This window comes from Tachypleus tridentatus, chromosome 10 (genome assembly GCF_004210375.1).
Source record: "Tachypleus tridentatus isolate NWPU-2018 chromosome 10, ASM421037v1, whole genome shotgun sequence".
NCBI lineage: Eukaryota > Metazoa > Arthropoda > Merostomata > Xiphosura > Limulidae > Tachypleus > Tachypleus tridentatus.
Window position 1 is genome coordinate 23,731,672 of NC_134834.1, and position 72,089 is coordinate 23,803,760.

General features: G+C 33.5%; 3 protein-coding genes across 10 annotated transcripts; 1 reads left to right on the top strand and 2 right to left on the bottom strand.

Moving 5' to 3' along the window:
* Positions 1 to 944: 944 nt before the first annotated feature.
* Urm1 (Ubiquitin-related modifier 1) lies at positions 945 to 18,576 on the bottom strand. 8 transcript variants are annotated; one of them, XM_076460314.1, is made up of 5 exons: positions 18,497 to 18,576; positions 12,971 to 13,041; positions 8,731 to 8,812; positions 3,925 to 3,973; positions 945 to 1,601 (listed from the first exon to the last, which is right to left on the bottom strand). In XM_076460314.1, the coding sequence occupies exons 1-5, from the start codon at positions 18,517 to 18,519 to the stop codon at positions 1,533 to 1,535; spliced, it is 294 nt and encodes a 97-aa protein (XP_076316429.1). In that variant the 5' UTR covers positions 18,520 to 18,576; the 3' UTR covers positions 945 to 1,532. The 8 variants fall into 8 exon arrangements, with proteins under 8 accessions (XP_076316429.1, XP_076316423.1, XP_076316426.1 ...); XM_076460308.1 differs by lacking the exon at positions 18,497 to 18,576 and adding an exon at positions 18,188 to 18,346; XM_076460311.1 differs by lacking the exons at positions 945 to 1,601; positions 3,925 to 3,973 and adding an exon at positions 6,583 to 6,892 and having other exon boundaries at positions 18,497 to 18,568.
* A 3,591-nt stretch (positions 18,577 to 22,167) lies between these two features.
* Sec22 (vesicle-trafficking protein SEC22) lies at positions 22,168 to 39,970 on the top strand. The gene is made up of 5 exons (XM_076460317.1): positions 22,168 to 22,524; positions 29,438 to 29,547; positions 32,147 to 32,307; positions 36,119 to 36,265; positions 39,091 to 39,970. Exons 1-5 carry the CDS (start codon positions 22,450 to 22,452, stop codon positions 39,237 to 39,239), a joined length of 642 nt encoding a protein of 213 aa, XP_076316432.1. The 5' UTR covers positions 22,168 to 22,449; the 3' UTR covers positions 39,240 to 39,970.
* Positions 39,971 to 41,079: 1,109 nt separating this feature from the next.
* On the bottom strand, positions 41,080 to 57,252 carry LOC143228885 (protein obstructor-E-like). The gene is made up of 5 exons (XM_076460316.1): positions 56,792 to 57,252; positions 48,618 to 49,076; positions 46,791 to 46,979; positions 43,471 to 43,672; positions 41,080 to 41,921 (listed from the first exon to the last, which is right to left on the bottom strand). Exons 1-5 carry the CDS (start codon positions 56,832 to 56,834, stop codon positions 41,861 to 41,863), a joined length of 954 nt encoding a protein of 317 aa, XP_076316431.1. The 5' UTR covers positions 56,835 to 57,252; the 3' UTR covers positions 41,080 to 41,860.
* Positions 57,253 to 72,089: the final 14,837 nt, after the last annotated feature.

Here is a 72,089-nt window from a genome sequence, read left to right on the forward strand (position 1 = left end):
TGGTTTGTTTTGAATTTCGTACAAAGCCACTCGAAAGATATCTGCGCTAGCCGTCCTTAATTTAACAGTGCAAAAGGCAGATAGTCATCACCACCCACCGTCAACTCTTGGGCTACTCTTTTACCAACAAATAGTTGGATTGACCTAACATTATAATGCCCCCACGGCTGAAAGGGCGAGTATGTTTGATGCGACGGGATTCGAACCCGCGACTCTCAGATTACATGTCAAGTGACTTAACCAGCTGGCTATGCCGGACCAACTTATATAGAACAGTTAGTGAAAATGCTAGAGTATTAACTGCACTTTATCAAGTCAAGTTTACTGAGTTAAACCCGCAAATTAAACATATTCTAATTACTTAAACTCAATGAAGTACTTTCTTTGTTTTCATTTGAAACTAAGTATTTTATTGTAGCTATTAATGTTAAAAAAAATTCTTACACGTATCACAACATTTCAATTAAAATGTTTACCAAAGAAAATTTCAGCTTCTCGCTTTGAACATCACGAATTTAGAATAACTGTATTTCACTAGTCTTTCCAGCCTTACCAACATCAGTTTTATATCAAGGTCAACCATGCAATAGAGAAGAGTTTTGTTCGAATATTCATGTGTACATAAATATATAAATTTCACCTTTTCTTAAAATGTTTTTAATGGGTGATGTCAGAGGATGATATTGACCTGAAGATGACCTATGAAGGTCGAAACATTGATCTCTGCTTATCAATAAGTCTTAACACCCATAGCAACATTCTGAGATACATTTTTATTTTAAGTGTATCTCTCATCTTCAAGGATGTCGGAACTATTGTAAGAGCTTCCTTCTAATTCATCTTGAACTTCAAATTCTTAGGATTAATGGGTTATTTGGAAACTCTCGTTTGACCCAAAATGGTATTATATTTTAAACATACAAGATACAGTTCTAGACCAGACAGAAGACTCAGTATTGTTTATTAGTTTGTAAAACAGATGTATATAAATCATTATTTGTATTAGCTTATTATAAATTGTATTGTTGTTTGTACATTAAAATATATTTGTGTTAAGAAAGAAAACAATGTATCAATTTTGGCAAATATAACAAATTTGATATATACTACCATTCAATTAACTTGTGAGTTCAAATTTCCAGCTATTTGAAATTGGAGACATCCTAGATAAATTATAATTCATAACACACTAATCACATGGTACTATGGTGTTATTTTAATACAGCTTATGTAAATTAGACAAGATTAAAAAAAAAGTCAAAACACAATCAGCAAAAGTGGTTGACATTCATTCTTCCCCATAACTTGAACAATTCGGGTTTTAAATAGGATATATCAAAAGACTCAATTTCTTGGTAAGAATGTCTCCACCCCTTAGTTTTTCACTCAAATCACTAAATGTTATACTTTAGATACAAACCTTGTTACTCTAGAAACAGCAAACACACACATACATACATACATATATTTATTTATTTATATTTGCTAACCCTAATGGATATACTTTCACAAGTATAGAATATCAGTATTCTTTATCCTCCATGTAAAGTTGAAATAAACATTATTCTATCATTTGACTGCACTTCATATTCTAATGCACCCTATAAAAAAAAAAATATATAAACATTATTATTCATTTGAAAACACAGCACTAACACAGTTTTCAGCACAAGTCTTATGGAATTAGTAATAGTTCATTGATTAATGTTCTAAGTTAAAACATATAATGAAAACACAGATTATGTGTCTAGAAAAATGTAAATGTTGCTTTTCTTGACTTTCTCAATGACGTCCCTGAACCAGAATCACATGGAAATCTAAAGAAAGCAAACAAATGTTTCAGAGGCCAAACAGACAACAATGAAAAGGGTTATTCTAACCCAACTTCTTCTGCATCATTTTTGAAATGTTCCAGAGGCCAAACAGACAACAAAGAGAAGGTTTATTCCAACCCAACTTCTTCTGCATCATTTTTGAAATGTTTCAGAGGCCAAACAGACAACAAAGAAAAGGGTTATTCTAATCCAACTTCTTCTGCATCATTTTTGAAATGTTTCAGAGGTCAAACAGACAACAAAGACAAGGGTTATTCTAACCCAACTTCTTCTGCATCATTTTTGAAATGTTCCAGAGGCCAAACAGACAACAAAGAGAAGGTTTATTCTAACCCAACTTCATCTACATTATTTTTGAAATGTTTCAGAGGCCAAACAGACAACAAAGAGAAGGTTTATTCTAATCCAACTTCTTCTGCATCATTTTTTAAATGTTCCAGACGCCAAACAGACAACAAAGAGAAGGTTTATTCTAGCCCAACTTCTTCTGCATCATTTTTGAAATGTTCCAGATGCCAAACAGACAACAAAGAGAAGGTTTATTCTAGCCCAACTTCTTCTGCATCATTTTTTAAATGTTTCAGAGGTCAAACAGACAACAAAGACAAGGGTCTAACCCAACTTCTTCTGCATCATTTTTGAAATGTTTCAGAGGCCAAACAGACAACAAAGACAAGGGTTATTCTAACCCAACTTCTTCTGCATCATTTTTGAAATGTTTCAGAGGTCAAACAGACAACAAAGACAAGGGTTATTCTAACCCAACTTCTTCTGCATCATTTTTGAAATGTTCCAGAGGCCAAACAGACAACAAAGAGAAGGTTTATTCTAATCCAACTTCTTCTGCATCATTTTTTAAATGTTCCAGACGCCAAACAGACAACAAAGAGAAGGTTTATTCTAGCCCAACTTCTTCTGCATCATTTTTGAAATGTTCCAGATGCCAAACAGACAACAAAGAGAAGGTTTATTCTAGCCCAACTTCTACTGCATCATTTTTTAAATGTTTCAGAGGTCAAACAGACAACAAAGACAAGGGTCTAACCCAACTTCTTCTGCATCATTTTTGAAATGTTTCAGAGGCCAAACAGACAACAAAGACAAGGTTTATTCTAACCCAACTTCTTCTGCATCATTTTTGAAATGTTTCAGAGGCCAAACAGACAACAAAGACAAGGTTTATTCTAACCCAACTTCTTCTGCATCATTTTTGAAATGTTTCCAACATGTTTATACTTTCTTGTAATTTATTTGAAACACTAATTTGTAATATCAAAAAGTTAAAAATTCAAGGTTCTTGTGTGACCATAATTGAAATACACAAACGATCAACGTTTATAAGTACACAATTAAAAATGTTTAAGACAGAACAACAGCATTAAAATAGACATATAATCTACATGTTTTAACAGCTAATAACGTCATCCTGATGTGTGTAAAAGTCTGTGCAAATTTATATATATACATATACACAATGACAGGTAACGGTCATTAGTTGACATACTGAATTTGGAGAAGCCACATCATCTGTACTTTTAATGTTCCATTACTTCTACAGATTCTCCAAGATTTCTAACAGTTGTATAATTTGACGGAGCTGAAATAACACTAAATAACATGACATGCACCACTTGCATAATCAGCTGATGGTACACAGCCATCAATTTCATTTTTAACATTTCTCTTATGTTCAATTATTCTCAATTTTAAAGTTATTCTATTTTGACCAATACATACACAACCATATTCAGTTTTATAAATTTTCATTTTCACCATTATACTAAGTACATCTTAGTTTTAGTTAAGATTTTAATCAATGGTATGTAAACTAGAATAAAATTTTGTTTCTCAGAATTTTGGAAAAAATTAAAATAAAAAGCCTAGAACATGTGGCAAAAATAACATTTTCTGTTTCCTGAGTGTCAAATGATGACTTTAGCTTACATTTTGTTATTATTATTTACAGCTTTGTCAAAGTTTCTCAGACTCTATCAACAATATCAGACAAGATTAATAACAGATAATTAGTAATTATACAGTGCAAGTTTTATTAGAAGAAAACATTTACAATAAACAAAATAAGTCTTACCAATAGTTCCCAATCTGCATCATTTACAAGTACCAAGATACCAGGTCTCCTAATGAAATATTTTCAAAACTTAGGCTAGTGATTACTTGATTTAAAATAACAACGATAATGTGTGACAATGAAAAAAAACTGAAAAACATTACTTAAACATTTCTTAAATATTAACCCTACTATTACTGTTAGAACATGAATACAACAGTTTTGCACTATTCCACTTCAAAGAATGGTAAACAGAAGATATACAGGATGGTAAATAGATGATGAATCAACACAAAGTCACATTTGTCCTCTTGACTGATTCTAACAATAGATAACCTTTAAAGTGGTACAGAAACATTTTGTTATTCACTCTATTATTTCTGATTTGTTTGACTTGTTATTTAGCAAGTTAACTGTTCTGTTCAAAGTCATGGTTTGTATAAATTTCTGTATGAATATTTATTTTTTTGCAAACTAATTATTCTGTTGCATGTATCATGCATATTTTTGAGGTTTATATATGTGACATTCATGAATAAACTGACTTCTTTGCAAGTTTGGTTTGGTTTGAATTTTGTGCAAAGCTACTTGAGGGCTATTTTCACTAGCCATCTTTAATTTAGCAGTGTAAGACTAGAGAGAAAGCAGATAGTCATCACCACCCATCACCAGCTCTTGGGCTACTCTTTTATCAATAAATAGTGAGATTGACCATCACCTCACAAAGCCCCCACAGCTGAAAAGGTGAGCATGTTTGGTGTGATGGGGATTTGAACCTGCAACCCTCAGATTAAAAGTCGACTGTCCCAACCACCTGGACATGCCGAGCCTTCTTTGCAAGTATCAGATAGGTCTAGTTACTAATGACAAATGAACAAGGAATTTGTGTAGTGATCTGTATTTCCAAATGCGACTAAGTTTTAAACAATGAGCATATCGAAAGAACTTCAACTTTCCATCTTTCAAAATGAATCTCTGTTGAACTAACACAGTGTATCTCAGAACAGCTGGTATGGGTATTAACACTTCTACTAATAAAGCAGAGAGCAATGTTTTGACCTCCCTAGATCATCTTCAGATTAACAGAGAGTTTGCAACTTACCATTGCCAGGCACACATCTTAGGGACGAGAGTATAAACGGGTACTGGATTGTAGGGGGAGTTCCAGTTGTATGTTAGGTTAATAATTAGCTTAGGTATAAAGGTGTTTCTTTATATTGGTTTAATTTTGGTTTTAGTTGTTGTATAAGTAGAGCTTCTTTGATTTTGCATTTTTATATTTGTTTCCCTACTTAATATCTGGGTGTTCTCTATGGTTATATTGTGTTTATTTAATTTGCAGGCTTCAAAAATTTGTGAAGGTGTTGTGTTTTTTGCCGTATTTGAATCTAGTTTCAATTTTCCTGCTTGTTTCTCAACTACAGAAGTCGTGGTAGTTGTTGCATTGCATTTTATAATGTTGGTTTTGTGTTTGTTGGTGTAGTTTTTCATAGCATGGACTTGTTTTTCTACTTGGTTTTTGAATAAATTTGGTGTTTACTGAAATGTTGTGTTTTGTTACGAGTTTTTTCCAAATGTTTGTTATTTTTTCACTGACATCAGGAACAGATGGTATGCAGCAGTGTAAGGTTTTGTAGTTTGTTGTATCTTGGGATTTATTATTTTTTGTTTGTTGTTGGTCGAGGTGTGTGCAATGGTTTTTGGAGGAAATTTGCTGATGTAAAGGAAGTGTTGTTTAATTTTGTGATTTCATTATTAATTTTGTGGCTTTGTTTGTTTTCTTAATATCTTGAGTTTTTGTTTTGTTTCATGTCAGGGAATGTATAATCCAGTATGGGTGATTCCATGGATTTCTGTTTTGTATTGTGTACCAGTTCTTTTGATATTGAGGTTAAGAAATGCTATTTGGTCAGTTTTCTCCTGTTCACAGGTGAACTTAATGTTGGTGTGTATAAAGCTAACGTGCTTGAAAAAACTAAGTGTGTGTTCTGTAGATGTGAATCCAGCAATTGTATAGTCAACATATCTGAACCAGTACAGTGGTGGGTGTAAGGCTGAACTGATCATTTAAGATTCAGTCTGTCATACTGTCACAACAATGTTGGCTAGAACTTGTGACATGGGATTCACAATACTTAAGCCATTTATCTGTAGGTAGTTTTGGTTACTGAACATAAAATTAGTTTTGGTAGTAGTGGATTCTGTAAGGTTTACTAACTGGTTACTGAGTATGTGTATCAATGGGTTTGGGTCTTGGATATAAAGTTCTAAAGCTATCTTGCAGGCTTCAGTTGTTGGGACTTCTGTGAGGAAGGAGATTACATCAAAACTGGCCATTAAGGCTTTATGATTTAGTTGATTAAGAATAGATTTAAAGTTAAAAGACTTTTTAAAAAAGGAGCTGGCTGATGTTACATATTTAGAAAATGTCCACACTGTATATTTCCTGAGGCTGTAGTTAAATGATTCATAGGTCGACATTATAGGTCATACTGGACAATTGGGTTTGTGAGGTTTGAGGGTGCTGTATAGTTATGGTGTGCATGAGTCAGTCTTTCATAGGTAAGAGTAAAGGTTTTCTGAGATTGTGTTGGTTCTTCATTTGTAGAAGCATTTTGTTTAATTGGTTTTTGTTGGATTCATGTTTATTTTTTTAATGTATTCATTATAACGACATCATTGTCTTTATTTTAAGTACACTTTTTATCATCAAGAACAGTAATACACAGCAGACATGAGAGAGAATAAAGGCTCCACTAGTTCAAGAAACCTCCCATTCATTCTTGTATGACAGCATCACCATTAAACGATGTTTCTCTTGAACCAATCCTCAGCTGTAACATACAGACACTATCCACTTAGCCAGTAAAAGATACTGCAATCATTGACCTGTTTAACATGGTTGTGTGACATTACTGCAACATTCCCTGCTACAAAGCAACTAGAACAAAGCTTCATTGGTTTTGTGGACCATGTGTTTATGTCAAAACTGCATAGAAGGTTTTAAAATTCTAATATTAATAGAAGCAGGTGGAAAAACATACAACGTGCCTGCATGTCACATATCATATTATGATAGAAAACTCTTAAAATAATTGATAGACATCAAAATGGGATTTTTGCATCTTAATGTGAGTTTTAATTAATTGTCCCAGATACTAATTATTCCTCAAATTTAGACACTATGTTGAAAATTAAGCAAACTTCAAACATGTTTGTAACTTTAAATATAATTCTGCACTGAAAATCATGATTATTTAATTATTTTCATGCTTAGAAATAATTTTAATACTTTAAATAATATTTTTCAAATAACATTCACTACACTAGTTAAAAAAGTAGTAGTCTCATGGCTTAAAAAAAAATTACGAAAATGAGAACAAGGATTTATGGTTGGAATGAAGACAGTTTAAAAAAGTTAAGCCAGACTTCTGTTGTATCCAGGACAAATGAGTAAAGCAAAGAACAAAGACAAAAAAAAATTCAAAAGCAATTTATCCAAATATAAAAAAAACTCAAAAATGGTCAAAGTTCTGTGCAGCCTAAACCATTTCTTCTGGGATATTTTTTAAACAAGTGAAATAGAAAAAGTCTTGCTTAGAATAATAAAATGAGTAAAGCAACCAGCACTCTCAAGAGGATGCATTCCCAGACTTTTGGTCACTGTAGAGTTGTGGAAAGTTCAAAGGTCAGAAGACAGAAGAAAGGGGTAAGAAGATTCAACCCATATTTACTTTTTGTTTTTCCTGTCTTGATACTAATATAATCAGTAAGATTTGTTTCATCTTCTCAATGTCTTTCCTGTCTTGATACTAATATAATCAGTGAGATTTGTTTCATCTTCTCAGTGTCTTTCCTGTCTTGATACTAATATAATCAGTGAGATTTGTTTCATCTTCTCAGTGTCTTTCCTGTCTTGATAATACTAATATAATCAGTGAGATTTGTTTCATCTTCTCAATACTAATATAATCAGTGAGATTTGTTTCATCTTCTCAATGTCTTTCCTGTCTTGATACTAATATAATCAGTGAGATTTGTTTCATCTTCTCAATGTCTTTCCTGTCTTGATACTAATATAATCAGTAAGATTTGTTTCATCTTCTCAAGGTCTTTCCTGTCTTGATATGTCACAGGGAATTTCCTTTTTAGTTCATTTCAAATTTTCATGTGAAGCTACACAGTTGTCCCTAATTTTAAATTGAGAGTCTAGCAGGAAGTCAACAACACCCACTGCCTACTCTTACACTACTCTTGTCTGGCTGAACAGTGAAATTTGACTGTAACCATTATAGCATATCCACAACCTTAGAGTACAGAGTACATTTTGAGGCAAAGGAACATAAACCACAAATCCTCACAATCCACTCCTACCAGCTCTTTTTAATATTTGGCATGTTTAGTGACTATTCTAAATGTATATTATAACATGATAATACACTGTAGGTGTAGAACTGTATTAATGCACTACATATTTTTTTTCTTACAACAGTTGTTATGTTCTGCTGAACTGTATTTACATGAGTGTTCTGTAGCAAGAAACTGAGAACTCCTACACTAAAGATGATATAGGAATTTCACTGAATCAGATACAAAATAAATGCTCAGACAGTAATGATTTAGACAAAATGTCTCAAGATTTTCTTCCTGCTTGTCACATCACTGTTACCCTAAACTTACAATTGAATTTAATAAATTGATAAAAACATTTAAATCCACATAATTTACGCATGGAGAGGACAAGCCATGAAAACTGTAGGGAATAACACTGGCTAAACATTAATTTTTTCTGTCAATCATTTTATATTCAGCCTATTCTATACTTACACAGAATCTCCTTGAATAAAAAATTCTGGTCGTTCTTTCAATAAATTGTCTTTTATCCACTTCAAAAGATTTTGTATTGTCCCTTTAAAGTAAAAACATTTTTTGCATGTAAATAGTGAAACCATATTTACTACCATAGAATTTAATGAAAGTAACTTTGGAATAAGTACTCGTATAAATTCATATTATAGTAATATAATTATTAACTTCAGTAACAAATTATAGTAATATAATTATTAACTTCAGTAACAAATTATAGTAATGTAATTATTAACTTCAGTAACAAATTATAGTAATATAATTATTAACTTCAGTAACAAATTATAGTAATGTAATTATTAACTTCAGTAACAAATTATAGTAATGTAATTATTAACTTCAGTAACAAATTATAGTAATGTAATTATTAACTTCAGTAACAAATGGACTTGAGCAAATTAATATAACCAATAACACATTTAATAGTTTGTTTTTGTTAAATATGTCAAGTGATTGTTCAGATGGATGTTCACAAACTACAGAAACAACGTAAGGATGAGTTCCCAGGCCATATTATCTCTCCTTCTACTAAAGATGGTATTTTATGTGATAGGGACAGAAGGGAGATGCCCATGTAAACTGAGGCCAGCATTGCCCTAACTATTTTTGCATGTTTTTCAAAGTCCATCAACTGAATGTAAATGGAAGCTTCCAAGGGCCCATAGTGTATTGTTTTGAACCAGTAGTTTTCTATGATCCATTACAGTTGGTTGACTGGTTGGTTCCAAGTCAGATTCAGTATCAGATAGATCTAGGAAATGCACTATTTTGCACATTCAACAACAAAATATTGTGAAGAGCATCCCTCCACCTCCAAGGTAACTAACATTTTACTGTGCACTCAAATTTTACTTTTTTAATAGTCTCACCAAGTTAGAATCCTAAGAAGTGGCAGCCATGTTTGATAATGGTATAAGGTAATTTCCCATTCTATGAAGGAACTAGTATGCTGACTTAGATAAGTAGTTGGGTGCTTTACCTTGATGGAACTTTATCTTATTTGCATACAATTACACATTTAACATTTTCACTTGGAATGACTTTATACAATATTACATATTACCAATACTAAAGCTGACTGATACAAAAAATAAATAAATTTTAAGCATAAAAAATTAAAAGGCAGTTTAAAATTAAAAACAAATATCACCTCATACTTCAATACAATATTAATAAAATAAAGGTTGCTAATATCAGAAAATGTACTAGGATTCTCTGTGTAGGGATTGCGTGGACACCTATATTATCGTGATACAAAAGCCATCCAGATTTCCTTTCCTACAGGTAATCAGAAGCTAGATACGAAAAACTGCCTACCATTGTCTCTAGTGTATATGCCTCTTTTCAGCTATCCAGAGCATCCCAAATTCAAAAACCAGAAAATAGCCAAAACTAAGATATCTTATTTTCATTCATTATCACCTTTCTTCAGTAGGCCTAGCACCTACATAGGTCTAGCAGTAACAATAACTTTATCATCACTTGACAGTGCAAAATAGTCTTCAATCTCTGGCTACCTATTTTATTATTATTATCATTATTACATGTAAAATTTATAAAGAAAAAAAATTATGATTCTAGTTCAAGCAACATTATAGAAAGATGACATTCCTCTAAAAAGTTAAAGTACAGGCTGAAACAGAAATTCATTCCCAACAATGAATGAACATAAGATGACTGTAACATGTAGAATAGTCCATGCTTTCTACACCATACAATCCGTGTCTTTATAGAACCAAACCCTATATGAGGTACGGAGGAAAAATAAAATAAAAATCAATAGACATACAGGTCATCAGAAGCTAGATATGAAGTGATACTTGGCACAGTTGCCCTATCTTTGATGTCTATACCACATTCCCACCATCCAGAGCATTCCAAAGTCAACAATTGGCAAATAGCTAAAACCAACACTTCTTATTTTTGTTCACCTTTCTTCCACAGGCCTAGCACCTATTTAGTTCTAGTAGTAACTATAATCTTATCATCTGGTAGAACAAAACAGTCTTTAGGGTCTTTGACCACCTACATATTTATTATTATTATTATTATTATTATTATTATTATTATATGCAAAATTCATACAGCTTTACATTACACTCTATAACTTAGTAATCTATATATTCCATCTTATAAAAACAAATGTAAAAAACAAGTATTGGGAAAAATACTTGTCACAAAATAAAAAGGCTATGTAGGGCTGGCTAATGAACCAGAAATGAGGAGCCACATAAGACAGGGATGGAAATGGACATGTCACATGATCCAGTTAACCCTTTCACAATGGGCTTGGTTTAATGTGCATGAGTTTGTCTACACATTTATACACATTAAATATTTGAAATATAACTTTTGATACAATATGTATATTGCCACAAAATCTGGCAGACTTTTCGTAAAGGTTACACGTATTTTGTTCACAAAAACAATGAGATTTTTTAAAGAAATATTTTTACTAAAGATTTGTTTGTAAAAATAGTGTTTTGTTACTAGTCTGAGTGCAGAGTGATTTCATGTTACGATTAAAAAAAACTATTCTTTGTCCAAAAATTAACACATATTATTTGTGTAATCTCTAAACCATCCTAAATACACTTCAAATGTTTGTTTTCAGTAAAACTTTATATTTTGTTATTTTAAATACTATAAATATGTGAAGTCTGTCACTTGTCTAGCCTCATAACCATCATATAAAATTAGGAAATAAATATAAATTATGCTTTTTTTATGTTAGAATGACACATAACACAAAAATACAAATGTTTAGTCTAAATAGCTTAATACTCCTACGAAAAGTGGGGCCTAATAGGCCCCAGAGCAACTTGAAAGGTTATTAATATTAGGCTAATAATTTTGTATTTAAATGAAATTGCCATTTAAATCCTTTAATGAATGGATTAACGAGATTCCCACTGTCCCTATCTACTATCTAGCGAAACCACAGCCAGGGGAACAGGCTTGGAGAAATCAGGACTAGAAATGTCTTTTCGTAAGAGTGTTAAATTTCATCATACCAAAGTATAGTAACTAAGATATTTTTAGATTTTATAAAATATGAAGCTTCAAGCAGACTAAAGACAACCTGAAAGCCTTTTCAAAGAATAAAATGGCAGGGAAAACCACTGAGCTGTTGATTGGTTATTCACATCACTATAACAATAGTATATATGAGACCGTTTCTAAAAATAGAAAGAAATGAACGGGCCCGCTGTGTTTGATTCAGTACATAAGCCATATCTTAGCAAAATAAAAACATGTGAGGTTCTTATTTTATATTCCAGCTTGTCAGTATTGGTAATTTGAGTTCCTAATTTGTATGAAATTACAGACTTAGTAATTTGACATCACAAACACCTAATTTTAAACAGCACTACATTCAACATTCCACGTGACTCACTAACATTTATATTTAAATGTTCTTTTAATATTTACTTTTAAGTCAAGAATTTAACTCATATATAATAAGAAACTTTGAATTATTATCTACAATTTGATTCAAATTTATTGACATAAGCTCATAAAATAGTAGTTCAATAAAATTTGAATGCAAGTCAATAAACATGATGGCAAAGCTTTAGAACCTTGACCCGTTTCAAAAGAGTTAATTATCTCACAGCAGACTTAAACATCTCGACTTTACACAGAAAATAAAATCTCTGCATTATGTGGCTTTCTCTTTTGACTTTAAAATGTTCTCCTAATACTTGTTTTATTAATAGATAAGTTCATTTTTTTATATGTGTAGCATGCAATTAGTCACAACTTAATTTATTACCAATGTTTAAAACTTGATTCATACAAAACTAAATGTGTGTATATTACCAATGTTTAAAACTTGATTCATACAAAACTAAATGTGTGTATATTACCAATGCTTAAAACTTGATTCATACAAAACTAAATGTGTGTATATTACCAATGTTTAAAACTTGATTCATACAAAACTAAATGTGTGTATATACAAAGATGAAGGGATATTTTTCTCACTCCAATAAGAACAGCTTTTCAGAAGTTTCTTTCATACAGAATCAGTTACAAAATCTTAAATAAATACATATTTAAACATCAAGTGTAAGACTTCAATACGTTTAAGTACAAAGAATCGACAGAATTTAAGTGAAATATAATTGCACATGCGTGTGTTTTCATTTAGCACATCCACCTCGGGCTATCTGCTGAGTCCACTGATATATATACTCACATGGTTTGTCGTTGCTAGGCAACGTGACATCAAACTTCTTCTGATTGTTAAAAAGAAGCTCTGCTCCACCACTAATTTGAAAAAAAAAAATTTTGATGAGTTTAACACGTAAGTTTAACACGTAAGTTTAACACCTAAGTTTAACACCTAAGTTTAACACCTAAGTTTAACACCTAAGTAAGTTATTATGATCACAGTTTTATAGTAAGTCTTGCAAAGTTTGTCTCCAATTTACAAAACTTGTGCTTCCTATTTAAAAAAATTAAAAGGTTCTCTGTGAATTTTAATATTTATTTTAACAAAGCATAAGGTTTACCTAAGGATTATCACTGACAACTTTGAATTGTGAGAAGTGGCTTATTTTTGCCAAATCAAGTGAAACCCCACTTGCATATGTGAGACCTTCTCAAGAGTACAGTTATTACACACCAGTTTCACAGTTACTGTCAATTTCACAATCACAGATCAGACTACAACCTGAGTCAATTTTCTCAGATTGGTCAGCATAATAAATGCTCTTAACAACTTCATACGACCACTAATTTTCCTTTTCCTAGCTTTACCCAGTATCATTATTTGGTTAGAAAGAAACAATCTTATGGAAACACTTAAATAATCCAAACAAGGTTTTTTCAAATACATCTGGGCAGGTAACATTTTCATAAATAGTACAGTAAAATTTCTATAGTTTAGCTGTTTTTTTCAAATCAAAATCTTCTCCAAATCAAATGTGCAGAACTTTATTATTTTTTCCATTAATTTTTCATAAACTTAAAAAATCTGTGAATGATTTTTCTCTTTTTCACAAACCTTAATAACACCCTAAAATACACTTTTTACTTCCATCTCACTGCTGCATTGTATTTTAGTACACACATAACAGAATACCGTGTCTCTCAACGAAGACAAGTGATAAAGTATTTATGAATCGGGCTTCTGTTAATCACACTATCTGGAAACCCTTATTTTACGTAATAAATGCAACCAGTAACTAATAAAAACTTTCAAGCTAGTCAACTAACAATTATGGTAATAACAATAATACTTGCATTTTTTGAGTTCCTGAGCAAAAGGAAGTAATCACTTTGTAACATGAATGCACAGCCACATTTTTAGATGTATGTCAACAATAATATGCTGTAAAAATTACAATATGATATTAAAATGAAAGCTGAACAAAGTATCACTGAAAGACAAAATTTGTTTGGCTAAAGAAGTTAATAATTGCAGAAGGTTTTAGGATACCACCAAAGACTTTCTACCATGCTAGGAGACAACTGAAATCAGCAGCAAAAGGAACTGACCAATCTACCATGCTAGGAAAGTAAAATCATGAAAGCATATTACTTTCTACCATACTACAAAACAGGGAAGTTATGTTGAAATCGGTAAGAGGATGAAATGACCAAGCATATTAACACATTTGCTGCCAATTACGAGTTAACTTATAGTTGACTGAGAGGTTGGCATTGCCAGATATGAGAAGACTCATTGCAACTTCTTTTAATAATGTCAAGCATCTTATTTTCTTTTCAATGCCAAGGATTAACATTTATATTTGAGGCTGAAGATCTCAGGCATCACTTCTTCACTTTAGATAGTACAAGGTATCTTGTATAATGATATAAAATGACCATGCAAGATACAGTACCTTCATGTTTTATTGCACAGTTGTAATAAAAGTGTACTAATTTTTCATTTATTAGTTTAACTTAGGAAAAAGAAATTCCTAATCTGGCTTAAAATATGAATTTATTGTAACAAAAAAAAGCAGTGTTTGGCATAAAATAGCATAAATCACCTTACACAAAATAATTGAAACAAAAGAGAATCTCAGTAAAATCACATAATTGCATACGACATTATTTAAACCAATTTTTCTACACAAAGAGATGGCTTTTCAGTGCAAACTGCACATTCATATAATATTTCCTTTCTTACATTTTTCCTTGTGCAAACTCAGCATGGTTTGAAAGGTCTTGCATTCTTTTCTGTCGGTGGACTAGGTTCTAAGTAATAAAACCTGTAGAAGCAGGGTTCTCAAAGGAAATTTTTTTTTTGGCATATAATCACAATCATTTAGTTCACTTTTGCTTCACACGGACTCCTCTCTCTAAAGTCACCACAAGATTGCTCATTTTTGGAACATAGAAAGAAAAATCATTTTAATTTGCCACATATGAGGTAACTATTTCATTATTGTGATTTGTCATGTCACAGAAGGCATATTTATACACATATATATGCATCAGAAACAATCACGTTAAAGAAATGTACTAAAAACCCAATTTGGTAAACAAGACTAGAAACAGTAAATGCTCTATGGCAGCGAACCTGTTAAAAAGGTAAAAACTTTGATGTACAGAACTGTTAATGATAAAGATCACATTGTTTAGAAGACCATCAATTAAATCCAAACTGGATACTCTTAGAAGTCCATCTTGCAGCAGAGACCTTTACAATGTTTTGCTAAGTGGATGATGAAACTATTTTAATGTATGGAAGATTGGATATCAAAGAAACACCACCAGTCCCAACAGACTTCTTTATATAATGTTTAATTTACTCAACTTTTCTTTTAGAAACTATCAAGTTGTAAGTGAAAACTTTGAGATTACCACCAACTAAAAACAACAAGTTTATTAGCTTGTGTAAAGCTTGTACCTAAATACCCTTTTTCTCAACCCTTCCTTATAAATTACTTCCTTAAATTTTATATAACTTTTTTCTCATGTTTCTTAAAGATTGGAGTTAGGGAAGTTCTGTGATATTTAACATAATGAAGCATTTTGTTTTGTTTTTTTCACAAAAGCAATTCAAGGGGATTAAGAGAGATGCCATGTAAGTTATACATCAGTTAGGCTTACATTATTAGGTTGGAAAGTTACTAGTCTGTTGAAATGTGATATTATAAAAGAAAATCAATATGGATATGCTAAAGGGAAACCATGACTTTCTAATCTTTTTTTTTCTCTATGGATGTTGCTTATTATCTGATGTACCTAAATTTCCTAAAAGCTTTTAAGGTGCCACACAAAAGATTAGCTAAGAAAATATTGGTATGTGTTAAGATTATCAAATTCATAAGTAGGGTGGTAGTATAAAAAAAAACCAACAAAGTTTGTTATCAATTGAGATGGAATCTAATCAAACTGGACCCTTGTGGAGTACTTTAGGGCTCAATGTTTGAGCATAAGCTATTTCTTATTTACAGAAATAATACTTATAAGGAAATGATTTGAAAGTTAGTACAATTTGCAAATGACAGTAAACTTTTGTGTATTAGGAATGACACATACATCACTCTAGGTCTGAACAAACTAGGTCAATTAGTTAGTGGGATATCTTGCAAATTACCTTTATCATCGCACCTGAAAGATAATGCATTTGTATTATGACTCAGAACCTGCAGGTCAAAGGCACAAAACGCATCTTTTATACCAACTTATAACTATGGGAAAGACTATAATATAATGGTAAACAACAGTTAAATGTGGATTATATTAGCTCTCTGTTTAACCTCTAACCCATCATTTCAAAATTAAGGATGGCTAGCAGTAACAAAATCTTAAGGCCAATGAACATAAAGAAAATATGTGCATTTTGTGTTGTTAGACTCAATCACTTATTTGAGTACAGCTTCGAATGATGAAAATAAGAAAAGGGAAAATAAAAATAAAATCCTTTTTTAACATTTAATGGGGAAAATGTGAACACTATAAAATTAGCCTAAATACTAGCTGGTCAAAAGTTTAAGACCATACAGAAATAAAGTCCTAAACAGGGAAGGAAATACCCAACAAGAGGTCTCAGTTGTGAGTAGCATGGCTGTCATTGCGAATAACTGCAGACATTCACTTTGGCAGGGTCGATATAAGCATTTGCAGAAGGCTGGCTGTAATGGTATTCCAAGTGGTGAAAATGGCTTAACGAAGATCATGCACAGTTTGGAATTAGCGTTCATTTCTATAGACTTCCCTTGCCATCCATCCCTAAACATTTTCAATGGGGTTCAGTTCAGACGAACACGCTGGATGGTCCAAAGGAATCACATTATTCACCATCAAAAAGTCCTTTGTCCTGCAGGCACTGTGGATTGCAGCATTGTCCTACTGAAAGATCCAGTCATTTTCACACAAGTGAGGGCCTTCAGTCAATAAAGATGCTCTCTCCAACATGCCAATGTAGCCAACTGCTGTTTGACGCCCCTGTATTACCTGAAGCTTTATTGTTCCATGGAAGGAGAAAGCACCCCAGATCATGATGGAGCCTCCTCCACTGTTTCGTGTAAAAAATGTCTCCAGTGGGATATCTTTATCGTGCCAGTAACGTTGGAAGCCATCTGGACCATCCAGGTTAAGTTTTTTCTCATCAGAGAACAAAACCTTCTTCCACTTTTCTACGTCCCATGTTTGGCGCTTCTCAGCAAAGTTCAACCAAGCTGTTTCGTGGTGTGGAAGGAAGCATGGCCTTTGAAGACATTTAAGGTTTTTAAAGCCTTTCTCTCATAGAGGCCATCTTATTGTTCTTGAGCTGCATTCTGCATCTGTAAGGGCCTTAATCTGGTTCAACGATTGGCTGGTGTCTTGCTGAACAACCCATCAAATCCTCCTGCTCAACACCAGTGACATTTTCTTGGGGCAACCACTTGAAATTCTTGTTCCATATCCCTCAAGGTCTTTTAAGAAATTTGCAACAGTAGTTTTACTATGCCCAATCTCACCAACAATGGCATATTGAGAGAGATTTTGCTTTTGCAGCTCGACAAGTCTGCCACGTTCAAACTCTGTCAACTTTTTGGCCTTTGCCATGTTTTTACCCAATGTAACATAGATGTCAGTGGAAGATGTTGACACAAATTACTAAATTTCGTTACGTGTTTACCGATTAACGCTTCGTTTCAGTATGATCTTGAACTTCTGACCAGCTAGTATTTAGGCAAATTTCATAGTGTTCACATTTTCCCTATTAAATGCTAAAAAAGTTTATTTTTATTTTCCCTTTTCTTATTTTCATCTTTCGAAGCTCTACTGAAATAAGTGATTGAGTCTAACAACGCAAACTGCATATTTTTTCTTTATGTTCATTGGCCTTAAGATTTTAGCCAGCAGTGTGTGTATATATATAATATATTGAATACCTTTCAACAAAATTCAATAAAAACACATACACACACACACACGTATATATATATATATATATATATTTAATATTTACCTAACATATGGTAGCTTCCTATATATCTTGTACAGATTGTTTTTAATAAATATAATGAAATTATTTGTAAAGTGTAGTTTATCGACGTAACCAATTTGCATCATAAGAGACCATGTCATTCGACTTCACAATGATAGGCGATGAATCTTATTAAAACATGCAAGAGGTAGCTAGATAAAGAAAAAAGTAAAAGTCGTTGAATTTCTATAAATAACAAAAGTAAATTGTTAAAAACTGTTTGTTCAGAACGTGTAGACATTAACTAACAGTGAGATTTCAAACTTCAAATTATAAAAAATAAACACTCACCCAAATTCTAACAACACGCGCATTTTTTTTTTTCGTTATTCATATTGGCTGTTATATTTCCGCCCTCTGACCAACGATTCAAATATTAGCAAAAATTACTTTTAATAATAGTATTACTGATATCTTTCAACAACAAAATATTATAATAAGGAAGCAAATTATGTTAATATAAAAGTAAATTTAAATACAACGATTTATTAGCATAATGAAGTAATTTATTTTGGGAGAAACAAACCTGTTTTCGCAAAAGATTGGTCAAAGCACGATGACCGAAGAAGGTCCAAACGTTGTTCGCTCCTCTACGTAAAAAATTTTCTCAACCCAAACGAGACGTTTTACATATATATATTGGTCAAACCAATGCTTTGTTGAAACATGTAGTATGCTCCTTTCGAAATAGGCCTAGCATGGTGAGGTGTTTAGGACGCTCGACTCACTGTATGCGAATTACTGGTTCTAATCCCGTTACAGAAAACAGAGAACGAAAGTTTAGTGTGTGGACAAAAGGGATGCCTGTAATGTCAAACTGTATCGGTATGAAGAAAGGAAAGAATTATTCAAAGCAAGCTAAAATACTCCCGACCGACCACCGATCACACATATAAAGTAGTAAATGAACTTAAAAAGTTGTCAATGAAAGTATTAAATCCGAGAGTATAGTGGTTTATTTCATCTGGTCTAAGAAATGTTAACACAATAATTCATTAATTCATATGGATTTAGATGTATAAACCCAGCACTAGAACCTAATTTGTAAAGTTTTCACACGGACAAACGGAAAACCAAATTTTGAAAGCTATATGAATGGTAAATGACACGTGATAAACGAAGTATATCTTCAAACTAGACGAAAGGTTTGCTTAGTTAGTGTCTAAAAATCGAAAATCCATGCAGCTTTTCCAGGAGATTTAAGGTGGTTTTAGATTGCAATTAATTAAGTGTTCCAAGGCTCGAGAAAAATAGCAAAGTGAACTCTACAGAGTTCATGGTTTTAACATAACGTGCTGATGCAACAATATGGTATTTTCAGTTTAAACCGACTTCTCGAAAAAATAGATCAGGTAAGCCCTTTTTGTAAAGAGAGGTTCAGCAAGATATGTTTCGAACGAATAAATATTGAGTTCCACCATAAAATAACTGAAACTGAGCGAAGAAATATTAGACTGGATAACACAAAGCAACAGTGTGTATATAGCACCTTTGAAGAACAGATAGTTATGTTTACTGGAGAAATGGATAGATTAAACTGGTTACACTATATCAAAAGGTATTGACATAGTCGCCGATTTACTAAAGATGATTTTCAAAAATAACTAAAACTCAAATTACTTAGTGAAACGGTAGTGTCAAGCTTATCCGAAAGTGACAAGCTTTAATAATGTATCTGGCCATTCCCCTTTGAACATTAGGAAAACTGTAACATCGAGATATTCCCGGACTTACCATTGGAAGACACTGTTGTCGATCTTCCTACATAAAAAGCAGTATTATTAGCCAAGTTTTTCAGACCAGATGTTTTCTCCAAGGGGAGACATAGAACAAAAGTAGTTAGAATAAAATACACTTAACAAGTTTTTTTTACCATGTTTATGGGTAAACTACGCATACCTAAAGTAGACAAAACGTCTGAAAAATTATATTAAAAAATAAAGTTAAAAAGGTATGGTATGCATACATACTACAACTATAACACAATAAAATATCGTTTATCCATTGATTAGATTCAAATAATGCATGATTCCATTAAGACAATATTTAATCATAACTGCAAATTGACATGTCAGTTTCTTCATAAGATGCAGGCATAAACGAGAACTCAGGTTATTTCGTTCTCAGGTATATCCTATGATTTCTACAAACCAGCTTTCGAAAGTGATCATACATCTATAACTTATGGACTTTGGGAAGCACTTAAGTCGTGGGGTAGTGGGTGGAGCAACATTAATATCAGTGTGTTGTGTAAAAGTTTTATGTTGTGGAAATTATGACGCAAAGCAATGTTCCGTAACCATGATCATCAAACAGAATATCAATAACTACGTGAAAAGGAGCTTTAAACCTAAGTATTCGATGGTCATGAACTTTGTGAAATTCTTAAGTGTAGTGATTTCCCCTAATAGTAACCAAATATCCTTCACAGGAATTACAGGAGGTCCAACGGAAGATGTATCGTGAAGCGACTCTGAATTCTCTAACTTTTAATAAAGTTTGAAAAAATGAAGGAGACGGGACAAAACATATAGTTAAATGGAACAGTCTTTATTCAAGTCAAAATATATGAAAAGAAAGTGTTCGACAATAACGAAACCTTCACTGTTTTTCATCAGTCCTGATCGTATAATTCATTCGTCCAATCTACGCGTCTGTACTATGTATAATCTTGAAGTAAAGAACTATCTGAAATTCACAAAACTTTTATTATTGTGTTAAGATAGTCGAGAATAATGCATTCAAACAGCTTATAGCAGGATCTTGAAGAGAAAACCACTGTGAGTGTTCAGTAAAAACAAGCATTCTGTCGTATTATAATAAGGTTACACAAAACCCTGGATTAAGGCATGGGCTTATCTGGCTGAATACCAGGATCTCACACTAATTAGGAGGCCTCAAGCTATGATTATAAATGTATTGCACTTAGAGGTTCTATCTCGAGAAGGCCTGTTTTAGCTGAAAAGCCTAGGGCCAAGAAAATCCTTAATCCGGCCTTGGTCACACATAGTGTTTGTTTCGGGTGAACATTATGCATTTTTTGTTTCATTTTGTGCCAGTCTCACTAAACCATTAGGTTAGTGAGATATTTAATATTATTTCATAATCGATATCGTGGTCGAATCTCACGTTATCAAGCGGACTTATCCAATGTAGCTTGAAAGTTAAAACACTTTCGCAAGGATATACCACAAATACTTAGAAATGGTTCAGCAAGAAGTTACGAAATGGACTATCTGTGTTATACCTACCATGGGTATCGAAACCCGATTTCGTAGTGTTGTAGTCTGCAAACTTGCCACTGAACTACTGGGAGACCATGTTAATATATATCTTAACAACAAAAATTTACAAACATAACTTATGTATGGTAAACTTTAATATACTCTTTATGTTAGCTCCGACTATATCTTATACTGAAATAAACTTCAATAAAGTTTCTTTCATATCTGGATTCCATTGAGTCAGCAGTAGATTTACGGAATACAAACACTAAAATTTGGGATTTGACACCATATGGTGGAAAGGGTACAGGTAGTCTATTATATAACATTGCTCTAAAACAAACAAACAAAATATTTCATGTCTATTAGTTTTTAATTAAATGTCCCCCAGTGGCATGGTGGTACTCACACCGCGTGAAAGCGGGTTTCAATATCCATGGTGGGCAGAGCACAGACAGCCCATAATGTAGCTTCGTGCTTAATTCGAAATAAACAAATTTTAAGTAAATCTTTTATGTCTTTTCCTAGGCATTTTCACAGGCTTACATCAATTCTTTTTTTCTTTCGATGCATTATAGAATAGGTTTTTCAGTTGGGGCCTCAAAGGTTTTATCACGTCTGGAAATAAAATGATTTCTTTGTGTATTTATAATCAGAAAATCCTTTCTCTTCACACACACGTATTTAAATACATTTATTCAAAACGACATTAATAATCGCCAGTTTGTTAACTAATTCAGAGAGGGCAAGAATGTCGCCTGTTACAGATCGATGGTTATATTTCTGACACGTAGAAATATGTACATTTCGACGAACGCGACCTCTGTAGGATCAACACGTAGTAGAAATTATTCATAATCTCATTCTTGTCTCAATGTATACGAAACGGTGAAGTACATCTATATTGTAAGGTGTTACTTTGTTATTACATTCTATAAATACCAAGTGTTTGGACGTGTGATGAATATCAAACATAGTAACGTTAAACTGTAATTGAATTTAAAAAGTAGAAACAAGAAAATGGTGCTTATGACAATGATAGCTCGGGTGGCGGATGGATTACCTCTCGCTGCATCCGTACAGGATGATGAACAGGTGAGAAAAGATGCTAATTAATATTATTAATTAGTTTAATATTAGTATTTGTCCAAGTTCATTTGGCATACTATCACAGTAATTCTCTGCTAATAGTATTATTGAATGTATTGCTATTGGTGGTACTTTCTCACATTATTGATTTACTTGAAATTTACAATTTTATTTTAAAGTTTCAAGCTTGTGAATGTTATAATGTGATGGTCAGTTCTGCTATTCATTGATAAAAGAGGAGCCCAAGGGTTGGCAGTGGGTAGTGATGACTAGCTGCCTTCTCTCTAGTCTTTCACAGCTAAATAGGGAATGGCTAGCACAGATAGGCCTAGTGTAACTTTGCATGAAATTCAGAATAAGCCACAATATGTCTGTCTGCCATATCCAATACTGGATGAGCCTTTCAGCCAATACCAGAACTCATTTGAGTGACTTGGATTAAAAAAAAAGTAGTAGTGGTCAAGGTGCTATTTAATTCGTATCATTAAGTTATGCTGATATATCACTCTTGTTTAGCTATTGGTGATACCATAACTATGAGTTTTAATCTAAATATGATGTGAGCATTATTGATAGCAGAATACTTCTTTGTATTTCCAAGGTATGAGAAGAGACCATTACATTCATCAAGTTTATCTTATTTTGTACAAGTGCTACCACACTGTTCCAAACCAAATATATTTGGCTATATTAAACCGTGGTTCTGAAAATATTCATCCAATCTTCTCTTTAGTTTTATATTTTAAAATTTAATGTTGGGGCACTTACCATGCCTAAGACTTGGTAATCTGGTGTTTAGGATGACCATGTTAGAATGTATTTAATAGATTGTTTTACATATATTTTCCTAAAATCTTGAGAAAGGAAACCATACATTTTTCTATCCCCATAAAAATTGTTGAATGGTAAATTTTAAATAAATTAAGTAGATTATATTTCTAGTTTGTTAGATTATTGAGCTTATGATCAACAAGGGACAGTTTAGTATGTCAAGGTTGACACTCCATACTCACTACTCCTGAAGAGTAAAAACTGAAAATAAATTATTTATTTTTTAGAAATTCCCCACATTGTTCATTAAAGATCTGTAACGTGCTAGCCTCTATTACATCAACTAATTGCTCTGTTAGAAAAATGAAATCGTTGAAAGTAGAGTCTAGCTGCATTTTTTTTTGTTTTTTTTTTTTCAATTCTGAAACTTGTATTATCTAGTGTTTGTTTTTTAATAAGTTGTTTCAAAAAAAGCACTGACTCATGAAATTTCTTGTAGAAATCTTTCCGTTCAATCGGGAAAGAGGGTTGTACAGTAATTTTTATATCACTTCTTGAGTTTGTTAAATAAACACACACACACACACACATGACCAATTCGATTTGTTGCTATTTGTGCATGGTACTAATTCTCAAAAGTAATTGTTTATTGTGAGTATGTTAAATGTGGGTTGACTTCAAATTTATGGAAAGAGGATAGTTAACATTGCAAAGCCAATCAGTTAAGAGTGTTGTTTCTGATCATAAGGAAGGAGAAACTGTACTGGTTTCTGTAAAACTGTCGGAAAGATTTGGAAGAGATACAAACAATCAAATTCATTTTCCAATATTAATTCAGAATGCAGAACATTTAAAAAAAAAACATGAGGTTATAACATAATAGATCAAGTACACAAGGAAAATGAATTTTCATCTAAATTAAGAAAAATCATTTTTGAAAATAAACTCATGTATGAGTAATTGACTTTACAATAATTGGGTGAAGACTACAGTGTAGTATTTAAAACTTACTAAAAATAAGGTTTTGTTTTTACCAGGTATACATTAACCCCTTTCGAGATTTGTCTGAACTAATGTATGGAAACCATTTGTTGCAGTATTTAAAATTATTTGCATGTTATAACATGTAACTATTGGAGCTCACTAGATAGCAATGAAAATACTGTTTGTTTTAATCTGTCAGATTTCATTCTGAAGTATATATCACATATACTAGAGAAAAGGACTCCTGTTCTTTGCCATAATTTCACTGAAGTAATGTGCATCACTTATAAACCCAGATATAACATTTATTTGTTGTATGTTTTGGGTAGAAATATAAAAACATACCATAAAAAAAGTTTCATTACTGTACAAGTATAGACTATCAAAAAGTTAAAAAAAACAACAGAAAGTCCTAACATGGACGAGGTTAATAAAACTTTTGATGATTGGAGATGGAGTGATGAAGCCAAGATTGAAATAGATAAATAGGAAAAATAATTTTCTCAAGAAAGTAGAATCTTCCAGAAAAGAAATCGAAATCATATATCTATATAAATCTGTTCTTAGACATTTTATGAAATGAAGTGGTGCTGTTCATAGTTTTTCAAGATATTCAGTCATAAGTTTATTTTTAAATATTGTTAAAAGGTTCTTTCACTTTTCTATAAGGACTCTTCTTTCATACACTACAAGCATGATTAAAATTTTTAAATATTTACACAAGTTCCATGGATTTTAACTTGTAGAGAACGCTGGTTAGGAGTAGCTGCACATTTATTTTATCTTTTACTCAATATTACAATAAAATATGAAAATTTAGTTCCCAATTTTGAGATAGCCAGTTCTGAGGTCATGAGACAAAATGTTTTTTAGCAAATTAGGTTAATGAGTTACAAGGTGATGTGGGTTAGATTTGGAAAAAATTGAGAAAAAACAGTTATGGTTAAAAATAAGCATGTCCCTAGAATGAAGTAGAGGTAACAGGTTTTTTCAAACTTGGTTACTAAAGACTTAAAGGAGAAAATCGGGGTAAAATGCCCCAAGTTTAAAGTGACATGTGAGTAAGACTTACAGGCCTATAGAAAAATGGATATTTGATTAAAAATGAAATTAGGAAATTTAAAGAAATGTATAATTAATGTTTGGCAGTTAGTTTATGACAAAACTAATAGTAAGAATTCTTTAAATGTGTTAAAGATTAAATGTGCAAATGGTAATTGGAACCCTAATGGATGCTGGTGGCAGTGGTGTTTGTTGAAGATTGTGATAGGTTGAACTTTTAAATGTTTTCTTAAATTTTTGCAAAAGAATACATGAACAGTATTCCTGACCTTAAGCATTATATGGCAGATAATATTGTCACAAATCATATAATATTAATCTCTTAATAGTAAATAGAAAGATTGAAAGCAGATAAATCACCAGGACCAGGTAAGTTTCCTCTAGGATTTTAACAGTCAATTGATACTGCTACCTACAATATTCCCACTGTTTAAGGGTTAGGAAGACCAAAGGTGAGACATGACTTTGTGTGTGTGTGGGAGAGGGGGGGGGTCAGTAAGTAGTGGGCAGATGACAAAGGGATAGAAATCTGCCAATGGTACTTTAGTTTTTTAAGGGGCATATTACAAATTCCCTTAGAAATTAGACATACTAGTCCTACTTTTCCAATAGTAAAATTTTAGAATTTGATAAGAAAAAGCTTTACATATTCATGTAGTGAAATATCAAAATAACACCCATATGGATTGAACAAAGGAAGTCTTTCCATACTAACCTATTGTGTGTGTGTCTCCATGGAAACATTAAATGATTTGTATACATATTTATATTTGTCATTAGTCAAATGTAAATGAATTATATACAATATATTTAACTCCATTTTAATTTGAGAAACCACTGTTTCTTCTATATTGTTGGAAAACCTCTTCTTTTTTTTTCCCAGTGGCTCACTAGGTGGTTTGACTGATAAATTTCTAAAATAATTATGGCAGAAGTTGAGGAAACATTATTAAGTTGGATTGTGTGGTTACTGGTTATAAGTTATTATTAGTGGAGCCCACTAGAAGTGGACAATTGCCATTAGTAAGAGTTCCTCAGGAGTCAGTAACTGGACCTTTGCCTTTTCATATTTATTTTATTGATAGTTATAATTAGCATAATTAGTAAATTTTGATTATTACATAAATTATACAATCAGTTGATAAATTGGACAGATATTTGACAAATGACAATTGTAGTAATTTAGGTTAATATAAGTTCGATCTTACATTTAATATAGATTGAGACTGGACATCTAAAAAGGATCTTGGCATAATGGTGAACCAGTAAATGAAGCCATTGAAACAGTGTTCTGTTGCTAGGAGTATAGCTAATAAGATTTTAGTGTTTCTATAGAAATATTCAGTACTAGACTAAAGTGATAATCATATCTATACAAACTGCTATTATTTAGGCCACACTTGGAATTTTGTGTGCAGTTTTTGTCTCTTCATGGTTTGGATGAAGACTATTACAAGATGAAAGATTATTTTATAATGGTAGATTAAGGTTTCTTATTGTCTTGAGGGCCTGGCACTGCCAGGTGGTTAAGGCACTCGACTCGTAATTTGAGGGTCATGAGTTCGAATCCCCATCACACTTAACCTGCTTGCCCTTTAGCCATGTGGGCATTATAATGTAATGGCCAATCCCACTATTCGTTGGTGAAAGAGTAGCTCAAGAGTCAGCGGTGGGTGGTGATGACTAGCTACCTTTCCTCTTATCTTACACTGCAAAATTAAGGACGGTTAGTGCAGATAGCCCTCATGTAGCTTTGCACAAATTTCAAAACAAACCAAAACTTATTTTCTTAAGAAAAGAAGGGTAAGAGGTGATAATATTGAAGTTTACAAGATTATCCAGGAAAGTATTAGTATAAAGGCCTCTGATCCTTCTCTACATTTTCCTGAATTTAATAGGTGACACAGCCTCAAGTTTAAGATTTGGAACAAACAGGGTGAAATCCACTTAAGATCATTTTATTTCTCTAACACGTGATTGTCTTATGGTACTAGTTTGCTATCGGCAGTGGTGGAGGCCACATCTTTAACTGATAATTTTAGAAAAATAAAGAATGAGTTTAAGTCTTCACTTTTTTTCAGAAAAATGTTTATATAAACAAATTAAAATGACATCAAAGGAGTTTCCAAGCCTAATGCCAGAAACATGTTCTAAATTGGTATTACTAGATTCATGGATAAATGTTGAACTTACCAGAGGGCTTTTTTGCTCATGCCAGTTACACAAGGAAAATAAACCTTTTGATGTTAATAAGAAAAATCCCTATGTATAGGTCTTATTTAAGCTAAACTTTCTTGCTGAAAACAGCTTGTGGAAAATTTAATTGCAAGAATACCAATTTTCAGACAAATATTAATGTCCTGTTTGAGGAATCCTCTCATGTCTTTAAGTTGTCTAATGGTTGGAGTAACATTCACATGAAGGAATAACTAGTTTTATAGTAAGCAGTCTTTATTTCATTCACTGGCACTAATAAGTCTTTCTTTTGTGACAGCTAATGCAAACAACATGGAAACTGCTGAAGAAATGGTGACAAATGAGATTCCATACTTTAGGGCCATGAGTGTGCATAAAGATATGCATAGCTGGTATACAAGTTTCAAAACAGTTTTGTCACAACTGAATAAATTTAAAGTTTTTACAAACTGACTAGTCCCAACAGTTATTTTGGAGTGACAGTTACTCTAGCAGTCTGGTCCAGCAACTTGAGGAATCTCGTGTTTGCGGGTTAAGTCATTTATTATCAGTTAAACCCAAAATTTATTCCACTTTTTAAACTTAGAACACAATGAACTGAAAAAATGAAAGATAAGTCAGTCTCTAATTCCAGGCAATAAATTCACGCTTTAGAGCACACACAAGATCACAGAGTTTATCTCTCTTCCCTGCTCTAAAGCACGTGATGAATTGAACTGGGCTCTCTGATACAATAACTTGGTTAAAAATGTCCACGTTTATGAATTTGGTCAAAATCTATTTAAATTTCTGCCACTGTTTGATGAGGAGCAGAATGACAGGGGGAGGACCATGAAGAACAAGTGACAATGGATGATAAAAATTGTGAAGAAGAGTGCTCTATTTGTATGGGGTTAAGATACCTTTGTACAGTTTTCATATGTTTTCAATTCATTCAAAACTTGCAGCCATTCAGAACAAAATATGAGTTAAACTTGAAGTTTTGATATAAAATAAAAATAGAGGGAGAAGCTTATATTCACTTTCCACATAATACTCTTAAATTTGAGTATAGCTTAGAACGTTATAACATCTAAGGCAAAGAATAGAAACTAACATTTTTACTACAGATAAGCAATTTATAACTTCAGCTATGAATATCTGATCATTATCTGTATGTTTTGTTCTGTCAGTTATATAACTCTATCAAAGAAGTTAGGTGGATTCTGCAATTTCTCTGTAATTATTTGTTGTTTTTCTTCTGAATTCCTTGGGTTTCTTTTGTCTGTTAATTGAAAATTAAAATGTGTACGTGTGTAAACAACAGTGATGTCATTGTCAAAAGCCACAAATTAGCAACAGTTTTATTCTTTCACAGTACTGGTAACTTACATTCAGAGTGATAAGTTTGAATATGGTATCATAATATATCTTGTAATGAAATGTAAGCTAATTTTATAGCTAATAATTAAAATTAATGAACACGACTTTGTTCTAAGTACACGATGTAGAATTAGTAGAATAGTCAATAAACATGTAGTTTTATAAATTTACTTGTATGTATACATTTACTGATTATTGAAGTATTATGAAAATGTATTAATTAAAGAGTAAGAAAGCTATTACCAGGATCTGCTGAAAACTGTAGTTTTACGCAGTGCTATCTTTCATCACAGTTAAACTATGATGTAAGTGGATATACAGACTTCTATTTCCAAAAAGAATTGAATGTTTTGCCATTTTCAAGTTAAGTTTAGACACTTTATTCTTTACATCTTTATTGGTGCAAGTTGTATTGTAAAAAAAAATACATAATAAAACCTATACTAGAAGTATAGAACTGTCTCTCATGTGGGTTAAAAATAGTAATTTATTTGAGCATTATGTTGTTACGATATATAAAGCTCATATTTTTCTCACATTACAGGCAGGAAGAAATATTTTAGAATACCAGAACCAAGCTAAAATGTTGTTCCGCAAACTAAATTCACAGTCTCTTCCAAGGAGCAGTATAGAAACGGGACCATACATGTTTCAGTAAGTATACATTAACATAATTCTAAATTTATCATTCAGAAAATATAAATTAAGTTATAGTTAATTAAATCTACTTGTCCAAATAATGTCTTCTAAGTAATGAATATAACAGAAGTCATTAAACCTACTTTAAGTTGTATATCATTTTTGTATGTTGGCGGTCATTGTTTTTACACTTGTTTGTTAATGAGTTGTAAGCTACAACTGATATGGGTTCTTTGAGAAAAATATTCTGTGTTTTTAACTGAACTTTTCTTTGGTCATTTTGTGTTGCTTTGTCCAGGATTAACTTTGTTCATATAGATAAGTAACAGAAGTTTCATCTCTAACCGTAACAGAAGTGATAACTAGTACCATACTTTTCTTCCTCTTTCTGCAAGAAAATAAAAACATTTTTGAAATTTCAGTAAAGATTTATAAAATAATGAAACATGGAATAGTTGTCTGATTCCTCCTTCATTGTGGAATGATCAACCAATGTTGGCTGGACAGAGTAACTTGTCACATCATTAATACGTAATTCTTTTATTGATCAGGAAACTAAGACACTGGCTGAGTAAAGATACAAACTCACACTTTGAGTAAATTTTCTTTTCAGGTTTTGACGCAAATTTATAAACTACTTTTTGACATCCTTGAAATGATAGATCTTGACAGAAGAAATTGAAACCAACATGTTACCTTTATGTTCTTATTTTTTTCTAGCAAGTGCAGCTAACACTTGGAGTGATAATTTTTATGGTATCACACTGACATTATTAGCACTTTTACGTCTAAAGTAAACTAATTCTGTGTGATAAAATTAAAAGTAAATAATCTCGGAATTCAATACACACAAAAAATTGAAATATGTAATAAATCAAATGGGTATATTTCTGTAGTTACATTAGCAAAGTCCATATAGAAAAGTTTATTGTCAGTGGTCTCTTGTTTGGTGGGAACAATTATGCAATCTAACATTTTTGGAGAGCCCCGAGAAAACAGCTAAGACAGATGGCAGAGACCAAGAAGCTGGATATTTTGTTATGAATATAGAAAATATTTAAACGTGATAAAAGTGAAAGTTAGGCAAAATTTCAAATATTTATAACTTTAATAGAAATATTTTCAGATTTTGATTGTTTTTATTAATCATTGTCTTATTTCAACTTATTACAAAGTCGTGTTACATTAAAAAGATTATTGAAAGTGTTAATTGTAACTTGGAAGAGCAAAATAAACACAGACCACAATTTTAAATAAGATCATTTTTTGTTTTTAATGTCCTTACATAGTATATGATCTGAAATGTTAACAAAAGTTTCACTGCACTGAAAGTAAATAATGCATTAAGGACAAATTCACACTTCTATACTTTGAAATTCTAAGCTATAAAAATGTTAAATTTAGCACATCTATATATACAGGGTGGCCCACAAGTCCATATATCTTATGTATCCAGTGCATCTATGTGTTGTCCCTCATTCTCGCTGCATGTACTTGTCACAATGCACTCTTCAAGTGTAAATGGGCTAACAACGGCCATATTTCTCTGAAAAAAAAGAAACTAATTTCTAATACATGCATAATTGAATATAACAATAACACATGGATGGGTAGGGACTTACGAGCCACCCTGTATATATATATATATATGTGTGTGTGTGTGTGTGTGTGTGTGTGTGTGTGCTTGAAATGTAAAAGAGCTAATATGTTCCATGTATATTACTCTTTATGATATAGAAATCTAAAAGTATGGCATTTCTGATTAAGTGTATCATTTACAATTGTAGAATTAGTGCTAGGTACTAATATTGATGTATGTCTGCAAAACACAGCTCAAACTAAGATTCTAATGGTTCCAGAATTTTTATATTGACCAAGGATTGCATTACATGTTATTATAAAAATAATTCTTTGTTATTATTTATTCATTATTTTCATGTGTAAAGCCTTATTAATAACATTTTGCATTACTTTATCACTCTAGTCACAATCAGCACTTGACCATAAAAATAAAGTAAATCTGTTACCCAAATTGTATATGTACATGGGAAAAGAAACTTTTCATTTTACTGATTGGGTTACATGTACATAAAACAGTGTTAAAAATATTATCTTTACTTCATAACTAATATGCTTTTTAAAGTTTTTTTCTCTCAAAAATTAAACTTTCACTTGTAATGGGTTCGACAAGTTGACAAGTTATTTCTTAAAGCATATGTTAGATTAACTTTGTATTTAGGCTTTCTCCTATTTATATTCACTGCAGCTGTTGCCACTTCAGTAGTAATAATAGTAGGTCAGGGCCAGTGTTTTGGCAGTTCTAGTCTGTTGCTTTACTTTGCGTGGTTTAAAATGGCATTTATCTTCCATTGTCATGGTGTCCAGTAACACACATGATTGTGCACAACTAATGTTAACTGCAAATGTTGTTATTATAAAATGGTACTTGGTATTTGTAATTGAAGTATGATTACTGTTAATTTTATGAATAGAACTCTGTGGTTTCAACAGAACAGGAATGCTAAAATTTTTTTTTTAAATATAGTGTTGCATGGATGGACATTGAAATAAAAATTCAAGTCACGTTTGTAAATGAATTCTTGTGTAATTCCAGCTACCTTATAGAAAATGATGTTTGCTACTTAGCCTTTTGTGAAAAATCCTTCTCAAAACGACTAGCTTTTGCATACTTAGAAGACCTTCAGAATGAGTTCCGATCCCAGTACGGCTCTAGAGTTACAACTGTGTCTCGACCATATAGCTTTATTGAATTTGGTAAGTGTATTGTTACATACAGTTGGTGTCAAGAACAGTTTTATATCTATGAATTTTAGTGAAAAAAAAATGTATAAATATTTTAAACATTTATAAACATCCCAGTACGGCTCTAGAGTTACAACTGCGTCTCGACCATATAGCTTTATTGAATTTGGTAAGTGTATTGTTACATACAGTTGGTGTCAAGAACAGTTTTATATCTATGAATTTTAGTGAAAAAAAATGTATAAATATTTTAAACTGTCTTTTAATTTCATGTATCACAGTGCTACTCAGAATCGGTGTTCTCTCTAAATCTCACAGTCACACAACAACTAGTCAAGGGTCATACACTTAATTTTAATTATCCAACACATGGACGTCCTCGGTAATGGTGAGGATTCTCAACACGTTTAAAGAGTCAATGGCCTTGGCATTCAGTAGGCCTAATGGTTCAATAGGATTGATGGTCTAAAAATATCCCCCCCCCCACCCAAACAATAATAATAATGGTAATACTGGTGTGCACGAAAAAAATTCTCTACAAGGATTAAAAACATTGAAGGGAACAGTGTGCAGAATGTTTATTTATATACTTCAAATATGTTCATTTATACATGAGTGAAATGTTAAAATGGAATATTATAAGTGAAAACAACAATTATCAAGTAAAACTGACATCTCTAAAAGTTTGACATTTTACTTTGTCTGTTTACAGAATTTGACAAATCTTTATTCACTCATCAGTAATTTTTAAGTACTAAAATAACATTCCAATTTTCTTTTATCTACACCCATTGATTTTAATTATTTGGAAAGAAACTGTTGTCTCAGGATTATGTGAAGTGCCTCTATATATTTTCCTTATATTGTAATGCATAAGTAAGTCTGTGGCCACTGACCTGATATTTCTCAAATAGTTTGACCTATACTTTAATAATTCTTTTCATTATATAGTTTTGTCTTACAGATTTGTAACACATGCTACATAAAATATCTTGACTGAATTATTACAGTTACATTCTTCCTTTCCATATCAGTGAGCATTTAAGTAGAAATAATAATTACAATTCTGTTTCAATAATATTTTGCACAAAATTATTTTATAACTAATATTTTGTAATATTTATTTGTTTATTTTGCAAATATTAATATACTATGTAATACAATTTAACTCTTTCCCCCCCCTCCCGACCTCAAACAAAACAGTTTTGTAATTAGATATTTTATGTTGTTCGGAAACTACCATAAAACAATTTACGAGTTTGAGCTGTTAAAAAGTTGATTAGAATAGACACATAAAACCAAGCTTCAAGTGCTGTCAAACCAGATTTTCATAATCTGGTAGTTATTTGAAGGTCAGTACAGTAAATTGTGCCAATATGAGTTCATGATAATGATCTAAGTTGTTTTTCTTAATATTGGATCTCATCAAATCATAGAAAGAATGATATATACAAAAGTTAAAAATGAAACAAGCTGCTACAAGGGTTACAACATTTGATACTTGTTTATCCAAGAGATTACTGGAGATAAACATGTAATAATTAAACTTGACTTTCCGAAAAGAGCAGTGCTAGGAAAAAACGTTGGCTTTCTATTGTTGATCATTTATTATCACAAACAATCCATTCCAATGTAGTTTTCAGTTAAAAAAAAAGTTAGTTTGTTTTAAAATTAAAGGAGTAAATGGGAACTATATTTTTAAAAGGTTTGATACACATACATAGTTACGATTTTTATATAGTGTTACTTTATACATAAATAATTCAAAACCTATGCGACAAGTTACGAGTCGAAAGCCATGTTCATGTGTTTGTTGATTGGCTCGGCATGGCCAAGCATGTTAAGGCGTTCAGCTCGTAATACGAGGGTCGCGGGTTCAAGTCCACGTCGTGCCAAACATGCTCGCCCTTTCAGCCGTGGGAGCATTATAATGGGACAGTCAATCCCATTGTTTGTTGGTAAAAGAGTAGCCCAATAGTTGGCGGTGGGTGGTGATGACTAGCTTCCTTCCTCTAGTCTTACATTGCTAAATTAGGGACAGCTAGCACAGATAGCCCTCAAGTAGCTTTGTGCGAAATACAAAACAAACAAGCAAGCATTCAGAGTTTTGTTGAACCATTATTTTATGAATTTGTCATTCAGTTTGGTATCAAATTATATATATATATAACAATTCAAGTTCTAGTGCTTATTAGTAATTAATTTCATAATTTAAAAGTAAATATTAAAAAACACATTAATTTTTGTGTTACGTAGTTTGTTTAGTTGAGCATTGGTTTAAATTAAATGTTTGTGATGTCCAAATAAAAAGTCTGTAGTCTGATAAAGACAACCTAAGATATAAAACGAGAACCTACTATCTTTCCATATGTTCATATATCACTTGTGTGTTAAAACACACACATTAACGCTGCCCACCTTTTTACATTTTTGGAAACGCTTTCTTATGTACATATACTTCAGTCTATTTCATGAATTATGAATTGAAAGCTCAGAATATCCTTCTAATGGATTTTGAAATATTTAAACCCAAATACAGCTTATGCATTAAGTTTGATAAACTGTAGTGGAATTCTATGGTATTGAATAATTTATTATTTTGAGTTATTTAAATAAAAACAAACTTTATTTCACATCCTCTATGTGCAAAATTTGATTGGTTGACCATCCTATGGCAAGCAGCAAATGAGTACAAAGTTTATAACTAGAAGAGACGATAATTTGCTCTACTTCCTTTTTTAGTATACTATGTTTTAAGAACAATTACTTTAAGAACTTATTTGTAAATAGAATAATGGATACACATATATGTTTATAAATAAAATGTGGCTATTTTACACTAAAATACAGCCAAGACAAGTCACTACATAAAGGTCAGTTTTATATTCTTGAATACAGTTGAGTGCACGTGTGCCACATAAATACAATTGCTTTAATGTTAGCCAGGCACGATTGGAAGAATGAGATAATAAACATATAAATATGTGTCATTTTGAACTGAACATTTGTGTTATCTGTAATAATTCTAGAATGGAAAAAGCATGATGTATATTTCCTAACTTTTTATAGTGATGATGAGGATGGAGAAACTTAAACCCTATATGGTTAGGGTAGGAAAAATAACAGACAAAATATGAAATTTTTAATGAAACCAAATGTTTGAAATGTATTTGAGGTTTTATCGATTACACAAATATTTGTGATTTTTGGGACAAAGATTAGTTTTTAATCATAATGGAAAATCACCTTGCACTTGGATTAGTAATGAAATGCACTATTTTTACAAACACATTTGTAGTAAAAATACTTTAAAATATCTGATTTTTTTGTGTCTAAAAATACTTCATTAAAAGTTGACCAAATTTTGTGAGGGTACACGCCTTCATTAACAGTTATAGATCGTTAACTCGTGTGTATTATATCGAGCCCATTGTGAAAAGATTAAATGACTTTCATTTACAACAGTCTAGAAAATATATTAACTACCATAGACATTATCTATTCTATGTTGAAAGAAACAAATGTTTCATAAAGCTCACAGGATTTAGTTCAGTGGAAGAACTTTTTTTTTTTTATTTAATTAATGGTATTATTAATTTAGTTTTGTCTTCAGTTTACAAAAGTAATTAATAACCTGATATTTGTTTTTTATATTTGAAATAAATGATAAACTCAACTACTTGAAACTGCATACGAGTTAATACTTTGTACAAATACTGTATTATTAAAGAGCTTTGACAATTTATGTGGTCATTTATCATACAAACATTAAAGTAATCTTTGAGTTTGAATTTTCAGAAATATATATAATGGTTTGTTTTAGATACCTATATTCAGAAGTCTAAGAAGTCCTTCATGGATTCTAGAAGTAGAAGAAATCTTTCCACACTAAATACGGAACTTCAGGATGTGCAGAGAATAATGGTTCAGAACATTGATGATGTGTTACAGAGGGGATCTGCTCTTTCAGGTGAGTGGGCTAATGTAAATATGCCTATAAATAGCATTAGTGATGTTCTTGGTATCTCTTGATGTAAACAAGGTAACATAAGCATACTATTTGTTGATTGTTCTTTCTTTACCAGTAAAATAATATATCCCATGATATAATGAAAGAACCAACACAGTAGTAATCTGATATCATTTTCTGTTTGTTTATAAAATAAAATTTAATGAAAAAAATCAGCCACCCCACACTTTATAGTTATTATTTTTAGTAATCATTGATTCACCTTATTCAAAGTCCTGTCTCTTTTTTTTTAAAATTCAAGAGTTAAATCAGTTTACACATCAATGTAGGAATGTGCATATTCAAATACTGTTGTATAAAAACCAAAATACAGTAACAAAAAAAAGCATTTCAACAAGACATATGGTTTCACAGAACTCCAAAAATACAGTAGAACAAAGCACTAAATGTGAACATACTAGTCCAAGTAACTAATACTGAATAATGTTAGTAATATACTAGCTGTGGCCTGCAAAACACTTCTGGTAGTTTTCCTGATTTTCTCTTAACTTTTCATCATTCTATCATTTTCGATACAACTTAAGCAATGCTTTCTTGCAAGCATTGTGTTAATAATCCTGATCTATTTTTAAAAATTTTACAAGGTCAGAAAAACTCATTTAGATGTAACTTTGTATAATAAAACTACACATGAACAATAAAATATAGTAGTGGTACTTATAATAAATAATAATAATAATAAAGAAGGTACGGAACAGTTATGAGCATTTGGTGTATGACAGGGTTTTACGAGTTGAACAAATTTGCAAAAGAAGAGTTTCCCTCCATTTGGGAACACAGTAAGTCTAGGAATTTACATTGCTAAAATTATGGGTTCAATTCTCCTCGGTGGACACAGCATATAGTTCGATGTGGCTTTACTATAAGAAAAATGCACAATGGGAAGAATATAATCTATATTTAAAAAAATAACTGAAACCTTTTTATAGTAATATGTGAAATAAATCAAAGTTAAGTTGTTGGAGAGTAAACTAATTTTAATGAAGGTAAACTTATGTGAACGTACAAACTTTTGAATGCATGCTCACAAAGTGGTAAGCATACAGTTTTGAACAAATTGTGGATGTGGATCCTAGAATTAAATAAATTGAGAAAGTCGGTATAAATTGTATTTGGCATAATGTTAATTTTTTTGGGGGAAATTACATGCAAGTTAAGAGATATGTGTGTGAAATACTTTTCAAATTTGTAAAAAAGAACAAAAACAACTAAAGTTGAAGTCATAGCCAGGTGTAACATAATAATAAGAGCATTGTGATATCATGTACCATATTTGTTGAAATGAAAAGTTTCGAGAAATATTCTGGCAGACAAATGTAAACGTTATTTACGTATGTAGTTGCAGGTTCTTGTAATCCCATTACTTTCTGTTGTCAGAACATTACAATTATTAAACTTTTCTGCAATATTAATAAATGTTGTTTCAAAGAATCACATTTAAAATGCTGAAAATCATCAATGTTCTTACTGTTGACCTCTTATATAGTGTGACCTTAATTGACATAAAAAATGAAAGACCTAGATTTATATCACCCTATATGTTTCTTTAGAAATGTATACACTTGAGTAATGTTTCCAGTTTCAGTCATTTTGTAATGTAATTGTTGTCGGTTAAGTAGTCTTATGAAGAAAAACTTTTGATCATTATTCTGTCATTTAGAGAAAAAATCTTATCATGTATGGATGATAAAACTTTGGCTAAATTTAAGTTGTACAAAGATGCATATAAGACACTGTTGCTATCATGGAATCAGATGGTTAATAATTTTAAAATACTGGATAATGAGCTGTAATTATATCCATTTATTTCCAGAAGTTTAACTGGTTCTTCATTTCAGTACAATAACATTTTTAAAATGTATTTCATAGTTTAATTGGTAACAGAATAGGTGAATTGAAAAAACTTGCAACCATTGATAGGCCTTACCATTTGATTGTAATAAACCTTTGTCGATAAAATTTATAAATTTGTTTTGAAATTTTTTAACCACACCAAATCTTCAACTAGTTATGCTTTCTCCAACTTGTAATTTTTAAGTTACTTTGTTTTTTAGTCTGTATTTTGTTTCCTAAAATCTAAATCAGCTACAATTAATTTATACACAATGTTTTTTGATCACAGATTTTCAATGCTAACTATAAAACAAGAATCTGACTAGTTCCATATTATAGATAACTTGCAAAATGTAACTATTCACAACGAATTTGGCCCAGCATGGCAAGGTGGTTAAAGCACTGGACTCGTAATCCTAGAGTTGTGTGTTCGAATCCCTGTCGCACCAAACATGCTCACCCTTTCAGCCGGTTATGGTCAATCCCACTATTCGTGATAAAAGAGTTGGCAGTGGGTGGTGATGACTAGCTGCCTTTCCTTTAGTCTTTCACTGCTAACTTTGAGACAGCTAGCACAGATAGCACTTGTGCAACTTTGCAAGAAATTCAGAAACAAACAAAATAAATCCCATTGTGTTCAGAAGTTATGAAATAATAATAGACCTACTTAGTATATTGAAAAATCATTAACCTTATGTATAAGTTACTTTTATGAACTAACCTTTAAGCATTTAATATTATTTATACAATATCAGCAATACTGGATGTTTTATGAAAGACATTTTTTGCTATTTTAATCTTAATTTGAAAATAAAAACGTGAAAATTGCTTTTCATGAAATTCAAAACAAACCACACAACAAATTTTGTGATGCTATTAACAAGTCTTAGTAATACCGTGTTAGCATTGAACTGTACCATTTTGTTTTACAGATTTGGACACCAAGACTAGCAACCTAGCAGTGCTTTCCCAAAAATACAAGAAAGACGCTCGCTATTTGAACCTGCGATCAACATATGCTAAAGCAGCAGGTGCTGCTATTATTGTATTCGTCTTTTTTCTTTATTTTTGGGTTCTTTAAGTTCTCGTATATTTTTCATTTGATTTTAATATAATTTGGAGAAGCATATAACTGAATTGTGTGCATGATGATTTCAAACAATACTAGGTTTACTCCATAACTGAAGGACTTTAGGCTCTGTAGCTGTTTAATAATAAATATTTAAGACAATAATTTAAATGATAAATAAAGAGAGGGGAGAGCTTACTGATTTGTCTCCAATTTTTTAAGAGTTTCAAGTATGATTAGTTTCATGGTTTTTCATTCCATATTAAAAAACAAAATATGAAATTAATACATACATCATAAGTTGATCATTTCAATCTTTTCCTGTAATCAATGCAAGATTAATAGAAAAGTGTTTTTAAAAAAAACCCTCAATTGGTACGTGTTAAGAAAGCGGTATTTTACGCATTCACTTTCTTCATTTGAATGTACAACTGTATGACCAGAAAATTTGTTGTAAGAAAAGCTTTCTGGAAATAGAAATTAATACTCTAATCTTATGTTTAAAAAAATATAAATATATAGCCATTTTTATACCATTATATGTAATGACTGATTTTGCTAGCTAAAATATCTACACATTTATTAATTACCCCACTACTATCTTTCTGCGGTGAATTGGATGACTGCAGTGAAGATGTGCATTATATATAAGAATGTGGTGATTGTTGAGAAGCCTTGTTTTAGAATTGGTTTGTATATATTTGTGTTTCCAAATAAAGTTCTCTACAATTTGTTTCCTCTGATACATAACTTCTGTTTTCTTTGAGAGATATACATCATGATTTCATTTGCTTCAAGAGTATAACCATCACGCATTCAAGTGTGCATGTTTACTGACTTCACGGGGAGTGTTTCAATCCCATAAATCTTGCGAATAGTCATAGTATTAATTATAAACGAATATCTTCTGTGTTTGTGGACAGAATGAAGTTTTATTTATGTACTACTTGTTCCTGAAACATAAAATGTAATTGAACAATTGTTTTTATTCCTATCCTTATTTTGTGTGTAATGTGCTTGAAAAATATTTGCTGAACAAATCATTCCATTCTTTTCCACTTAAGTGTCTGCAGGATTCACCTGGCCAAGATCAAAGTGGAAGATAAATTATGTTTTTAACCACTACACTATTATTCAAGGAACACCAACTGCCCATTATTAATAGAAACCTTATTCAAACATAGACAAAATGATGCATTTGTAATGTATTGAAAATTATTAGGCTTAACACAGGTTTACGATATTTAGGAAAGAATTTGTTACCAAAAAATGCCCTTTGTTTTAAAACTGTTTGAATGTGATAATTTTATTAAGTAGTTCAGTATTGTGTAAACAATCGTACAGGACTCATTACAGTCACACACAGCACAACTTATGTACCATTGTTTCATGCAGTAAAATTCTATTTATTCTTTTTTTACCCTGATAGTGTGTGCAATAATAATTCTGGTACTTTGGTATAATTATAAGCATGGTCTGCCATGTTAAGTCCTAACAACTGTTTTGAAAAAGAAGGAACTTTTATTTTGAAGTAAATTTTAATTAACTCGAGTTTTGTGTTTTATCATCGAATATGATGAGTGTTCTTCCTTTTTCTCTGCACGAACAGTTGCAACAGTTATTAAAACAAACAGAATACACCAGCATTCACAAACAGTTACCCATAACTCACAAGTTTGATATTTGTATTGTGTGACCCAGCACAGGTCACAATAATATTTACTTTCTCACCTCAAATGTGATAAATTTTTCTTTAAATGATGCGGATATGTAAGCTGTTTTGTTTGTCCATCAGAACTAAGTTTTAAAAAGAAACTTTGAAGGAAAATAAGTAAAAAACACAAGACAAAAGTTAGAAAAGCTTACTTCATTATTTACAACAATCTCTCATATTACACACTTCATTTTCTGGAACTGTGTATGTATATATAAAAATAATATAGGTCATACAAAATCTATTGTAATAACATATTTGAGATTATTGGTTATGTTCAGTGCAGAAATTAAAATATATTACCTACCCCACACCCCAATTTAGTCTTGGCAAATAGCTAATACTGAAATAATATAAATACTGAGAAACTGAAATCACAGATTTTAAAAAACAAGGTAAAAGTTTGTATTTGATAAATTTACTTTTGTGTCCAACTTTTATAAGTTATACATCAGTATCTTGAAAGAAGGGAGTAAGAATCGTTTTTAACTGTTTAATACTTTAGTATTTCTTATTTACAAGAATTAATGTGTGAACATGCTGCACATTTCTATAAAGGTGTGAATGATTTTAATTAATAGAAAGTTGAAAAAACTAGTTCTTCCTGTCAATTTGCATATTTTTTCTAATTGTAATTCATCATTTTATGGAAAAGATTATAGGTTAAATAAAACTACAGATGTTTTATCTTGCGTATTGCGATTAACATAACGTGAACTTTAGCCATGGTTGTCCACTAACTTTACATGGTTCTGTTAGAAGAGTTTTGTACTGGTCTGTAGTTACAGAAGAAGAAGAAATATAAATCATTCATTCATGAAAAACAGTAATGTTGCTTCTATGCTGTTTGCTCTTGTGTTACTAAACAGATAATTAAACAGCCATATGAATTATACACTGTTCGTGGTCATCTAGCTCTTCATCCTTGAAGCTTAGCTAATGTCTTGGTATCAATATCCAAATCTGCATAGTAGTTCTCACTGTAAAAATACAATGAATTGTTTCATTAAAACTTGTTAAAAATTACATATATTATTAAAGTTATTAACTGAATTCCTGAGTATAAGAGGCAAACAGTAAAATAACATTTAAGGATGACATCACAGAACCTATTGGTCCATCTTGTTGTCCCATCCACTAAATAATGTATGTACGAACTCCAAGCTAGTCCTTCTCATCCAAATTTTTATCAAGTCTTAAGTTTACTGCTTCCACCATATCTCAAGTCAGTTTATTCCAAGGGCCAACTACCCTGCTATGAAAGTAAAATTATCTTGGCTGAGGATGACTCCAACCCTGCCAAAGGTCATACTTGGGACCCCTATCTTACATTCTTATCATTAAATACAGAAAGAGATGATTCATCAACACTATCAATGTTGTGCACCTTAAAAGGCCCCTCCAACATTAATTTCAGAAATCTCAACTTGGTTCTTGTTTATCGTACAAGGGTCATGAGGTCAAATGTTGGTTGAAAAGAATACTAAATATCAATAGCTCCCCCCCCATCCTTTTTTACTGGTCGTGATAAATTATTAATAATACTTAAGTTTTAAAGACACTTTAAAAAATTGCAAAATTTAAGTATCAAGTCCACATTGCTTAATGTTTCATTGAGTTAGTATTGTTCTTTTGGAGATCACGTAAAACAAAGTAGATGTCAGTCTGTTGTTTGTAGAAATCTAACGTATTCCCATAAAAAAGTACTTTAAAGTTTAATAACTTTTAGCATTTTAGCAATTTTAAAAGCAATCCACAAAGTAGAATACCATATATTTTAATTCCTCAACAGTACTGATATAGTGTATATTTACATATACACACACACACTAAATTTGTACTATAACATGTAAATTTAATGATAGAGTACACTTTTACTCCAGTAAAGTTTAGGGATGCTCTAATGGGTGACAAAGAATAGTTTATTACAAGTTTTTTTCTTTGCTGTTTAGCACAAAGCTAGAGAATAGACAATCTGTGCTGTATTTAACACTGGTATCAAAACCTGGATTTTAGCCTTACAACTTACAGATTTAACACTGGACAGCATAACAAGTTTAATGCATCCTCATCAAAATGTAGTACATTTGTTACTGTGTTAAACTTTTAATAAGATATTCTTCTTTGCCAATTTAGCCATCTGTAGACTTTATTGGTCTGACATATAGTATTTATAGATTGCAATATGGATTAGCAGCTAAACGGTTTTATCATGTTACTGCAGAATTACCTAATGTGTTATATATTAAACAATTTCTCCCCAAAAATAGTCATTAACACTCCTACGAAAAGTGGGGCCTAATAGGCCCCAGAGCAACTTGAAAGGTTATTAATATTAGCTAATAATTTTGTATTTAAATGAATTTGCAAAATTAATGAATGGATGAACGAGATACTGTCCCTATCTACTATCTAGCGAAACCACAGCCAGGGGAACGGGCTTGAAGAAATCAGGACTAGAAACGTCTTTTCGTAGGAGTGTTAAATGTATAACTTAAACAAAATGCTACATGCGTACTGATGACTTACCATCCTGGTACGTATGCTGGATCATCACACTGTAATGTGTCTGCTTTGAAAACAGTTCCTATTCCACATCCATAAGGACGAGCCACACCTTCAATACAGACATAAAACTTCCTGCAGTCTGTGGGATGTGCATGACGTGTGAAGATTCCCGGCTGATTGGATATCTCGGACGGATCGGGGCAAACAAACCCTTCAGCAATTTCTGTTTAAAAAGTTTTTCTTACTTTTCGTTATCCAAATATTTTCAAATGGGAATAGTTACTTATCCTACGTTAATACATAATAAGAATGTGTTGGACTTTTACAATATCTATCACTAGTGCCAAGAGCTGATTTATTAATGGAATTTTACAAGTGATTAATTTTAGGGCTCATTAATTGATTATTCTAATATGGGATTTGGATATTTGGAGTAATTAGAAATACTAATTTCAATTAATCAATTATTTTATTCAAATTATTTAGTTTATTTGTAATTTAAATTAATGTTTTATATGCCACTGGTTATCAACCTTCCTACAGTTTTACAATATCTCTCGTTAGAAAACTGCTTACAGATTGAAATACAAAAGGAAGTAATATTTATGGACAAAAATTGGACTTACTGGTCCATCTACCTTATTACACTCCTTTACACTGAACTATTATATATTTTTTAAAATCTTAATGCCAACCCTTATCACTTGTATAGTTTATCAAGCTTTCTCTTAAACTTGTTTAAGTGGGCTGGCTTCAAATGTTCTGTAGGCAGTACCTTAGTTCTACTATTCTCATTGTTAAATGTGAAAATGATGATACGTCAACACTATCAGTTCCCTTTACAGTTTTTAACGATATGTCAACACTATCAGTTCCCTTTACATTTTTTAACGATACATCAACACCATCAGTTCCCTTTACATTTTTTAACGATACGTCAACACCATCAGTTCCCTTTACATTTTTTAACGATACGTCAACACCATCAGTTCCCTTTACATTTTTTAACGATACGTCAACACCATCAGTTCCCTTTACATTTTTTAACGATACATCAACACCATCAGTTCCCATTACATTTTTTAACGATACGTCAACACCATCAGTTCCCTTTACATTTTTTAACGATACATCAACACCATCAGTTCCCTTTACAGTTTTTAACGATACATCAACACCATCGGTTCCCTTTACATTGTTTAACGATACGTCAACACCATCGGTTCCCTTTACATTTTTTAACGATACGTCAACACCATCAGTTCCCTTTACAGTTTTTAACGATACGTCAACACCATCAGTTCCTTTTACAGTTTTTAATGCTTCAATGAAATTCCCTCTAATTCTTCTTTTTTTCTAAAGCAAAAACAATTTTAAAGACTTCAGCTTCTTCTCATGTGATAACCCCTACATCCGAGGCACTATTCTAATAACCCTTTCCAAAAATTCAATCTCCTTCTTGAGGAGTTCAAGACTGAACACAATACTCCAAATGTGATCTGACCACTCACCTATACAATAAAATTATACCTTCTTTAGACTTCTATATTTCTGTAGATACAACCTGAAATCCTATTTGCTCTACCACTAGCAACAACACACTACTTGGATGGCTTAAGAAGCTGATTAACCATTACACCAAAGGTTCCTTTCTTTTATGACACTGTTAAGATTATTCCCATAGAAACAATACCTATAATTTAAATTGTAAGAATTCACATGCATTATCCCGCATTTATTATAATTAAAACTCATCTGCTATGAATTTGCCCAATTCACTAAATGATCCTCCTTTGTAAAGTAACAGCATCCTTTTCACAACCAACAACACCAAGACATTAATACCATCAATAAGTGTAAGTAATATTGACCATTCCTTCACCTACATCATTGGTGTAAATCAGAAAGACCAATGGTCCTATGACTGAGCCCTCAGGTGTCCCACTAATGACATTAATCCAGTTTAACTGAAAGCTATTTATAACAACCATCTGCTTTCTTCCATCCAGCTATTCTTCTATCCACTTAACCTAATTATTGTCCCCACCTAGAGAAATATTTTTACAAGCTTTTCGTGGCACATTGTCGAAGGTTTTCTGAAAATCTAAATATACAGAAACTACACCTTTACCTTCATCTTCACAAACAGTGAGTGAACTTTTCAAAAATGTCAAAATATTTGTTAAACAAAATTTACCATAATGAAACCACTGCTGACTATCCACGACAGTTTTAAGTTATTAAACAGCTTTCTTTGAAAAGCATTTTTTATCACACGTTTTCAAACTTTAACCATAAGTGATGTAAGACTAATAGGCCTATAATTACTCGGACAATTTTATCACCTCCCTTGAAAAGAAGAGTAATACTAGCTATCTTCTAATCCTGTAACATCTGCCCACTCTTCAAGGGCTTAGAAAAACAATAGCATGTGGCTTCAGTATCCCATCTTTAACCTCCTTTATTATCAGTGAACTGCCTACAGTTTACAGTATCTATCATAAGTAACATTCTACAGTTTACAGTATCTATCGCTAGTGACATTCTACAGTTTACAGTATCTGTCGCTAAGTAACATTCTACAGTTTACAGTATCTATCGCTAGTGACATTCTACAGTTTACAATATCTATCATAAGTAACATTCTACAGTTTACAGTATCTATCGCTAGTGACATTCTACAGTTTACAGTATCTATCGCTAGTGACATTCTACAGTTTACAGCATCCATCGCTAGTAACATTCTACAGTTTACACTACCTATCACAAGTAACATTCTACAGTTTACAGTTTATCATAGTATTCTATCGTACCTGCTAGTGACATTCTACAGTTTACAGTATCTATCACAAGTAACATTCTACAGTTTGCAGTACCTATCGCTAGTGACATTCTACAGTTTACAGTATCTATCACAAGTAACATATCTACAGTGACATTCTACAGTTTACAGTATCTTTCGCTAGTGACATTCTACAGACAGTATCTATCGTTGGTGACATTCTACAGTTTACAATATCTATCATAAGTAACATTCTACAGTTTGCAATACCTATCATTAGTGACATTCTACAGTTTACAGCATCTATCGCTAGTGGCATTCTACAGTTTACAGTATCTATCGTTGGTGACATTCTAGAGTTTACAATATCTATCATAATTAACATTCTACAGTTTGCAATACCTATCGCTAGTGACATTCTACAATTTACAGCATCTATCATTAGTGACATTCTACAGTTTACAGTATCTATCGTTAGTGGCCTGCCTACAGTTTTACAGTGATTACAGTTGTACAATTAATTTTTGTAAGTAAAAGTAAATAACACATCTGATCCTACCCAGCTGGTTGCAGCGGCTAACGAGATCAGCCCACACACACACTCTCTGATCAGGATCGTAAGCCAGACCTGGGGGACACTCGAATCGAGCGGCGTCTCCGTTCCAACAAGAATAGAACACTCGGCAGTTGGAAGAGTCATCGAAGATACCATACAGACGAGGACAATTTGGGGTGCTGATGGGTGGTTCTAGATACGAGAGAAAGTAAGAAATCTATATGTGATATAATTATTATTATTTACCATAGATATATTTACATTAGTGTGTTGTAATAAAGTGGGTGCCATGAAAATTATATTTGCAAACCTTTGAAAGAGAAAAAAAAAAAAGGTAGACCTGTAGATGCAATAGGTTGGCAGTAAGAAGGACCCAGAAATCGATAACATATATTATGATCTTTGACGTAAGGAACATCAGTTAGGGTTGAGTGAAGTTAAAAAGCAGCCAACTTTTAGTCAGTTCCCAAGATATTATAGCACTCTCAGCCGTTAGGAAATTATTGGAGAGAGTGGCCACCTTTTCAAACTCAGCTGGACTTGGAAACTTCAAGAACACTTATAAAGCGTTCGAAGAAGAAGAATGTCGTCGGTGTTTGGGTAATAAAGTTCATACCCTGGAGGGTCAGGTTCTCTATGACCTCTTCCTCCTCCCCGTACTTATGTTCTTGACGAATTTTATAACTGTGAAACTGAATATTATTTTGGTCCTTTTCAGGGCAATGTCCATGTATTGTGGCTCGTATACTGTGATTATTTTATTCTATCAGCAGAAATGTCAAGTTTGTTGGTGGCATTTTTTAATTGTTTAATACATATATATATAGTAGAAAGATATTTTTTATTATTTTTTTTTATTTTTTGCTATTATTATTATTAATAATTTTTTATTATTATTTAAATTTATATAATTTTCTTTATTATTTATTTTTATATTTAAAATATAAGTTAACTGGGGAGAGATATTTAGGACTAGCTTCATCATGTATGAGGTACCTGTTTAGTTCGCATAGTAATTCGTTTTTCATCCAATTCTTATTAAAGTACATTATTGTAATATGTTTATAAAGCGTTATAAATTTTGTTTTTGTTTTTGAATTTCGCGCAAAGCTACTCGAGGGCTATCTGCGCTAGCCGTCCACCCACCGCCTATTCTTGGGCTACTCTTTTACCAACGAATAGTGAGATTGACCGTCACTTATAACGCCCCCACGGCTGGGAGGGCGAGCATGTTTGGTGCGACCGGGATTCGAACCCGCGACCCTCAGATTACGAGTTGAACGCCTTAACACGCTTGGCCATGCCGGGCCCAAGCGTTATAATCCTAATCTAATTACGGAAAGCGGTTACAAGACTATGAAAGGAAAATCTGTTGGCGTTGTTTTTAAAAGAGCGATACAATGGACAGGAGTTTAACGGAAAAACAACAAAACAGAAAACCTGAGAGGAAATGAATAAACGGAAATAGAGACGAAAAAAAGAAATAATAAGAAACAAAATCTACGATGACAAGTGACCCACTTGAAATAAAAATGTTTTCTAAAGACGGCTGGTATGGGTATTAAAAATGTAATTAAAATATAGTACAGAACAACGTATCGACTTTAAGTTAAATGGATGAGCAATTTAACTAGGATGATAACAAAATGATATCAACAGTGAGGGGTGATAGTTTATAAAAAAAAAAAAAAGTGGATTAGGAGTGCGAGACTAAACAAACAAACAATGTACAAAAGAAAAAAATAACTGTTTGCTTTTTCAGTTACAGCTAAACTGAAGTTTGAAGAAATCTCTTCTTTGTTGTTATGTAGTACAAGAACTCCAACTCACCTAATTCTGCCCTATCCCCACAGTCTACACTAAAAGGGTAGGCACAGTTTTCTCGTAGCCTGTCGGTGTCGTCAAAGACTAAACCGTTTCCGCATAACTTCAGTGTAGACGTGCCATTTTCACAGGCCCAATATTTGTCACAGCTTCTCGGGTGGGGGAAAAACCCAAAAGGTTCTGGGCAGTTGAACACTTCATTAGTTTTAATAATTGACGGACCGTGGTTCCTTTGGCGGGGACGATTCACCCTCCTGGCAGGTTGGGCCGGTTGAACAGGAAGGGGTGCGGGTTGTGCTGGACGAGAGGTTGGCGGCTGGTATCTTGGAGGTGATTGAACAGTATCGGGAGCCCTTGGTGATTGAGGGTCGGCTGGTTGTGGGTTGGGCTGCTTGTTGTCATCATAATCGTAATACTCGTAATAGTCCTGGTTACCCTGAGAATCTGTTCTTTGCTGAGCGTAAGCTACAAATTAAAATTAATGCAATAATATTAATAATAATAATAATAAATAAACGTTAATAAAGTAGAGTACGATACAGTCACAACACGTGATTGTTATAATATACGTCATAGGAACTGTGAGAATAAATACATTATCTGAACATAAACGTGTTTAAACTAAGAATGTATAGATACACTTATAATCATGTACATTTAAAACGAGTTCATAGGTAATATACCTCTATGCATCCCAGTGTATAAGCAGTAAGTCTGTAGACTTATAACGCTAAAAATTAGGTAACAATACCTGTGGTGGGCACAGCATAAACAGTCCATTGTGTAGCTTTGTGCTGATAAAAATAAATGATATAGGTGAAATGTGTTCTTTAGAGCAACGCCACAACCTGCTCTATCGATGAGGGAATCAAACCCCGGAATTTAGCGTTGTAAGTCAGTATACGTACCACTGTCCCAGCGGGAGAAAGAGTGTCTTCTATACTACAGAAAATGTCCTTCATACGTTGATTTCCCATCCTATACGAGCCAGACATAAAACCATGAGGTTAAAACTTTCCCCCACCATCTTTATTATTGTATTGGATCTTTTGGGCGGTTAATTCACTTTGTAACATAAATCCGTTACTGTTTTCGTTGTTGTTTTTAACCATTTCTTTACACGAAAAATCGACTAACTAGTGAGAAACCGACCGTGCCAGTATGGTTAAATGACTACATTATCTACGTATATATCGTGTAATCTTAATGTCTTATTACATCATTATCAAAAGTGTTAAATTCGGTGACCATATCTGTCATGCATCCTATAGTAGTAAGCTCTTATAACGGTGCCATCGAGTCTTGTGTAGTTCGAAGACCCTGTGACATTCATTAATAATTATTGCATACATTTATCAACTATACAACATGTGCATTCAACGAAATAGGGCAATCTACACAAAAGGAACTCCGTGAAACTCAAATTGTTGACATTATATGTTAAGCGAACTTTAAAATATCAGTACAGTCTGCAAGCTTTCAACTCAGTCGATCAGTTAATGAATGAAACAATTTCTCCAAGATTTAAGATTAAGTAATGCGAAACTACTTTCCTCTTTAAAAACAACAAACAACAATTATAACATGACGTCATCTAGAAAATTTGCACCTTTGACAATAATAATTTTAAATTGCAAAAACCGAGCAATATCAAACCAGACACTTTTTGGTGTTTAGACCTATACAATAACTATTCCAGCCTAATAATTACTTTATTTGCAAAAATATGTACTATGATATATCAGATTTACCTAATATAATGAGAGGTACCACTTAAAACTATGCTCTTTTTCCAAGGCATAATAAATCTTGCAGTTCTTTGTTCAGTCGTCAATATGCATTAAAAAACTTTCCTGGTGGTCCTTAAAAATCCATATCATAACTCTGAAACTTTATTTACTTGTTAAAACATGTATAAGAACTAGAAATCCTTGCTTCATCATCGACATAAAAAAAGTTTTAAAACAATCTGAAATGATAGAATCTAGATGATAGAGTCTATCATTTCCCTATGCAATTTTTCCTGTATTGCCACGTATTTTGTTTGGATTCACCTAGTGCCCACTGTTTAACCATGAAATTTGTACTTTAAAACGCCGTTATTTTATCTGGAATCACTTGCTACTTACGTCTATTGAGTAATAGTTTAAAAGTTTTAAGATAGGTAGAGATGAACTATTTTTCCTTTCCCTTTCGGCCCTCAATGGCACAGTCTACGGGCTTACACACTAAAAACCGGGTTCGATGCTCGTGGCGGGCAGAGCACAAATAGCCCATTATGCAGCTTTGTGCTTTATTCTAAACAAACACTTTTTTTTTATATAGATGGAAATTACGTTAAAAGTTTAGTTATATTTATAACTATTGTGCGTTTACTCCTTGAAAAGATTTCTAACACAAACTACTATTGTAAGTAGGCTTTGTGACAGGCGGCCTTCATCGACTGAGTCCCTCAGGCTGTCTGTTTCATTACACTTCCAAATAACTTGTTAGAAGCATTTTCTTTTCCTTTGGTGAAGAACTCCTTCAAGGCTACCAAAGAAAGTCGCCCTGTATTCTTCTGTATACGCCTATGACTCAAAGAACTTTACCATCTTATACAGGCACTTCATTTTGTTATTGTTTTCCACCTTGAGATTAGCGTAGGTCGAATTCGAAACTTACCGAGCCGGATAGGTACCAAGAAAAGCCAACTTTTCTACTTGAAAGCCTTGAAATAACAATATAATTATAATCCCGTACTGCTACCACAGAGTAGCCTTGAACCCTTCAGTTTTGAGAAACTATCAAGAAGTAACAAAATAATGAAGGAAAAGTTATAGAAAGTGGTTAAACCTCCTTTCCTGTGATTGAGCTTTCTGGTTTCCATCTTGTATTTTCAGCTTTCACGTGGTTAATAGCTTCCATTTTGTTTACTGACTTTTCTCCTGGCAACAGTTTCGATCTTGTATTTTGAGTTTCCATATGTTTGGTATTTTTTACTTTGTATACTGTACTTCCTCGTGGTATATTTTGAACATTTATGGTATGTTACACTTGATACCCACTGGTACGACAGTACGTCTACGGATTTACAACTCTAAAATCAGGGGGTACGATTCCCCTCGATGGACTCAGTTGATAGCCCAATGTGGTTTTGCAATAAAAAACACACTCCGTTACACTTCAGTAAGCAGTTTTGTTGTCATTCAAGTTTTTATTATTGTTTTGATTTATATATAGAAAATAAACGTATGACGTAATAACAGAACTGAAATATTTATATTGTTTTATTCGTTAATTTTAGTTTATATTCTGTTAACCTGTTACTCTCGTGGCCAAACTCCCTAGATTAATGCAGAAAAATTAATATTCTGTTTCATTATAATTAATGAAAATGATAAGCTTCAATTACTTTTTTATTAATTATATATGGTTTTGGTTTCGTTTCAATTTCGCGCAAAGCTGTTTTTTTTTGTTTAAATTAACCAATGGGCTACCTGTGCTCTGCTCAACTCGGGTATCGAAACCCGGATTTTAGCGTTGTAAGTCCGCAGACATACCTCTGAGCCACTGGGGGGCTTCGAGAAAAGCTACACGAGGGTTATCTGCGCTAGCCGTCCCTAATTGAGCAGAGTAAGACTAGAAGGAAGGAAGCTAATTATCACCTTTCAGCCGTAGGGACGAGCATGTTTGGTGTGACGGGAATTCGAACCCGCGACCCTCAGATTACGACCCGAGTACCTTAACTACCTGGCCATGCCGGGCCCATTAATTACATAACTATAGATTAATGTACTATTGAAGTTTATCTTTTCTAAATAAGCCTTAAGCAATCATTTGTAACTTCAGTCTTCACGACGTAGTCCATCGATACTAAAATAACGTGCTGGCTTAATCTTCTATCGTACCAAGTTTCTGATATATTCGTTAGATATACGAGGGCTGTTCAAAAAACACGCGGACTGTTTGAATTGCGCGGCTCCAGTTGGTTCCAGGGGATCCGCTTGGTGTCGCTAGGTTCGCACAGATCAGCTGATTACGACGCCATTTCCCGATTGCAGATATCTTCATTTGTGTATTAGCTACGCGGTTTTAAGTGAAGTGCGATTTTTTCGTTTGGCGGATTTCAGAATGAATGACCTGAAGGAGCAACGACTTGCTGTGAAATTTTGTGTTAAACTTGGAAAATCTGCGACTGAAACTTTTGCTATGCTTAACACGGCTTACGGTGATGTTGCTATGAAGCGTACGGCATGTTTCAAGTGGCATGAACGTTTTAAGGATGGTCGACAGTCCATTGAAGATGATGAGCGTCCTGGACGTCCTTCCACGTCAACTGAAGACCCACACGTCGACAAAATCAACACCCTGGTGCGAGAAAATCGACGTCTGACTGTCAGGGAGCTTGCTGAAGAGTGTGGGATATCAGTTGGATCTTGTTACGAGATTTTGACCGAAAAATTGAAGATGCACCGCGTTGCTGCGAAATTCAGCCCTCAAAACTCGTGAGTTTTTGTCCAAACACTCTATCACTGTTCTTCCCCACCCCCCTACTCACCTGACCTTGCTCCGTGCGATTTTTTCTTGTTCCCCAAACTCAAAAGACCCTTAAAAGGAAGAAGATTTGAGACGATTTCCGAGATTAAGGCAAATGCGACGAAGGAGCTGGAGGACATTACAAAAGAAGCGTACCAGGACTGTTTCAACAAGTGGAAACACCGTTGGGATAAGTGTGTGCGTTGGGGAGGAGAGTACTTTGAAGGGGTCCCAGACCTGTAACTTCTAAATGAAGTACATTTTGTTTTATGACGTCAGTCCGCGTATTTTTTGAACAGACCTCGTAAAATAGGTATTCCGAGAAAAATGTAAGGCGTTTAAGAAGTACAACACTGCACGTGGCAAGGTCAAGACGGGCTATTCTCTGCTGTGAACTACCTGCATTTGACGTAAGAAACGAGACACAAAAGTGTGACACCACAAATCTCTCATACTTTTATATATGGCCAGTATCAAGTCTCATTGTCTTTCTATACTCTTTTACGAACGAATAGTGTGATTGACCGTCATATAATAATTCACCTAGGGCAAGCATGTTTGGTGTGACCGGGATGCGAACCCGCAACTCTCGGATTACGAGTCGAGTGCCTTACTCATCTAGCCATGCCGCACCTCGTATTAATTGACAACACTTACATATACAAACTATTAAATACAAGGTTCTTATCCCAACATCTAATACATCCATAAACACACTACAAAATTATTCCACAGGGAAATTTTATTTTCTATTTAAACATTTACCATAAAATATCTTGAGTTGGATAGTATAGAAAAAGTTACATGATTGGAAAGAAGAAATAAACATAATTCAATAAAATTCATTTTATTGGCTATTGGTAAACTGTTCACTTTTTTCAAAATGAAGTCAACTTATTTTGAACATTAGGAAACATTTGAAACTAATTCAGTGGAAATGCAACGCGAAATGTGAGTACATCAGACTTTTCTGGACATTCATTGATTTTATAAAAATGTTATATATCTGTTATCATGTTGCTTTCTTATCTATAAACAATCTGTCTGATATGATTCTTTCTGACTGGCTTCAGTTCACCAAATTTATAAATGTGTTTACCTAACGTTGGATTACTATAACTCATCTATGATATTACATCTTATTGACTGGATTCGAGTCATTCAGGCTTTTGTCCCATCTTAGTTCAATCATCCACAAACCTTTTATTTGATAAAATTTTGTTGTAACTTTTTTCTCCAAGAATGTTGAACTAATACCAATAAACACCATTATAAGCATGCTATAAAAAACTTTGTGAGTAGTTATTATTATAAGTTATTTGTGATAAACGAATGTTAGAAACACTAACTATATTGATCTAATACAAGCAAATGTTTGTTTGTTTTGAATTTTGCTCAAAGCTACACGAGAGCAATCTGCGATAGCCGTCCCTAATTTAGCAGTGTAAAACTAGAGGGAAGGCGGCTAGTCATCACAACCCACCGCTAACTGTTGGGCTACTCTTTTGCCAACTAACAGTGGGATTGACCGTCACATTATAACGCCCCCACGGCTGAAAGAACGAGCATGTTTGGTGCGATGGGTATTCAAACCCGCGACCCTCAGATTATGAGTCGATAGTCTTAACCCACCTGGCCATGCCGGGCCCAAGTAAATACTAATTATGTTATCTAATATCAGTAAACACTATTGTATCACTGATAAATAACAGTCCCTCCACGGCTCAGCGGTATGTCTGCGGACTTACAACGCTACAATTCAAGTTTCGATACCTGTGGTAGGCAGAGTACTGATAGCCCATTGTTTGTTTTCTGCTTAACTTTAACTATATATATATATAATAAATAAACTTAGTATTTCAAAAATTGTTTAATCTCAAAGTTCAAATCCAAGGAAGTTGCTATTCAATCTACACTAACGTGTGTTACTAGGTTATACCAGTTCTGGAAGACTCCACTCCTCATCAGTAAAGCTGAACACAAGTTAACCAAAGGGAGATAAGCTAGACCTGAATAGTGGCCAATGACACTATTTCTTCACTTCACCTACCCAGTGTATAGGTTTTTTTCTCATTGTGACTACAAAGCACGCTCACGCCAACAGTATGATTTAAACACCACTTTAAGCAAGTTATGAAAATATAGTGTTAGTAAACAATAACCATGTTAATCTAACATCAGTAAACACTAGCCATGTTGATATAATGTAGGTAAACACCATTACAAGTAAGCTACAAAAGTTTGATGTCAGTAAACACTTAATTTCTAGCAATTAATAACCACTAAACATGATTAATTATTCAATGTCAATAAACACTAAAATTAATTAAAAACATAAACATAAGTGAATATTAAACATTATTATTTGTTTATTGTCGATATTTACTAAACAGATAACAACAATTGATGTTAAATCCTCACTAAACTTGTTCATACAAATAATCCTTAAAGTGTTCAAACAACCAATGTAAAATTTACTAATAAGACAAGTCTCAACAACCGATGTATGACTACCACAAGAAAAGTGGTATGAATGAGTAAAAATACAAACATTTTAGAATCATCCATATATATATTCCTTGTTCAGCATAGTGCACTTATTTACTAGATACTATATTACTTTTATGTTATATGTACATCAAACTTTGTGATAAACCATAATTTGTGGCACAATGGTACAATAAAATACAAGGTTCGCAACAGTTAATATATAGATATATAATAAATGTTGACCTATTACTGGGTAGCGTCAAGGTGGCTCCGTACAAGAATAATTTCTAAACACACACACACACACACACACACACACAAATATATGTTTACATTTACACGAGCTATCTGATGAGAATAACCGACAACAAAGACCCTAATATTTTTATAGATATTATAGAAAAATAAAAAAAACTGACTAGAGAAAACAATTAAACCGTTTTTGGGCCACCAAAAATTTTGCTTAACTGACCAAACAAACCTTTACGCTTCAGTCAGCAGTGCTATTATATGTTTAAAAAGAAAATCTTGTTCCACTTATCAATATCTCTGGGAAATTTTAATATGAATTCCAAGATTTTTTTTCAAATTGAGAATGCTTAGAGAAGAGCATAGATATTAATAAATACTATTTAACAATGACATTGAAATCAACTTAGTTGCAAAGTTCTTTTCTAGCCTGTTGCAGGACCTGAATTTTAACAAAAGTTAACAAACGTTTCACGTGGGTTCATTTCTTTCCGGCAAGTGAACTGTAACAATCAGGTTTGGTTTGTTTTGAATTTCGCGCAAAGCTACACGAGGACTATCTGCGCTAGCCGTCCTAATTTAACTGTGTAAGAATAGAGGGAAGGCAGCTAGTCATCACCACCCACCGCCAAGTCTTGGGCTACTCTTTTACCAACGAATAAGAGATTGACAGTAACATTATAATGGCGAGCACGTTTGATGTGACGGGGATTCGAACCAGCGACCCTCAGATTACGAGTCGAGTGCTTTAACCACCTGGCCATGGCGGCCTAACAATCAGGTAGAACGCCTAGGTTTAAATTTGTGTTTTGGCGATTTTTACATTGCTTCACCATGATTCGGGTAAAAATAAAATTCATTTTACTTTGTATCCTTATAAAAAAGTTTGATATTATTTAATACTAAATCAAATAAATACTCACCAACGCCAACAAGAAGGAATATGCTCATCCAAAGTTTCATCATTACGTTTTCCAACTTGTTGGAAGTCTTTAAATTACTGGAGGTCAGTTAACGTTCTATCTCCGCTGTTCAATCGAATAACTACTAACGACGCGTCTTTCGGCTCCTTACATAGGGTCTGCCCCTGACCTAGTCTCGTACCAGAGAGTTACGAACACTAGCGTCCCTAGCGGCGAACCAATTTTATAATGAAGGGTGCTACATCCTCAAATGTGTGGGTGGTGGCGGAGTCGATGCGTCAACATCGTGGAAACAAAGCGCAATTTCTAACTACCCAATATCTCTCTTTTTGATCTCTGACATTTTAAAGGTGACTACCAGTGAGTGTGGTAATTTTCATAATAATAATCAATGAATTAGCTTACTTGAAAGGCTGAGTAATAGGCAATGATAATGCTTTCCAAGAAACTGACACGAAGGATTATCCACACATTCACAAACAGCTATTTAAGATATTAGGAGTAACGAAACACGCCCTGTCTTACCTGTCATTTGGAAGACATCCAGTTTAAAAGGTGTTTTCATACCGTGATGGGCGGTTAGAAAAAGTGTGGCATAAAGATCTGTGCGACACATTCCCGCCTGTGAGTCACCCCAGTCCTACGCGTTAAAGCATATTTAATCGATATATATGTGTGTTTTCACTATAAAATTTTCTCTTTATCAATAGTAAAGACAGATAGACAGAAAGCATTTAATGAAGTTTCTTGTATCTGTGAGAAGTTTTTTCAAGGAACGTCACAGCGTACCTATTTATCAGCTCCTATTTCAAGATCTTATTTATTGTAGATAATGCAAGCAGTTTACGTATTACGCAAGCTATTCAAATCTAGATCTTAAAATTGTATCTCTATAGGACATTAAATACACATCTCAGTTTCAGTAGAAAAACAACGAATTGTTATCACTAAAGCAACATTGTTAAGTCTTCTTAGTTAGTAAATCTGAAACATTTAGTTTACTAAGGGAATAAATTATGTGCAATTCTTGTCATCAGTAAAAGATATTGACATTGTTTACGTTTCCACGACACGTGAAGTCAACTTTTCACGCTGTTCAAAATGCAGCTTATTTTATACGTATTTGTCCTGCAAGTTGAGTTAGTTCTTTTTCGATTCTACATAACAGTCGCTAGACGGCACTATTATCCAACGAAGGAACCTTCAGATATGGTAAAAGATGAGCTAAACCTAAATTAAGCTTATCGCAACTGACTGAACCATCTATCAGGAAATATGTTAACCTAAATTCAACTAATGACCCCAACAACCAGTGGACTCTTAATTATTCGATTTCAAACACTATAACGGATGGGATTTTAGCCGTGAGTAATCTTAAAGAGCTAAATATCTTAATATAAAGATTCTCTTCTGACATGAAGTGCAAATTTTGTGTTAGCCAATAGGCTTAACCGATCTATATATTCTGTTTTCTAAAAGCCAAGCAAAAGCGTTGCAATGTGAAATAAAAAACTGAAAAATAATAAGAAAAATAAATGTATACATGCTTTACCAAAATTTACATAACTGCAAAGTGGTTGCAAATATATATGTATCTGTATATATGTATGTATAGATAATTCGTAAAGAAGCGTTAGTGCTCATATAAATGGGAAAATGTATAGATACGTCTTTTCTCTTTTTAATTGTAAAGTTACATAGAATGAGCTACATTTTTAAGAAGAATTAAAACGGGATAAAATCGTGTAAAAACCGGTTAAATTAATGTAGATGATCTCTGTGACCTGCTGAGGTCAACTCTTAGCTTCGTCCACCATACAAGAGCTATAAATGACTTACTTCCTTTAATATTTGGGTGAAATAAGCCCAAGAATGCTGTTCTCCAACAAAGCATTTTACAATTTGTTGGGTCTTTCAGTTTGTTTTTTTGGGTGAATGGCCTTTAAAAATAAATTTTCAACGACAGGCAATAACATAGGTTAGGGCCTTTGTAGGGATGGAAGTAGGCCACCGTAGTACAGCTTGAATTAAAGCTAAGTGTGTCGAATAGTAGCCAAACTTAAAGACAGATGAAAATAAGGGTAAATATTTTACAAGTATAGAAAGGTGACTGATAACAGGAACCAGCTGTTTGATGTGTGTATTTCTTCTTCTGGGCCCTAAAAATCTGGACTGGTTCAAAGCTACAATTTTTCTCCTTGTATGGTTGCTGTGGAGCTATTTTTGCATTCAACAGTGAAAAAAAAGATTTATTTAAAATTACTGCTTCCCTGTTTGAGGTTGTTGTAAGTTTTCTTCCTCTGAGCCCTAAGAGAAATTTGGTTGCATAGCCTAATAAACAATAAAACTTTAATTCATAAACGCGTATTATTATCTTTGTTTTTGGTTTTGCTTCAATTTTTTATTTAGTTGTCTCTTGTGTGTTGTTTGTTTTTTCTACGTCTAAGCTTTAAACCAGTACCTTTCACATAAGCTTATAAGTTTTGGTTAGGTATCTTTGACGTTTATATCATTATATAGATAATCAAGACGTACATATAACCTTTGAAATATGAGAAATAGTGACTTTTCTACAGAATAGTTTATAAAACATTATGAGTGTCGGATGTGATTTTTATATCACAGAAAGTCAAAATGACGAAAGGAAAGTTGGTCCCTAATTTTTAACGACTAATCTGAGGGAAGACAGCAGCACCCTACCATTCACTAATCACGCTACGGGATCGACTGTCATTCTTACTCGTATAACAAACTCACAGCAAGAAATATTTTATGGTACAGCACAGGTTCGAACTTGGTCGCAAGCTCCGAGTTCTCTGCTGGTACAGCAGTAAGTCTACGGATTTATAAGGCTAAAATCAGGGGTTTGATTTCCCTCCGTGGACACAGCAAATGGCCCGATATGGATTTGCTATAAGAAAACACATACGCAAACTCCAAGATCTAGGGCCCACATACGACGTACATGTGTATGTGTTTTGTTGTCGTTATTTTTACGATTCTCCTGGGAAAGAAATCTACTAAAAACGTAGACCACAATAATTACCAATCTTTATTTATCAGTAGAAGAAATAAAACAAACTAATGTAAAACCAGGTGGTCAATGAACTCGACTTGCAATTTGAAGGTTGTAGGTTCGAATTTTCGTCCCACCAAACATGCTCGCCCTTTCAGCCGTTGGCGCGTTGTACTTCTACGGTCAATTCCACTATTCATTGGTAAAAGAATAGCCCTAAATTTTCACTGCTAAGTTAGGGACGCCCCCCGCTAGTACAGCGGTATGTCTCCGGATTTACAACGCTAAAATCAGGGATTCGATTCCCCTTGGTGGGCTGAGCAGATAGCCCTTTGTGGCTTTGCTATACGAAAAATACACACATACACACACAAGTTAGGGACGGCTAGCATACGTGTACGAACCATGTACTGTAAATGACAAAACTTTATTAAATATTTTTCCCCAAAATAAAAACATTTAACTACTAATAGATTTCAATCGCAGACACAAGTTTTCATTTAACTTTCCATTTAACTCGGAAAATTTGAATTGCGTCGAATTATGTAAATGGAAAATTTTTGTTCAGAATATAAACAAATACACATTTCTAACTTTGTTTATTTTTATTGTTTGCTAAACTCAAGTGAAAGTTCCAGCTATCTCTATCAAAAGCATAACATTTCGTGTCTTTATGAAACTGCTCACCACTCGATAATAACTGAAGATACTCCTATGAATTAAAAAGGTTGGGTGAACATGTTTTGTTTCAGTATGGCCTCGAATTACTAAGAAAGGGGTTGTCTTTCCCGAAGACGGTGTAACAACAAGGGTTTGTTTGTATTTCGCGCAAAGCTACACGAGGGCTACCTGCGCCAGCCGTCCCTAATTTAGCTGTGTAAGACTTGAGGGAAGGCAGCTAGTCATCACCACCCACTGTCAACTCTTGGGTTACTCTATTACCAACGAATAGTGGGATTAACAGTAAAATTGTTAGGCTCCACGACTGAAAGGGCTAGTATATTTGGTGTGACAGGGATTCGAACCCGCGCATCTGAGATAAAGAATCAAGACCCTTAACCACGTTGTCATGCCGGGCTTTTAATACAAGGTAACAAAAATTGTTTGAGTACCATGTCGCCATTGTTCTCACCATGTGTTATTTTTCTGGCATCCTTCAATTACTTGATCTTGAGGAAAGGTAATCCTATGTTTAAGACATTAGGCAGAATTTTAGTTACGTTTGTATACAGTTGTATACAATGTCACGATAAACTTTGTTTAAATGTGTATATAGTTAGGAATAATGAGACGCACAGCTTTGTTTAAATGTGTATATAGTTAGGAATCATGACACGCACAGCTTTGTTTAAATGTGTATATAGTTAGAAATCATGACACGCACAGCTTTGTTTAAATGTGTATATAGTTAGGAATCATGACACGCACAGCTTTGTTTAAATGTGTATATAGTTAGGAATCATGACACGCACAGCTTTGTTTAAATGTGTATATAGTTAGGAATCATGACACGCACAGCTTTGTTTAAATGTGTATGTAGTTAGGAATAATGTGACGCACATCTTGGTTTAAATGTGTATGTAGTTAGGAATCATGACACGCACAGCTTTGTTTAAATGTGTATGTAGTTAGGAATCATGACACGCACAACTTTGTTTAAATGTGTATGTAGTTAGGAATCATGACACGCACAACTTTGTTTAAATGTGTATGTAGTTAGGAATCATGACACGCACAACTTTGTTTAAATGTGTATGTAGTTAGGAATCATGACACGCACAGCTTTGTTTAAATGTGTATGTAGTTAGGAATCATGACACGCACAACTTTGTTTAAATGTGTATGTAGTTAGGAATCATGACACGCACAGCTTTGTTTAAATGTGTATGTAGTTAGGAATCATGACACGCACAACTTTGGTTTAATATTTAGTTAGGAACGATTATTTTGTACAACAATGGTCACTTTCATTACGATATGAATGCGAATTTTTATTTTTGTATTTTAACATTTAAACATTTTTAACGGAAAAAAATAAAGTACATAAGTATTTTTCTGCACACTGCCTTACATCTTATATCAAAGGTTGTCGCACCATGGTAAGTTCACAGACTTACAACGCTAAAATCCAGCGCTCAATTTCATGCTGAGGACAAAGTGTAAATAGCCCACTGTCGACCCTAACGTTAGAAACCAACCAACAGACAAAATGGAGCTACTTATATTTTATTGTAAAATTCCAGGTTCATCTTAGAATATAAAAAGTACTTTCTTATAAATATGTCATGTATAGAAATTTATTAACGGTTCTTTTAAACTCAAAAGTCGGATTGCAGGTAATGTTTATTGTTATGGACGAACTGACCATTATGAACATTATGGGGTGATGGAAAACGTTTTAAAGGCAATGAGCAATAGGTGATCAATTTCCTGTCTTTATGGAGGATTATGTAAATGCATTGAAAGGTTTCTCTCACCCAAGTTCTCTTGACAGATTGGAGCCTGATTAAGATTCATGTATGTGTGTTAAGACATGGTATCACTACGTATTCTTGACAGATTGTATGTAACCACAGTTATTATCAACCGAACTCCACTTGTATGATCCATTTTTGTGAATGAAGACATGGTATCGCCATCTTCTCTAGCCAGATTGTCTATAACCACAGTTATTATCAACCGAACTCCACTTGTATGATCCATGTATGTAAATGAAGACATGGTATTGCCATCTTCTGTAGCCAGATTGTCTATAACCACAGTTATTATCAACCGAACTCCACTTGTATGATCCATGTTTGTAAATGAAGACATGGTATTGCCATCTTCTCTAGACAGATTGTCTATAACCACAGTTATTATCAACCGAACTCCACTTGTATGATCCATGTTTGTAAATGAAGACATGGTATCGCCATCTTCTGTAGCCAGATTGTCTATAACCACAGTTATTATCAACCGAACTCCACTTGTATGATCCATGTATGTAAATGAAGACATGGTATCGCCATCTTCTGTAGCCAGATTGTCTATAACCACAGTTATTATCAACCGAACTCCACTTGTATGATCCATGTATGTAAATGAAGACATGGTATCGCCATCTTCTGTAGCCAGATTGTCTATAACCACAGTTATTATCAACCGAACTCCACTTGTATGATCCATGTTTGTAAATGAAGACATGGTATTGCCATCTTCTGTAGCCAGATTGTCTATAACCACAGTTACTATCAACCGAACTCCACTTGTATGATCCATGTTTGTAAATGAAGACATGGTATTGCCATCTTCTCTAGACAGATTGTCTATAACCACAGTTGTTATCAACCGAACTCCACTTGTATGATCCATGTTTGTGTGTCAAGACGTGGTATCGCCATCTTCTCTAGACAGATTGTCTATAACCACAGTTATTATCAACCGAACTCCACTTGTATGATCCATGTTTGTGTGTCAAGACGTGGTATCGCCATCTTCTCTAGCCAGATTGTCTATAACCACAGTTATTATCAACCGAACTCCACTTGTATGATCCATGTATGTAAATGAAGACATGGTATTGCCATCTTCTCTAGACAGATTGTCTATAACCACAGTTGTTATCAACCGAACTCCACTTGTATGATCCATGTTTGTATGTCAAGACGTGGTATCGCCATCTTCTCTAGACAGATTGTCTATAACCACAGTTATTATCAACCGAACTCCACTTGTATGATCCATGTTTGTGTGTCAAGACGTGGTATCGCCATCTTCTCTAGACAGATTGTCTATAACCACAGTTATTATCAACCGAACTCCACTTGTATGATCCATGTTTGTGTGTCAAGACATGGTATCGCCATCTTCTCTAGACAGATTGTCTATAACCACAGTTATTATCAACCGAACTCCACTTGTATGATCCATGTTTGTGTGTCAAGACGTGGTATCGCCATCTTCTCTAGACAGATTGTCTATAACCACAGTTATTATCAACCGAACTCCACTTGTATGATCCATGTTTGTGTGTCAAGACGTGGTATCGCCATCTTCTCTAGACAGATTGTCTATAACCACAGTTATTATCAACCGAACTCCACTTGTATGATCCATGTTTGTGTGTCAAGACGTGGTATCGCCATCTTCTCTAGACAGATTGTCTATAACCACAGTTATTATCAACCGAACTCCACTTGTATGATCCATATTTGTGAATGAAGACATGGTATCGCCATCTTCTCTAGACAGATTGTCTATAACCACAGTTATTATCAACCGAACTCCACTTGTATGATCCATGTTTGTGTGTCAAGACGTGGTATCGCCATCTTCTCTAGCCAGATTGTCTATAACCACAGTTATTATCAACCGAACTCCACTTGTATGATCCATGTTTGTGTGTCAAGACGTGGTATCGCCATCTTCTCTAGACAGATTGTCTATAACCACAGTTATTATCAACCGAACTCCACTTGTATGATCCATGTATGTAAATGAAGACATGGTATCGCCATCTTCTGTAGCCAGATTGTCTATAACCACAGTTATTATCAACCGAACTCCACTTGTATGATCCATGTATGTAAATGAAGACATGGTATCGCCATCTTCTGTAGCCAGATTGTCTATAACCACAGTTATTATCAACCGAACTCCACTTGTATGATCCATGTTTGTAAATGAAGACATGGTATTGCCATCTTCTGTAGCCAGATTGTCTATAACCACAGTTATTATCAATCGAACTCCACTTGTATGATCCATGTTTGTAAATGAAGACATGGTATTGCCATCTTCTCTAGACAGATTGTCTATAACCACAGTTGTTATCAACCGAACTCCACTTGTATGATCCATGTTTGTGTGTCAAGACGTGGTATCGCCATCTTCTCTAGACAGATTGTCTATAACCACAGTTATTATCAACCGAACTTCACTTGCACTCTAGTCAGATCATCCCTAAAGTTTTATGATCAAATTTACTCCACCTAAGAACTGCTTCTTCCAAACAATTAAGTTGATGCTTATGTAAGGTGTGAAAGTTTTATTCATTTCCTTTTAGTCAGGTATCTGTTTACTATTAGCTCCAATTCAGTAAACACACTTTTCGCAACTGCATCATTGTCTAACTACACAATTATAAAACTAAGAGTAACGTATAAACAAAACCAAGGGATTAATCACCTAAGTATGTTTATAATTAACTTTTGATTTAATAATCGCTGTTTTCTGTTTTCTGCTTAATCGATAAAACATTTCGTGTTTTTGTCGTTCGCTATTTGTGTTTCAGCAAACAGATTTAATTTATATTTTAGTTAGGCATCGTATCACGATGTTATCAACCCGAGCGTACTGGAGCTAAACAGCTGGGTCAAAGAGACGCACAAATTCAGGTATAGCAATCCGTAACTTGCTGACCAGAAGGAATGCGTGCAACCAGTTAGCTCACACAGGTAACGTCTGTAACACTTCCAAAACTGAACATATTAAACAGCATATTCCGAATCAAGCATTTCATCTCTCAAATATTTAGTTAATGTTTGAGTGGCAGTTTAACTACATATTCTCACCATTGAGCTCGTTGTGGCCAGGTGGTTAGAAAACTAGACCCGTAATCTGAGACTGGACGGTTCGAATACTCGTCACACCAAACATGCTCACCCTTTTAGTCGTGAGGGCATTATAATTTTACGATCAATCCCATTATTCGAGTAATATAATTCGTAAACAATAAAAATTATAGTTATCTTAAGCCTAAAATTGCATTCTATATAAAATATTTTTATGTTAACCGTTCATTTACTCTTACTTTCGTTTTGGTATATAACTTTTTCTTGAAAATAATATTTGGTTTAAAAATCAGTGAATAGTCAGTTATTCTCTGTATCATTTGAAAACAAAATCAACAGCATCGAAGTGCGGTCCTAATACTGCTGGTAAATGATACGAACGTGGTAGGCCCGGCACGGCCAAGCGTGTTAAGGCGTGCGACTCGTAATCTGAGGGTCACGGGTTCGCATCCCGGTCGCGCCAAACATGCTCGCCCTTTCAGCCGTGGGGGCGTTATAATGTGACGGTCAATCCCACTATTCGTTGGTAAAAGAGTAGCCCAAGAGTTGGCGGTGGGTGGTGATGACTAGCTGCCTTCCCTCTAGTCTTACACTGCTAAATTAGGGACGGCTAGCGCAGATAGCCCTCGAGTAGCTTTGTGCGAAATTCCAAAACAAACAAACAAACAAAGCGAACGTGGTTGTAGTTGTTTTTATTTAAAAAAAAAAGACTTAACTTCAGTGTTCGTTGTTTGGGATTCCGAAAGCGACTTTACTAGAGCATACTTCACATATTCTTGCTGATATTCGTTCATTAATATGTATAACTTAGTGGCATTTAGGTTATAGGGTCAATGGAATTACAAATGTTGGCATTCGCTTAATAAAAACTGGCTCATGATCGTGGTTGAACAACGCATTGCAAGCAACTTTATAGGCTTGGCGCACTCGTACGCGCATCCTTTCATTGACATTTTCATGACGTACCTCACTCCCTTTGGTCTTTGCGTTTAATATCAGTCCGCTAGGGGGCCAGACTAACAAATGTTAAAAATAACGTAACCGACCACTTAAATTTCCTATAATCCTAAACTTCAGGTATTAGATATTGTATTTCTGTCGGTGAGTTTCAGTGATGTATTAATAACTAATTCCACATTTCGATCGAACAGTAATTTATGCTTTCGTCTATACAAGGCTGGCTATATGCATTTCTTAATAATACATTAATATTTTTGTTTGTTTTAGGACGAAGTGGCATTGGGACATATATTATGTCCACCAGGAGAATGAAACCTCGCATTTTAATGATGAAAGTCCATATGTTTTACCGTAATCCCATTGGGGCGTTATTTAATTGATAAATTACTTACCGTTGCAGGTTGCAAATATTCTTAACACAAATAAAAACTTATGAAATGATATTTTGGAAGCCATTTATGCCTTGGCATGGCCAGGTGGTTAAGGCGCTCGACTTGTAATCTGAGGGTCGAGGATTCGAATCGCTGTCACACCAAACACACTCTCCCATTCCGAAAGCGATTTTACTAGAGCATACTTCACATATTCTTGCTGATATTCGTTCATTAATATGTATAACTTAGTGGCATTTAGGTTATAAGGTCAAAGGAATTACAAATGTTGGCATTCGCTTAATAAAACCTGGCTCATGATCGTGGTTGAACAACGCATTGCAAGCAACTTTATAGGCTTGGCGCACTCGTACGCGCATCCTTTCATTGACATTTTCATGACGTACCTCCCTCCCTTTAGTCTTTGCGTCGTTATAATGTTACGGTCAATTCCCCTATTCGTTGGTAAAAGAGCAACCCAAGTCTTGGCGGTGGGTGGTGACGACTAGCTGCCTTCCCTCTAGTCTTGCATTGCAAAATTTGTTTGTTTTGAATTTCGCTTAAAGCTACACGAGGGCTATCTGCGCTATTCGTCCCTAATTTAGCAGTGTAAGTCTAGAGGGAAGGCAACTAGTCATCACCACCAACCGCTAACTCTTGGGCTACTTTTTTACCAACAAATGATGGGATTGACCGTCACATTATAACATCCCCACAGCTGAAAGGGCGGGCATGTTTGGTGTGGCGGGGATTTGAATCCGCGACCCTCGGATTACGAATCGAGTGCCTTAACCACCAGGCCATGCCGAGCCACACTGCAGAATTAGGGACAGCTAGCTCTGATAGTCCTCGTGTAGCTTTGCTTGAAATTCGAAATGAATCAGTAGAAAAATTTTTACAAAAGATAACCTTACACGTTTGAGTAAAATATGTAAAATTAAAACATTAAACTACAGTCATAAGTATTGACTGCTTCCACAAGTCTAACAAGTTTTGGTTCTGATAGAAACGTAAACAACTCAACATTTGAAACGTCAGGTGTGAGAGAAACTTACCGAGAATAGGTGTGTCAAAACATACTTGATTTAAACATGTTATGTCAATAAATTTCTTATTTTAGGCTTAGAAGTACGTCTCGAAAGACCTAATAACAGTGCTTGCTTATTCGAATAATAAACATTAAAAAACAAAGAAAGATTATTCTGATGACCTATCGGATAACCAGCATGACAATGTTACATCCGGGAACTCAACCAGTTATATCACAATCTGACAGGTTTTCAACAATTGGTATAACGTGGTGAACTGCGTTTTTTATTAAAACTATACAGCGAGTAGACGCTGTGACATATTAATTGAATCTAAACAAAAATAATAATATTTGTAAATGAACAAACATATAAATTTAATAGTCAGAGTGATCCTAAAAATTACTATTTGTTTGTTTATTATTACGGTCAGAGCTACATCACGAGTTATCTGTGTACTGCTAGCCGCATGTATCAAAACCCAACTTTTTACGTAATAAATCCTCAGAACATCAGAGGAAATAACAGTTTGATAAACTGATTTTTAAACTAATAGCCTAACTCACTGAAAGCCACGTGCTACATGTATTTGTTTCAGATTAAGTGCGGAAAGCTATGGTATATGATTTTTAAACTAATAGCCTAACTCACTGAAAGCCACGTGCTACATGTATTTGTTTCAGATTGGTTGCGCAAAGCTATGGTATATGAAAGGTTTTCTGCATGTTACCGTCCCTGGTTTTTAAGAGAGAGATTGTATAGGAGGCAGCTGATCAAAGCTTGACCATCACATTATAATGCTCCCATGACTGAAAGGGCGGACATGTTTGGCGGGAGAGAGATTCGAACCCGTGACCCTCAGATTGCGTATTAAGCGCCCTGACCACCTTGCCATGCCAGGTCCCGTAAAAATATAACAGTTGATTGCTACATTCTTCAATTGCGAAATATTAAGAATTTCGAAACATTACGGACTCTATATTCAAGCTTTTCCCCCGTAACAGCACACGTGCCACGATTTGTCAAAATTACACGTATCACTGATTTTTTTATATAAAAACTGTTAAACAATGAACAAGAATAAACTACTTTGGTTTGAATTTCGCGCAAAGCTACACGAGGGCTATCTGCGCTAGCTGTCCCTAATTTAGCAGTGTAAGGCTAGAGGGAAGGCAGCTAGTTATCACCACCCACCGCCAACTCTTGGGCTACTCTTTTACCAACGAATAGTGGGATTGACCGTTACATTATAACGCCCCCACGGCTGAAAGGGCGAGCATGTTTGGTGTGATAGGGATTCGAATCCGCGACCCTCTAATTACGAGTCAAACGCCGTAACCACCTGGCCATGCTGAGCCAACAAGAATAAAACCTTTGTTTTTTGTTTGTTTTTTACATTTCGAGTTTTCTTACTTTCGAAAATTGTTATCATGTGACTAGCTGGAGTTTGATTTTAATTTTGTGAAACTTAACTTATAACTAAAAACCTTACGTTTTAAACAAACTATTTTACGTCTTCAGTAGTTTTTTTTTTTTATGTTGGCTGATTATCGCTAGGACAACCGATTCGATAACGTGAATTTCAACTAGCACCGAGCCATCCCAGAAAGTGAAACCTCTTCTTACACTGAACAAAAAGGGCCTAAGGCTATAGAAAAATGTCTGACATTTAACATGGCTGTTCCATTCTGAAAATGTTTTATTCTACCCATTTATTTCACGGAATTAAAAACAAAATTGTTCAAACAATTTAAATAATTCCTATTAAAATATAAGACAACGGAAATAATTATATTAGAGATAAGGGAAAACGTATCCGTGACGAAAATATACTTCGTACTACGTAACCATTTTCTCTTCTCGTGGAATTACGTGGAATACGAGATTTCGTGGGAGTTCTATTTTGTATTTTTTATAGCTTAACCACGTAAAACAATGAGTTAATAAATATTGACTGTGACAAATTTAAAGAAACACATCTTCCAATAGATAAATAAATATATATATGTCTTTGAATACCTATTTCAATAAATTTTTGTTTTCTTCTTAGCTTGGCATGAAGCCAGAAGTGAAAACACATTTTATTTTAAATTGATTGACATCTGAGTGCTTTTTCCATTAATTACAAGTACAAAAATTAATTTGTTGTGTCCAATAATCTTCGAGTAAACTGTAAGAATGGGGTACCTGTTGAGGTATAGGTGCCGAAAGAACAAAACGCCTACAAAGGTATCAATCATTCTGTAAACAGTAGAGTAATCTTGGTCCGTAAAGAGTAACACTTCTCTTCAAGAGTTATTATATAAAGAACAGCAGGGTACAGCTTCAAGTATCATACTGTAAACAGCAAGGTAAAGCTTCAAGTATCATTTTTTTAAAGGGCAGAACTTCAACCTATATAAATAAACGTCAGTATTTGTGTATGTGTATATCTGTTCTTGTACGTTTCACATCTTTTAATCAATCAGCACCAAACTTGACATAGTGACACGGGATGACACAAGGGGGATCGGACTCGCTCATCTAATTTCATGTTGATAGAATTCTTGAAGAGAGTGCACATTTCTTTTCAGTTCTGGTTCGTTTATATGCTTTTATTGCACGTTTGGTGTTTATTACGTTAAGAAGAAAAACAGAAATACAATTGCCTATACTTTGTTACAAACGAGTTTTTATTTCACCCGTCCAAAGGACAGAAACTCCAACTTTTAAATAATATTCCGCGAAAAACCAGAGCAATCACTAACACAAGTATCACTTTGTACAGAAAGCAGCTCCTTTTAAGTTGTCAATCTGTGAGGAACAATATTCCTTCAGTTAACATTCTGTAAAAAAACAGATAATCGACCATTATTTTATAAGGAACAGGGCATAGTCTCGAGCATTATACTATTACGCTGTACAAAATAGAGCATCTCCTTAAGTATCACTGTAAAAAATACAACATACCTCAAATATCACTGTAAAAAATACAACATACCTCAAATATCGCTGTAAAAATACAATATACTCCAAGTATCACTGTAAAAAAGAGCATCTCCTTAAGAAACATTTTATAACAAAGATGATGGTTTTCCAGTTGTCATTCTGTAATGAACAAACATCTCTTCATCTATCATTCAGTAAAAAAACAGAGCTCCTGTTCGAATATGAGCTTGTAAAAAACAGAGCTCCTGTTCGAATATGAACTTGTAAAAAACAGAGCTCCTGTTCGAATATGAGCTTGTAAAAAACATAGCTCCTGTTCGAATATGAGCTTGTAAAAAACAGAGCTCCTGTTCGAATATGAGTTTGTAAAATGCAGAACTCCTGTTCGAATATGAACTTGTAAAGAACAGAGCTCTTGTCTAAGTGTCAGTCTGTAGAAAATAGGACATCTCGTCATATACAATTCTATAAAGAATAGGGCACATCTTAAAAATAACACTGTGACACAAATTTTGTTCCTGGATAGTTTGTGTTATTTCTTAATTGCTTATGTTGTAAAAGTACATAAAATGGACATTATTCCCTTCGAACTTTGCTTTTGTGACCTGGATTATGAAATTTAGAAATTAACCTATTTTCTACGTAAAAACGGGCAAATTTGCACATTTTCATTTACATATATTTCTACTAAAGTTATATAAAAACGTTTAGAAGTGAGTAGTTTTTGAGATTTGCAACTGTAATGTAAATCACTTTCACGTATCAGCCCCCAAGTATAGTCTCCCATCATGTTTTCATTATACGTTCCTTCGTACCAGCGTTCAGTGTCCAGTATATCTTGGTGGAAGCGCTCGCCTTGCTCCTCTGAGTATGTTCCCATGTTCTCCTTGAATTTATCAAGATGAGCGTCAAGGATGTGGACTTTCAGAGACATCCTGCAGTCTATTTTGCCGTAGTTCTTCGCCAGAACTTCAACCAGTTCCACATAACTTTCGCCCTTGTGATTGTCCCAAAAGCCCCGAACAACTGCGACAAAGCTGCTCTTAGCTTTTTTTTCCTTCCTACTGAGATTCTTGGGGAAACCTGAGCACTCCAGGATATTCTTTATTTGTGGTCCAACGAAGATACCAGCTTTGACCTTTGCCTCAAACAGCTTAGGAAAGAAGTCTCGAAGGTACTTGAAGGCTACAGACTCCTTATCAAGAACTGTAACAAATTATTTCATAAGATCCATTTTTATGTGCAGTGGTGGTAACAACACCTTCTGGAGGTCTACCAGCGGCTCACACTTGACATTGTGCCTCACCACAGAGAACTCGGTCCGTTGTAGCCAGTGCTTCCTGTTGTAGTGTGCTGCAGTGTCCCTGCTATCCCAAAGGTAAAGATAACATGGAAACTTGGTAAAGCTTCCTTGTAGACCCATCAGGAATGTCACCATTT

What these genes read in the sequence shown, in the direction of transcription:
- Urm1 (XM_076460307.1), bottom strand. Translation starts at nt 18,306, where the DNA reads ATGACATGGTCTCTTATGATGCAAATTGGTTACGTCGATAAACTACAC. An exon ending in AGGAAGCTACCATATGTTAG is followed by an intron (nt 13,042 to 18,187) that starts GTAAATATTAAA and finishes TTTTCAAATTAG; the next exon opens with TGGTGGAGCAGAGCTTCTTT. An exon ending in GCCTAGCAACGACAAACCAT is followed by an intron (nt 8,813 to 12,970) that starts GTGAGTATATAT and finishes TTTACTTTAAAG; the next exon opens with GGACAATACAAAATCTTTTG.
- Sec22 (XM_076460317.1), top strand. Translation starts at nt 22,450, where the DNA reads ATGGTGCTTATGACAATGATAGCTCGGGTGGCGGATGGATTACCTCTC. An exon ending in CCGTACAGGATGATGAACAG is followed by an intron (nt 22,525 to 29,437) that starts GTGAGAAAAGAT and finishes CTCACATTACAG; the next exon opens with GCAGGAAGAAATATTTTAGA. An exon ending in ATATAGCTTTATTGAATTTG is followed by an intron (nt 32,308 to 36,118) that starts GTAAGTGTATTG and finishes GGTTTGTTTTAG; the next exon opens with ATACCTATATTCAGAAGTCT.
- LOC143228885 (XM_076460316.1), bottom strand. Translation starts at nt 56,834, where the DNA reads ATGATGAAACTTTGGATGAGCATATTCCTTCTTGTTGGCGTTG. An exon ending in ATTCCTTCTTGTTGGCGTTG is followed by an intron (nt 49,077 to 56,791) that starts GTGAGTATTTAT and finishes TTTAATTTGTAG; the next exon opens with CTTACGCTCAGCAAAGAACA. An exon ending in CCAGCATACGTACCAGGATG is followed by an intron (nt 41,922 to 43,470) that starts GTAAGTCATCAG and finishes GTATTTTTACAG; the next exon opens with TGAGAACTACTATGCAGATT.